The sequence below is a fragment of the Alexandromys fortis genome, unplaced genomic scaffold (genome assembly GCF_014885135.2).
Source record: "Alexandromys fortis isolate MF-2015 unplaced genomic scaffold, M_Fortis_MF-2015_v1.1 scaffold_252, whole genome shotgun sequence".
Lineage (NCBI taxonomy): Eukaryota > Metazoa > Chordata > Mammalia > Rodentia > Cricetidae > Alexandromys > Alexandromys fortis.
Window position 1 is genome coordinate 1,420,938 of NW_026068127.1, and position 66,393 is coordinate 1,487,330.

Below are 66,393 nucleotides of genomic sequence, written 5' to 3' on the forward strand. Positions count from 1 at the left end.
AGGACTCATTCTAAACTTGTCTGTCCTAAACACCCTTCCTAATCACACAAATGCCTCAGAGACTAAATACATTCTTCAGATTTATTTTTGGAGGGGCCTTGCACATACGAGGCAAGTGCTCTAAACGGAACTATATCTCTGCCCCTCAAATAATTTTTATTTATTTTTTTTTGTTTGTTTGTTTTTCGAGACAGGGTTTCTCTGTGGCTTTGAAGCCTGTCTTGGAACTAGCTCTGTAGACCAGGCTGGTCTTGAACTCACAGAGATCCGCCTGCCTCTGCCTCCCAAGTGCTGGGATTAAAGGCGTGCACCACCATCGCCTGGCTCACACAGAGGTTTTTAATAATCTCTAAGAAACAAACTCAAAACCCCACTAGTAAACATGCTGGAGTGTAACTAGGTATGAGCTAGTATATATCAGGTATAAATCACAACGAAAACCACTCAGAACTTGACATTAGGTTTAGGAAGAAGACAGAGAAGGCAAGGAACTAGCATTGTAAAGGGAAAGGCATGGAACATTCCATTTATACTCTATGTTTGAGAACATTTCAGTGGTTCTCAACCTGTGGGTTGAAATCCCTTTAGAAACCTCTATCTCCCAAAATATTTACATCATGACTCATAACAGTAACAAAATTGCAGTTATGAAGTAACAATGAAAACAATTTTGTGGTTGGGAGTCACCACAACATGAGGAACTGTATTAAAGGGCCACAGCATTAGGAAGGTTGAGAACCACTGGAGTAGAGGGAAGGGAACTTGCAAAGGCCCTGCAGCAGAGCAGAGAGTTCCTATGTCCATGGGACAGAAAGAAACTTTTAAGAAGAGTCAAGGGGCAGGGTGGGGGACCTGGGAAGAGCTGAGAAAAAGATGCAGGCCCAAGGAAGGAGAAGATGGGTTTTGCAGAGAACAGAGAGTATATAACATAGCTGTCTTAGAGAATAGGAGAAGGCATACCAGGAGAGTGTAGCAAGGTTGCTTGGCAGCGTGGAGAGCCATCCTGAGCTGTGTGGTCACGAATTTAAACTAGAACTGAACTTCATTCCAAGGGTAGATAAAATTAATGGAAGTCTCTGGCGTGGATACTAAAACAATAACTACCTATCATAAGAGGCAAAACATATTGGAATAAGGAAAATTAAGCCAATTTGTTAATTTTGCTATAGTTGATAACCTAGAGGAGAGATAAACATACAAAAATACAATGTGGGGCTGGAGGGATGGCTCAGCTGGTACAGGTGCTTGCCACCAAGACTGTTGACCTGAGTTCGATCCCAGAACCCATAAGATGGGAGGAGAGGGCTGACTCCTGTAGGCTGTCCTTTGATCACATGCATGCTGTGGAGTGTGTGCAAGCACACACACACACTTAATAAAACATTAAAAATCATATACAAAGATTCCCTTAGTAATATAGCATGCCTTCTAAACTTTGATTTAAGATTAATGTTTTTTGGGGGCTGGAGAGGAGGGCATTGCCTAGTCTTCCAAAGGTCCTGAGTTCAATTCCCAGCAACCACATGGTGGCTCACAACCATCTGTAATGAGGTCTGGTGCCCTCTTCTGGCCTGTAGGCATACACGCAGTATGCAAAGGTAGGCTTTATGCCTGCTAGGCAAGCAGTCTGCCAGCTGAGCCGTCCTAGCCCCTTAAGGTTTTCTTTTTTTTTTTCTTTTTTGATTTTTCGAGACAGGGTTTTTTTTGTAGCTTTTGGTTCCTGTCCTGGAACTAGCTCTTGTAGACCAGGCTGACCTCAAACTCACAGAGATCTGCCTGCCTCTGCCTCCCGAGTGCTGGGATTAAAGGCTTGCGCCACCACCACCCGGCAAGGTTTTCTTTTGAAGTGTGTATAGTATGTTCAGATATCTTTAACCTGAGTGTCTTTGCACACCTGAGGCAAAATGCTGAGTTTTGCTCTTGTGGTCTAGTAAACTGGAAGTAAATCTATTCAGTCTGCTCTGGTAGCCCCACTTCCTTGTATTCCAAATATAGGAACTTGGTTCATCTTTGTGTATCCGCAAAACTTCCTTTTTTCCCTTTAGAGACAGTTTCGTCACGTAGGTCAGGACAGCATAGAATGGGCTACGTAGTCCAGGACTGCTTCTAATTTCTCACTTTGCTGCCTTCATCTCCGAATGTTGGGACTATAGGAATTAGCCACCATACCGGGGCCTTTGTCGTTGTGCATGCAGTAGGTATATGTGCATGTGTGTGTTTCTGTGGAGATCAGAGGTCGCTCCTCAAGTGCCATCCACCTCGGTTTTGGTAACAGTCTCTCATTGCCCTGACGCTTGCTGATTAGACAAGGCTGATTGGCCAGTGAGCCCCAAGGGTGCACTGTTTCAGCCTCCCCAGACCTAGGATGATAGACACCGTCCACCTCACCTGGTTTGTGCATGTGAGCGCTGAGAATCGAACTCTAGTTTTTATGCTTACGCAGCAAGCACTTGATCAACCATGCTACTATCTGCCTAGCCCTCCATGCCTCTTTTATATTTTGTTTGTTTGTTTTTTTGGTTTTTCGAGACAGGGTTTCTCTGTGGCTTTGGAACCTGTCCTGGAACTAGCTCTGTAGACCAGGCTGGTCTCGAACTCACAGAGATCCGCCTGCCTCTGCCTCCCGAGTGCTGGGATTAAAGGCGTGCGCCACCAGCGCCCGGCATTTTGTTTGTTTTTTTTTTGAGACAGGATCTCACTATGTATCCCTGGCTCTGTCCTGGAACTCACTCTGTAGACCAGGCTAGCCTCGAACTCACAGAGATCAGCCTGCCTCTGCCTGTTGAGTGCTGGGATTAAAGGCATGGGCTGCCATCCTACCTGGCCTCTCTTTTATCTTTCTGCGTGCTCAGAAAATGCTTTCTGGTAACCTTCCAAGATATTCAGAGATGTCAGTTCACAATATTTGGGACCACAATATCTGGACATTAGGACTGCACATCTATTGCACCTGCCCTTATACCATTAGGTAATGGAGGAATTCTCCTTAAGAATTCCTGTCATTGGGGGCTGGAGAGATGGCTCAGAGGTTGAGAGCATTGCCTGCTCTTCCAAAGGTCCTGAGTTCAATTCCCAGCAACCACATGGTGGCTCACAACCATCTGTGATGGAGCCTGATGCCCTCTTCTGGTCTGCTAGCATACGCACAAACAGAATATTGTATTCATAATAAGTAAATAAATATTTATCTAAAAAAAACAATTCCTGTCGTTTCATCCTGTTGATCTCCTCAGAAAACTCTTTCTCTAAGCTTTGGAAGTCCTGGTGGCAGGAAAGCATTGATTTAGAGCAGAATGAAGCCAGTCTGAGAAGAACATGACAAACTTGAACATAAGACGTGTCCTAACCATCACGAGGTTCCCTCTCAGCTGTCTTCCCCATTTGGGTCTCCAGGCAGACCTGATCCTGTGACAGTCTAAAACCTGGGAGGCAGCAGACTGTGTTCTGTGGCATGCTGACTCGACTTGTCTGCTTGGAGGCAGGACCTGCCACTGTTAGATCTCCAGGTTTATAACAAACTCGTCCTCACACATTGTCCCTTTCACTCCCCACAAGAGCCCATCAGGGCTGGAGAGATGGTTCAATGGTTAGGAGCCTTTGTTATTCTTGAAGAGACCTCAAGTGTGGTTCCCAGCATACCGAGCAGCTACCTTCTGTAACTCCATCTCTAGGGGATCTGACCCCACTGGCCTCTTTGGGCACCTGCACTCAAGTGCACATACCTACACATAATTAAAAATAATAAAAGAGGCTGGAGAGATGGCTTAGAGGTTAAGAGCATTGCCTGCTCTTCCAGAGGTCCTGAGTTCAATTCCCAGCAACCACATGGTGGCTCATAGCCATCTATAATGAGATCAGGTGCCCTCTTTTGATGTGCAGGCATACATGGAGGCAGAATGTTGTATAAATAAATAAACCTTTAAAAAAATAAAATAAAATAATAATCTGGCATTGTGGTGCACACCTTTGACCCCAGTACTCAGAAGGCAGAAGCAAGCAGATCTCTGAATTCAAGGCCAACATGATCTGTATAGCAAGATCCAGACTGGCCAGATAACTCAGAGGGTAAAAGTGAGTACTGCTCTTGCAGAGGACCTGGGTTTGATTCTCAGCCCCTACATCAGACAGCTCACAGCTATCTGTATCTTCAGTTCCAGGGGATCCAATGCTTCTGGCCTCCTCTGATAACCTGCACACACACCAGGCACACACACATAGCCAGAATTAAAAAAAAAATACCACAAATTCTTAGAGAGAGAGAGAGAGAGAGAGAGAGAGAGAGAGAGAGAGAGAGAGAGAGAAGTGTGGACTCTGGGAAGGGATGAGAGGGATCACATCAGCCAAGGGACAGAGAGCAATGGCAAGCTCAAGCAATATGGGGGTGGGAGGAGCTAGATTTGAACCTAACCATAGGCCATCAACTGTGAGAACTTGCTCCCACACAGTTAGAGGTAGAAAGAACAAGATCAGACGCAAAGTCAGAGGTTCTGATAGCGTTCTATGCGCCCCCACCCTGAAGCTATATCCATCCAAAGTCCTTGGCTTTCTTTCCAGTCTTCACTCCACACAGTGATTTTGGTCTTATTTGTTTGTTTGTTTGTTTGTTTGTTTTTTCTTTTTTGAGACAAGGTCTTAGTAGGTAGCCCAGGTTCACCTAGAACTCAAAGCAATCCTCTGCCTGACTTCTGAGTCCCCATGTTTCTAAGTTACAGAAAAAGAGGTTCTGAGGTTGAGCTAATGTGTCAGGTCCCAATCATACCAGCCCAGCACCCAAGTTCCTGTATTTGCTGACAGCCTCTCCCTGAAAATGTCAATGCTCTGTCTGAAAGGGTTTCCTGTTTACCAGAGAATGCTTGGTTCATGCACAGGGCAGACCAGAAAAGCCAAGGTGTTCATGTCCCCAGAAGCAACCATCGAGCAGTGAGCATACAGAACTGTGTGGACATACATATTTCGGTTGCTTACTATTAGCAGCAAACCTAACCCAAGCCGAGTGTCTTTGGACAATTGTTGTTTCCTGGCTGGGCACAGTGTTGCTCAGCTATGGCCCCTGCACTTGGGAGACTGGCGGTAGGAAGCTCAAAGTTCCTAGGGCATTTGGGACCAGTCTGGGATTCAGGAAACCATCTCAAATAAACAAACCTAAACAAAACACAACATGAGCCTTGGGAATGTTAAGCGAGGTACTTGCTCATATGACCTAATCTTACTCATAGCCCCCAGAGAGAATCAAGCTTGCCTCGAAATCACTATGGAGACCTGCTGGCTGCCAATTTTTCCAATCCCCTGCCTCTGTTTCAAGTTCTAGGATTACAGGTACAGACCACAATGTCCAGACTTCTTTTCTCCCTTCAAGGATTTGACAGCCCAAGCTTATCTGAAATTCACTATGTAGCTCAGGCTGGCCTCATACTTACTGTGATTCTCCAGCCTCAGCCTCCCAATTGTACCATCATTATATGTGGCTTATGTTACATTTTATTTATTTGTTTACTTGCTTATTTATTTGTTTAGTTTTTAATAGAGGATCTCACGTAGTAGCTCAGGCTGGTCCCAAATTTGATAGGTAGCCAAGGATGACCTTGAATTTCTGATCCTCCTGCCTCTGCTTCTGCAGTGTTGGGGATGGAACCCAGGGATTCATGCATTCTACCAACTGAACGACATTCTCAGCCCCTAGTCTACATTTTAAATATATTCTGCTATAACATCTTCTTTACCTTATAACATGATATTCTTTTCTTTCTTTTTTTTTTTTTTTCGAGACAGGGTTTCTCTGTAGCTTTGGTGCCCGTTCTGGAACTAGCTCTTGTAGACCAGGCTGGCCTCAAATTCAGAGATCCGCCTGTCTCTGCCTCCCGAGTGCTGGGATTAAAGGCGTGCGCCACCACCGCCCAGCTCTTTTTTGACATTTTGAAACAGGTTCTCAGAAGGAGGAGGAGAAGAAACAGGATCTTACTATGTAGCCTTGGCTGTCCTGGAACTCATAGCCCAGACCAGGCTGGCCTCAAACTCATAGAGAGTTACCTACATCTGCCTCCCAAGTGCTTGGCTATAGTGTATCATTCTATGGAGGGCGGCATTGATGGGTTGAAGAATAAGAGGGACAGACAAGGAAGTAAAAGCAACAGTAGCAGCCAAGAAACCATTTAAGGAGGCTTTTCAGTATTCTAGTCAAGATTTGATGGGGAGTCAACTGTGTTGGTGCACACTGTAATCCCAGGACCTGGGGTGTAGAGGTATGTGTATAATCACAAGTTCAAGGCCAGCCTGTCTATGTAGGAGAATGCCATACCAACCAGGGGTATAAAGGGAGGACTCTATATAAAAATATATACATACTATTTTGGGGGGGCTAGGGAGATGGCTCAGCAGTTGAGAGTACTTGTTGCTCTTGCAGAGGACTCAGGTTTGATTCCTAGCATCCACATGGCTGGCAGCCATCCTTAATCTCAGTTTCAGGTGATCCAGCAGGTACATGCATATACATGCATGCAGTCAAAACATTCATACATAATGTAAAATAGATACATCTACTTTTTTTTTAAGAAAAATAGAAAAATGAAGAAGAGGTAGTTGGCTGTGAACCTGGTGAAAAATAGCCTTGCAGAGTGAATATAACTGAGACATAATCACGTTTGCTAAAAGCAGACTGCTCACTGGGCCTTGCAATGTCTGCTGAGCAGCTAAAAATGAGGCTAAAAACATGAGCACGTATGCATTTATTTTGTATGTCTCCTTTGCTATGAGTCATTCACCCTGGCAGTCACCTTGGGTTCCAGGAATAGGTCTGATGGCTAAGTATCCTGTGACAAAACAAATCAAACCTCCACACAGCAATGACTCCTCTGTCTCCTTGTTTATTGTTGAGGCAAGATTGTAGGTATTGTTAGGAATATTTCCTAACTGAGCCTCTCAGAGAACTCTAATCAAACCAGAGTAGACCGGATCAAAAATGCCCACATTTAATGAATGCCGCGCTCTTGGGTGGCTGGGAGCTTGGCAGGGGGATCTCACTTTTGACCAAACAGGTATCCCAAGTTGTCCTTGAATTCACTATGTAACCAAGGATTTAAAAAAAAAATTCTATAATTTATTTATCATTATTTTATGTGCATTGGTGTTTATGTACATTGGTATGTCCATGCAAATGTGCCAGATCCCCTAGAATAGAGTTACAGACAGTTGTGAGCTGCCATGTTGGTTCTGGGAATTGCATCCAGGTCCTCAGGAAAAGCAGCCAATGCTTTTAACCTCTAAGCCATCGCTCCAGACCCCCAAGGATGGTCTTGAACTCCTGATCCTCTTGCCTGCTTTGTGTAAGTATTCCATCACTCCCAGTTTTATGTGATGCTGAAGACCAAACCCAGGGGCTTGTGAATGCCAGCAAGCCCTCCAGTTCAATATATTAAATTACCTCTCAGCTCCTCCCCTCCCCAATTTTCATCACTATTCTTTTTATTCTGTGATGGGTACTGGACCCAATTTGTTGGACTCCCAGAGTGAAATCTGCCCTGAGGACTTGCTGCCTAAAGCACTGTTAACAAACATAAGGCTTTTCTTTTTTCTTTTTTGTTTGTTTGTTTTTGTTTTTAGACAGGGTTTCTCTGTGGTTTTGGAGCCTGTCCTGGAACTAGCTCTTGTAGACCAGGCTGGTCTCGAACTCACGGAGATCCGCCTGCCCCTCTGCCTCCCAAGTGCCGGGATTAAAGGTGTGCGCCACCACCACCCGGCTGTTTCACGTTTTAAACATAGTATTCCGGCTCCCTCTTCACCGTTTTTCACCCCCACCCAGAGTAATGGAGGTTTTCAGAAGCTCCTCTGAATAATTTTCCTTTGTAAAGCAAATGGATTGGGGTGTGGACTCAACCCCCACCCCACCAGGAGATTGGAGATGTGGGGTTGGTTGGTATCCAGGGTCGCCAGTTGCTGGGAAAGGTGAACATGAGTGCTTTGCACGGTGAGGGAATTGGCCCAGAGAGCCACAGTCAATTTATCCCACTCAGTCTTCTGCCCTGACTCTTTTTTTCATCTTTTCATCCCCAACTGGAACAAAATGCAATCAACATGTGTACTTAATTTGATGAGGAGAAAGGGCCAGGAACAACTGTAAAGTGTCACAACAATGGCAGCTGACAGCCTTGACGTCGGTGGCGACAGAGAGGAGAGAGCAGCCTGCTTTGCACATCAAAGAGAACTGTCACGTCCCTCAAGAGAGGATGCTGGCGAGGTGTGGAAGAGGGTATCCGAAATAGGAACCATTGTTTCCAGGGTGAGCAAAACATTTAGAATTTCCTTGGAGAGAGGGGTTTGCCGGTGAGTAGCAAGATAAATAATAAAAGCAGATCCATTTTTTTCTTTCTTTCTAGAAATGACATTGAAATTCCTGCATCAGCCAAGAGAATTTAGAGGTCAATTTTAACTTGCTTTGTTGCCAGGTCTCTAAGGCCTGGAGTGGGGACACCAACTACCTCCAGCTGAGAGTCTTCTCAATCCAAGGCCACTTTATTTTCCTATGTGCATTGTCCTTTCTCAATGATGCATTTTCCATGTGACTCCCTAGATAGCCTTCTTGTGTGTGTGTGTGTGTGTGTGTGTGTGTGTGTGTGTGTGTGTGTGTGTGTGGTGATGTGTATGCAGGCGTGGGTGTGCACCCATGGGGGCTAGAGGTTGACGGAAAGTACCTCATTCTGTTACTCTCTTGTTTGAGATTCAGTCTCACTGACCGTGGAGCTGACTGACGGGTTAGACTGGCTGGCCAGTTAGTCCCCTAGGAGCCTCTTTTCTTCAATCCCAGCGAGGATTACAAATGCATGTAGCCATGCTTGGTCTTTTATGTGGGTGCTGGGACTCAAACCCAGGTTCTCACGCTTGCCCAAGCCCTAGATAGCTTTCTTTCTTTTTTTTTCCCCCTTTGGGGAAAGTAGATGTTTGGTTGGTTGATTTTCCTTTTTATTATTTATTTATTTATTTATTTATTTATTTATTTATTTATTTATTATGTATACAATATTCTTTCTGTGTTTATGCCTGAAGGCCAGAAGAGGGCACCAGACCCCATCACAGATGGTTGTGAGCCACCATGTGGTTGCTGGAAATTGAACTCAGGACCTTTGGAAGAGCAGGCGATACTCTTAACCTCTGAGCCATCCCTCCAGCCCCTGATTTTCCTTTTTTTAAAATATTTATTTTTATTAATTTTTCATCATGCTTCTGGGTATGTGTCTCTCTGTGTGTAGGTGAGTGCAGGTTCCCTGGGAAGCCAGAAGAAAATGTCAAGTTTCCTGGAGTTAGAATTGTAAATTGTATGTCACGTGATGTGAGTGCTGAGAACCAAACAGGGATCCTCTGCAAAAACAGTCTCTCCAGCCCCACGCTGATTGATTTTCTTGAAACAGGCTCTCGCTAGATAGCCCTGCCTCACCTGGAACTTGCTCTGTAGATAAATTGTATCCAGAACTTGCAACGCTCTTGCTTCTGCTTTCCTAAAGCTGGGATTGCAGGTGTGGGCCACTGTGCTCTACTGAGGTTAATCATTTCAATGCAGGTAACCCTCGAGCTATACTTGGTGTGGGAAGTCCTTCTGTATATCTGTTGCTTTTATTGGTTAATGAATAAAGAAGTTGCTTTCGGCCAATGGCTTAACAGAACATAGCCAGGCCGGAAAAGATAGATAGAGAAAGAAGGGGGAGTCAAGGAGAAGCCATGTAGCCCCACCGGAGACAGATGCCAGATGTCAGATGGAACTTGACCCGGTAAGCCACAGCCCCGTGGCAATATACAGAATAATAGAAATGGGTTAATTTAAGATGTAAGAGTTAGCCAATAAGAAGCTAGAGCTAATAGGCCAAGCGGTGATTTAATTAATACAGTTTCTGTGTAGTTATTTTGGGACTGAGCAGCTGGGAACAAACAAGAGGCCTCCTACTACACAGACTAAAAAAATAACCCAGGGAAATAAAATAAACACACATTAGACTTCTCTCAAGCTAGCCTGCACAGTCAAGAGGACCTGTGGTGGAGCAAGAGTGATGGCTCAGTGGGTCAAAACACTTGTTGCTCTTGTGGAGGTCTAGGAGCAAACAACCTGCCACTTCAGTGCCAGGAAATCTGATGCCCTCTGGTCTCCTGGGCATCTGCATGTACATGGTACACACAGACTCATGCAAACATACACGCATATACATGTAAATAGAAATAACAAATCTCTAGAATATAATAATAACAATAAAATCAGTTGTAGACTTATATGATGGCTCAGCAGGTAAGGGTCCTTGCTGCCAAGCCTGCTGACCTGAGTTCAAGCCCCAGGACCCACTTGTTGGGAAACTTCGTCATATTGTCTTCTGACCTTCACGCACACACGCGCGCACACACACACACAAACATTGGCTGTCCAGAGCCTATTCCACCCCCTCCACTACCACCATCATCTTTTTCATTTGTTTGTTTCCAGTGCTAAGGCCCAAACCCAGAGTCTTGGACATGCTAAGCACATGCTACCAGTGAGCCTTACTCAGCGCTAACTTCAGCCATCATGGTCTTGTGAGAATGCTTGAATCTCTCCCACCCATTCACATGCTTACAGCAGGGTGACTCTTGGAGGCAGGTCTTTCTCCACATGTCACAAACCAAACATCTCAGTCAGTCCTATCCCCACCAAGACTGAGATTCTGTCTCTCTGGCACCTGTGGCAGGACCTGCTGGTAGATACATTTTCTACCATATTCATGTAGGCACCTATTATGGTCCTTGGTACCTGTGGGCTGGAGAAATAGCAAGTCGAGGAATGAAAACTACAAGCTTTGGGGGAGGAGGTTCAGCTTCATCACTGGGTGGACAGATAAGACTGTCAATTTCCCCAATTCTCTGAAGAGAAGTGATGTCACTCTACCCGGGAGGAGAACTCAAACTTGTGAGTTAAGTGTGTTGGGTCTCAAACCCAGGACAAATGGCTGATTCGTGCCCACTGACATATCCAAGAAGACTCTGGCTGCTATTATCTCCCAGCAACCCTCAATCTCTACCTGTTAGAGGGCCTTCCTGACTGGCATGCCCCGCCCCAAACTCACCGGCTTCCTCTGCACACTTCTCTGGTTCCTACATAACTCAGCCATGTTGGCTCTGCCAGTCTTTTGGCCCAGGCATCTCTCTTGGTTGGCAGCTCCTCTCCCCCTCCCTCTCTCTCCTCACGCATCCTGGCTCAGAATCATAGTCACTCTGGACTCTCCCAGATGTCTCTGTCTCTGCCTATGTTTTCCCTCATACGTACAATAAACCTTTTCCACCACTGTACCTAGAAGCAGTCATGTCTCTCCCCACCCCCGTTTTTCTTTCTTTCTTTCTTTCTTTCTTTCTTTCTTTCTTTCTTTCTTTCTTTCTTTCTTTCTTCCTTCCTTCCTTCCTTCCTTCCTTCCTTCCTTCCTTTCTTTCTTTCTTTTCTTCATTCAAAGTGCCCAATGCAATCCCTGGAAGATGTCTCAACTTGAAGTCTGGGAGCTTGAGGGCTGGAAATTCAGAGGTAAGAAATCCCTTTGAGAAAACCTCAAGCACCCAAAATGGTCACTAATGTTTCTGCCTTGTGAGCCAAGCCATGTTTTGGGTCACTACTTTTCATTCTCTCCAAGAGAGAGTCCAGAGGGACTTAGATCTTTTATGCCTATTTATGAGCTGTAAGTGGAAAACAGGGCCTCAGGCATGGTACTTGTGTGTTCTCTCAGTGAGCTCCACCCAGTTCAGAAACTAGTGCCGTCCTGGAATTCAGCCCTCCCCATATGCCAGACACATGCATGTGCTTTCTATACGTTTATTTCTGTCCAAACCCTGACAGCTAATCTGAGTATCCCCTCCCAGTTCTGAGGTGAGCCAGTAAGTCAGAAGTACCTGGTGGGAGATTGCTATTCTGGAACGTGAATAGCTGCTCCCACAGCCCCGGTACACCCTCCCAGGGGAGCTTTCCACCTAATGTGCAGATAATTTCACACATTCCGATTCTCTTTCTCTCTCCTTCATCTTGTGTGAATGGTGGTGTGATACGTGCACGCATGCAGAGGCCAAAAGCGTCTTCCTAAAGCACCGTTTTTCTTCTTTCTTTCATTCTTTTTGAGCATGACTCTCAGACTGGTGAAATGGCTCACTGAGGAAAGGTGCTTGCCGACAAGACTGATAACCTGAGTTCAATCCCCGAGACTCACATGATAGGGAGAGAGAACTAACTCATGCAAGCGGTCCTCTGCTCTCCAAATGCATGTCTTGAAAGCTAGCAAAAAAAAAAAAATGGGGCTGGAGAGATGGCTCAGAGGTTAAGAGCATTGCCTGCTCTTCCAAAGGTCCTGAGTTCAATTCCCAGCAACCACATGGTGGCTCACAGCCATCTGTAATGGGGTCTGGTGCCCTCTTCTGGCCTGCAGGCATACACACAGACAGAATATTGTATATATACATAATAAATAAATAAACATTTAAAAAAAATTTTAAAAAATGAATAAAAAAGTAGATGACACATAAAATGTGTAATTTAAAAGAGAGACAGAGTTTCTCACTAAGCCTGGAGCTCACGTATTTGATTGGATTAACTAGTAAGCCTCAGGGAGCCCCTTGTCTTCGCTTCCCCGGTGTTAGAACCATAGGCAAGCTCTGACACACCTAGTCTTCTAAGTGGGTCCTGGGGATCCAAACTCAAGTTCTCAGGACTTCGCTGACTGGGCCATCTCCCAGTATTCTCTCTCAAGTCAAACAGTCTCTATTTGGTTCTCATTTTATAGTGCACATGTATGGGTGCGTGTCCTTGCCACAGCGTACACGTGGACGTCAGAGGACAACTTGCAGCCATCCACACTGCATGTGCAGCCTCGGGGATGCAAGCAGGCTGTCAGCTGTGGGAGCAGGCACCTTTACCCAACAAGCTATCTTACCACCTAGTCTACTAGTTATCTTTTTCTTTCCGTCCATGCCAGGGACGGAACCGAGTGCCTTGAACATGCCACACGAATCCACTAACCACAATAGATGTCCCTTCATTGAGGAATTATTTCTTCTCCAGTGTTCTGGTCAATGCAGGTGGCCTCCAGATTTTTTTAAGCCCTTACTGAAAAAGCTAGAGAGAAAGGCAAAAATGAAAAAGCAAACCCGAGAAGGAAGAGACATAGGGAAGAGAAGCAAGCAATCAACTCCGCAATGATACTCATCCCTTTATTGTCGACTGTGTTAATCTCAACAGGGCTGGGGCCTGCAGGCTACTGGCAGCACCAAGCTAGGGTGCATTTCAACTTAACAGAAAGGCCTCCATCCTAAACCAAGGGGATAAAGGTTAATGTTTTATATATATATATATATTTATATATTTATATATTACATATGTCCCAGATAGTCATATGTATAGCATGACAAGAATGGGCCACTGTTTAACTTTTATTAAAGACCATAACAACAGACACGGAAATTTGGTCCTGATTAAGGCCCTTACTTTGTCAATCAAATGTCTGATACATCAAAAGAAAAGGAAAAGAGAGACAGACTGAGATCCAGCCACCCCTGGTGGCTCTGTCCCTAAAGTATCTTACATTGAGTGTAGTGCCCCCTGCACAGGTAAACACACACGAACACACACACATAAACACACATATACAATACCATAGGCAGGGGCTCCTCCTCTGACCACCCTTGGGCCTAGCCCTCAGGCTGGGGTGCTGAAGTGGGGTATATTGTGCTATAAGACTGTGAGGGACCCAGACTATGTGGCGTCCGTGTGTACGACTGATGGGTATGATGGCACATGCAGCTTCATCTACACATGACAAAGCGGTTAGGGGGAGGTCCCTCGATGCCCAGGTCACACGGGGCGAATCCTACACACAGCTCCCGTCCCAGATACAGCCAAACCTCTGATCGGAATCCTGAGTAAAGGACAGACAATCGCGGGGCTCACCCGTCTAGTCCGGCAGAACAGTAAACAGCAGTGGAGATAAGCGCGAGACCCGCAGAGAACGTGAACCGGAAGAGCTTATTTCCCAGAGTCGAGCACGTTCCGCTGCCCTTGCGTCACACAGGACTCCTGGCAGATCTACCAGCTTCACGCCTTACAGAAACCACAGACCTGCTCATCAGCCAGGGAAAGGGACTCCCAGCGTCAGGGCACCTGAAATCCTAACTTCCTGCTTGCTTTTACAAATTACCCTTTACTACCCAACAAAATATACAATAAATAATAACTAAGGAGTAAACTGTTAAATGTTGACAGCAGAAATTACAATTCCTATGTCCAGAAATTGTGTTCTCATCAACATCTGAGTAGCTCCAAGGCTTGAAAAAGATTACTATAGGGCTAGGCCTGGTGATCCTTGTCTGTAACCCTAGCACTCTGGAGGCAGAGGCAGGATAATGGCTGCAAGCTTCATGCCGGCCTGGTCTACACACTGAGTTCCAGGCCAGCCAGGGTTACACAGAGAGACCCTGTCTCAGAACGAACCAAAGCGAAACGAAAAACAACAGAAATAGAGGTTCATGGATATTCCCTAGAGACATATCAGGAAAGCAATTAGGGAACAAGTCCAAGTTTGTTGGAGGATAAATAGAACTGGATGATTTTAAATTAAGTTAAATTTTTTTAATTTAGTATTTCTTTTTCTTTTGCCATGGATCCAAGGAAGACTTTGAACTTCTGATCCGCCTACCTCCATCTCCTAGGTGCTGGAATTACAGGAGAGCATGTTCCACCATGCTCAGGTCAAACCCGAATGTGAGAAATTCATTTCATCTTTAGTTAAGTGTAAGTCTGTGTCTGTAGGTGGGTATGTGCATGTATGTGCAGGTCATCCGCAGAGCCCAGAAGAGGTTGTCAGATCCCCTGGAGCTGCCTAACGTGGATGTTGGCAACTCAACTTGGGTCCCTCTGGAAGAACAGCAAGTACTGTCAGTCATGGAACCATCTCTCCAGCTTTGATTTTTTTTTTTTTTGAAATAGGGTTTTCTTACATAGACTGGGCTATCCTCATTAGCAATTCTACCTCAGCCTGAGTGACTCTAAGCAACTCTGTGGGGTTGCATATATATAACATTTTAAAAATAAAAACTGGGTATCAGGGCTCACATCTATAATCCCAGCACCTGGGAAGTCGAGGCAGGCATGCCTCAAATTTGAGGCAAGGGTGGCCACATAAGTGGATACTAGAAGCGGGCCAGGGCTATACAGAAAGATCCTACCTTAAAAAGAGAGAGAAAGAGAGAGGAGCTAGAGATGGCTCAGCCGTTAAGAGCACATATTGCTCTTCCAGAAGACCTGAGTTCAATTCCCAGCACTCATGTTAGGTGGCTCACAACCACCTGTAATTCCAGCTCCAAGGGGGTCCATACCTCTGGCCTCTGCATTCATGTACAGACACACGTAGTTGAAAAATAATGAAAAATAAATCTTAAAAAAATAAGTTTTATCTTGCATGTAAAAAATAAAGGTCAATGAAAATTAACTTTTTAAAATAGAAATTTACTTATTACTTGCAATACCTGGAGACATTTGGGGCTGTCACAAAGGAAGGTGAGGAAGGCCAGTTCACACAAGTGGTAAAGAATGGATCAGTTTTCAACAAAACCGTGTTCCCCCAAGATGTGACTAGGAAAGAGGGCTAATAGGTAAATCTGGCAAAGATTGTGCCTGGGTGAGTTTCTTGTACTAGTCGAAGGAGAAAGCGAGGGGTGTTGCTATCTGCGTTTAGTAAGGGGCAGAATGACACTGATTCTTTCCACTAGGAACTGAGATCGGACAGCTTCGGGGAACAGTGATCAAAGCAGGAAGAAGCCACACCTCACATGAGGACAGGTGGTTTGTTCACCAAAGAAACTTCCTGGAGTAGACAGAAACAAAGGGACCTGAGAGGGGACTTCCCTTGATGACAATCCGCGTTCTTTCCACACTGTTCCGTTTCCTGCAGGTCTCATCGTGGCAACAACTGCTTGGCTCACAATTCCCAGTACAAGGGTGGAGAGGGCTGGCAATGAAGTGGAGTTGGGGAAGCCATGAGTTCTTGCCAAGGCGGGAGAGCCTGGGATGAGTCTCAGGGAGGCTACTGAAAGTCCTTGGGAAAGAGCCCTGGAGGCGGGAAGAGTCTGAGGCCCAGAAAGAGGAGGGCAAGGCTCAGTCCGCCAGGAGTACAGGTCCAGTGCTATTAGGGTACCTCTTGCCCTCAATGGACATCAGCAGTTTTCCAGCCCCAGAGAGCATCAGGGCTGCTCACCATCGGACAAGAAGATGGGGACTATGGGATGGACGGGAAAAGGAAGCATTATCTTCTCAGGCACTAGCCGTCTTCCCTTCTGGAGGCAGGTGACATGAGGAGCTTTGGGGCCTGACTGAGGTATCTACCCAGCCAGAAGAAAAGGAGGCAATGCAGTGACCACAGCAGGCCCAGGCAGCTCAGGCGAGGGGATCTCTCCTCACTAACCAAGCTCCATGAATAAATAACACGAATTAAATAAAGGAGACACAGAAAACAGGCAGAGGCACCACCTGCCAGTTTCTCATCCCTTCACACGCACTAGTACACACACACACACACACATACATGCGTGCGTACATACCACACACACACATACACGCGCACCAAGCATCAGATGCGATGAACCAAGGTTGGCTGCCCTGTCCTAGGAGTCTGTATGACGGGCAGCCTGACTGAAGGCCGTCAATCATGGTCTACCACCGCCGTTTCGGGGTGCAGAGGAGCAGAGGCCATGGAGGCATGAGCGGTGGAGGGTGGAGGCCGCTGAGGACTCTGGCACCTGTGCAGAAGCAATGAGACAGACCAAAGGAGGGATTAGAAAAACCAGAGGACAGAAATTCAAGGGTTTTCCTTTCCTTTCCTCCCCCCCCCCCCCCGCCCACCCCCCCCCCCCCCAGTATTTTGAGACAGGGTTTCTCTGTATGTAGCAGCTCTGGCTATCCCGGAACTCACTCTGTAGACCAGGCNCCAGTATTTTGAGACAGGGTTTCTCTTTATGTAGCAGCTCTGGCTATCCCGGAACTCACTCTGTAGACCAGGCTGGTCTCAAACTCACAGAGATCCACCTGCCTCTGCCTCCCAATGCTGGGACTAAAGGTGTGCGCCACCATTGGCAGGCTGTTGTGCCACACGGTTGTGCCATCATATCCTGCCCACAGGTACCACTGTAGATCGAAGGGTGAGGGTTTGTCCCTTTCCTTTCCCACACTATCTGGCTGCCACTCAAACCGTCTACAGCCTTGACCAACCCATACAGTCCCGCTGCTTCCTGAAGTCCAGGGCTCACACTGACCATGGTGGTACTAACCATGATCTTGACTTTCGCACTTTAGACGTGGAAGGTCTTTCCAGAAAGCTGTCCAACCTCATGAGCCTCTCCATGTGTAGTACCCGTGGATCTTGTTCTTGGTCATGAGAAAATTCCATCTCAAAGATGGCCGGTGGGGAAACATCCAATTCCAAAAACATAATATTTTCAGCCTGTGGTAAAATGGTACATCAGCCGTGAGCAGTGGCATATTCCAGGCACTGGACCTTGGGTGTCATGAGGGTGATGGATATTTAGAGGGAGCATTTGCTGTGAGTATCCCTTCCCTGGCTTCCACTTCCCAGCTTCTTACCCTGTATCTGGGATGGGACCCCATTGCCATGGCAACCCGAGCATACTGGCTGATAGGTCTCTTGTAGCCCACTGCGGAAGTTGGCCGCTTCTTCATTTGACTGTTATTCCTATAGGGAAAATGGAATATTAGAATGAATCTACTGTTGGTTTTGTGGGCTTTTAGATTTTCTGGGACTCTGTCTCAAGCAAAAGATGGATGGTGCATAATAATGACACCTGAGGTTGTCCTCGTACATCCACAGGTGTGTGCACACATGTGATGTGTACCCCGGTACACGCAAACACACCCATAAAATGGTTAAACGAGGCCAGATATGGAGGTGCATGCTTGTGCTTCCAGCAGGAAGATCAAGAGTTCAAGATTATTTCAGCTACAGAGTGAGTTCAAGATCAGTCGGGGATGCATGAGATCTTGTCTAACACAATAATAATAATAATAATAATAATAATAATAATAATAATAATAATAATAATAAAAAGCAGGACAGGAGCCATGGGTGTAGCCAATGGTAGAATACTTGCTTGCCATGTCCAAGGCCTTATGTTTAATTCCCTGTACAATGAAAACAGAACACACAGACACGCAGGAGTGTAGAAATGGAGATTAGCAGCATTTATCTTCTGTCTTGAGATAGCACCCATGTAAAAAGCTACACAAGGGCTGGGCGATGGTGGTGCATGCCTTTAATCCTAGGACTCGGGAGGCTGAGGAGGTGGATCTCTGTGAGTTCAAGGCCAGCCTGGTCTATAGAGTAAATTCCAGGACAGTCCAGATTGTTACACAGAGAAACCTTGTCTCCAAAAACAAAAAGCTATACAGGGTAATAAAAGTCTGCTGTTCCAGGGCTGGGGAGGCAGGAGCTGGAAAGGTTTCTGGAGAATGCTCACCAGTTAGTCTAGTTTAGCTGGGGAGCCCCAGGTTTGGAAATAGAACCTGTCTCAGAAAGGTAAGGTAAAGGCTGGCTCTGGTTAAGAGCACTGACTGCTCTGTCAGAGGACTCAGGCTCAGTTCCCAGCGCCCACATGGCAGCTCACAACCATCCGTAACTCCAGTTCTAAGGGAGCTGACACTTTCTTCTGGCCACTGCACACATTCAGTGCACAGGCATACATGTAGGGAAAAAACTGATAATCACAGAAACAAAGATTGAAAAATAAGATAGCTGGGTGTGATGGTGTGCGCTGTTAATCCCAGCACTGGAAGAGGCAGAAGCAGGCAGAGCTCTGTGAGCTTGAGGTCAGCCTGGCTTAACTTTCCCAGGCTAACCAGGACTACACATTAAGACTCTGTTTCAAAAAAAATAATAAACAAACAAACAAATAAGTCAGCCAAAAAGGTAGGGCTGGTGAGATGGCTCCACTGGGGCACTTACACTCTTGCAGAGGACCCAGACTGGGTTTTTAGCACACTCATATGGCAGGTGACAGCTGTCTAATTCCAGCTGCACAGGATCAGATTACCCTCTTCTGGCTTCCAAGGACACCAGGCAGGAACACAGTGCACATAAATACGCGCAAGAAAGACATTCATACATGTTAAGTAAATAAATAAAAGTCAGGCAGTGGTGCACACGCCTTTCATACCAGCACTAGGGAGGCAGAAGCAGGTGGATGTCTGAGTTTGAGGCCAGCCTGGTCTACAGAGCGAGTTCCAGGACAAACAGGGCTACAAAGAGAAACCCTGACTGGAAAAAAAGAAAAGAAAAAAAGAACATTTTTTTTTGTAATGTGCCACTTGACCCATCTCTGTTTTGTTTTGCTTTATTGAGACTGAACCTCACTTAGGGCAGAGTGACCTGAAACTCCATCACGTAACAGAGAATGACCTTGAACTTTGGATCCTTGTGCCTCTACCTTCCCAGTGCAGAGGTTATAGGTGTTTGATAATTCATGTCACTGTGTGGTGCCAGGGATCAAACCCAGGGCTTCATGCCTGATAGGCAGTAGTCTACCACTGAGCTGTAGCCTTAACTTTTCATTGTATTATTATCATATTTTTTGAGACAGTTCTATATCACGATGGCTGGCCTTTAGCTCCTCATCTCCCTGCCTCTACCTCCCAAATTCTAGGATCACAGGCACGGGGGACCACACTCAGCCTGTTGTGTTTTTGTGATACGGGGTCTTGCTATGTAGCTTGAGCTGGCTGCAAACTCTTCCTCTTCCTGTAATCTTGCTCATCCTGCCTCAGTTTCCACAGTGCCTAGATTACAGCCATGACTACCATGTGCAGAACAGCAGAGTTCTTCCCTCAGCAGCTTGATGGATATAACCTAATATTGTAAACACTCAAAACAAGAGAGCAGACAGAGAAAACAAGAAAGTAGTGTCCAATTTAAAGAACAGAGGGCACAGGTTTGGGAGTGACGTAAGACCTGGGTTTGAACACTGTCTCATCCCCTTACATCTGGGTCACCCTGGGAAGGAGCTCACTGTCCCTGGCCTCTAACAGTGTCACCCCCTCAGAACTGCTGGGATTCAACCAGACAAGCACTCAGCACAAAGCACTGCAAGGGCTAACACAGGGCTGTGAATTCACTCCATCTGCTAATTCAAGTAAAGACCACAAATCAAATGAGCAATGAAAAATTCAATAGGTGACATTGGAAGGAAGAAGACAGGAAGGAGCCATGGTAACTCCCAGACAGCACATTCTGTCCCTGAGTAAAACTAGCTGTACAGAAACCCCCAAGCGAATTTGCATTCTATAGGCAAGGAATGAGAAGTTACATTCTTAGTGGAGCATGTGTGTGTGTGTGTGTGTGTGTGTGTGCGCGCGCGCGCGCGCGAGCATGTGTGTGGAGTGCAAGTGCATATTTGTACACTGCAGAGGTGTGGAGACCAGAGGTGGACACTGAGTGTCTTTTTCGGTTACTCTCTGTCCTGGTTAGTTTTTTTAACTTGACACAAGCTGGAATCACTAAAGAGGAGAGAACCGCAATGGAGACAAACGCTTCAATAAGATGGGGCTGTAGGCAAGTCTGTAGGGCATTTTCTTCATCAGTGATTGACAGGCGTGGGCCAAAAGGATTGTGAGTGTGGCCACTCCTGGGTTCTATGAAAAAGCAGGTTGAACAGGCCATGGGGAGAAGCCAGTAAGCTGCACTCCTCCGTGGCCTCTGCATCAGGTCCTGTCTCCAGGCTCCCCCTATTTGCGCTTCTGCTCTAACTTCCACCAGTGATGGATTGTTACCTGGAAGTAAGGGCTGAAATAAACCTTTTCCCCCCTTCTTGCCATGGGTCAGAGTGTTTCACTGCAGCAATGAAACGACACCTTCTATCTTTTTTTTTTTTTTTTTTTTTTTTTTGAGGCAGGCTCTGAACCTAGAGTTTGTCGAGCTCTGGACTAGGCCAGACTTGCTGCGCTGCAAGCCCTCGGGAGCCTCCTATCTCTTTCTCTCTGGTGCTGGGATTGCAAGCATGTGCCACCATGCCTGGCTTTCTACATGGGTGCTGGGGATCTGAACTCGGTCCTCACAGCTGCTACTGAGACAACCATCTCTCCAACTCCGAGAAGTTACAGTCCTGAAATTTAGTTTATTATGCATACTAAAAAGTGCTGGACCCCACTTAGTGGTCCCGATTGGGCCTCTTTACAAATGGAAACGAGGAACAAGAAGGCTTTAAAAGCCCCATTTCATTTTGTTCCCAGGGGCTATAGGAAGCTGGAGAGGCAGGTTTAATGCCAGCCTTGCACAGCAGGCTGCTGGCAATGCATCGTCACACCACAGAGAAGAGAGAGAGAGCTAGGAAACCAACTATCAGTCACAAGGTACTGCACATCTCTTGAATTTTCTTTTTTCTTTTTTTAAAATTTATTTGTTATGTATATAGTGTTCTGGGCACCAGATCTCATTATAGATGGGTGTGAGCCTTCATGTGGTTGCTGGGAATTGAACTCAGGACCTCCGGAACAGAAGTCAGTTCTTTTGACCTCTGAGCCATCTCTCCAGCCCGTCTCTTGAATTTTCGAAAATGCTCCTATGGTGTAGATGAAACAGGAAGACAGGCTTAGAAAGGTCAAGAACCCTTGGTACCGAAGGTCATTCGATTAGCAACCCCAGAAATCTGAATCTTCCCAAGTACTCTTTTTATCCTGTCTGTTGTTGTCTATTGTCTTGGGATGCATGTTGGGGACATGCCGGGGCCACAGAGAGTCTTTGGAAACTCAGGCTCGGGGACTAGGCCAGAGGAGCAGGGCTAAGCAGGTAGAGCGGCAGTCTGCAGGAACTGGCAGTCTGACCCAATGAAGCTGCCTGGTTATTCTGGCCAGCCTGCTGGCGGGAGGGGCTGGGAACGGGGAGTCTTTAACTAGGACACCAGTCTCCCATCCACTCTCTCTCCTGCCCCAGGCCTACTTCCAGGATCAATCTCTAGCTATAAACAGGTCGTGTCTGATAGCCCAGGGCTGGGACCTAACTCTAGTAATCCACACCTCCAAGGGACCAGAATGACAGTTAATATGTTCAGCAGATCCCAAGCATCTGGTCAGGATCTCTTATCAATGACTAACATCGTAACTTTTCTCTTTAACATTAAAGACATTTAATATTAAGATATTAAATATTAAAAACCTGGGTCTGGAGATGTAGCTCGGTTGGTAGAATTTTTGCTTAGAATGGACAAAATCCTAGGCTCCATTTTCTGGAGCACATATACCAGACATAGTGGTATACTCCTGGAATGCAAACACTCAGGAGGCAGCGGCAGGAAGGGAAGAAGGTTAAGGTCATCTTTAGCGACATAACAAGTTCGTGAGCCACTAGCTAGTCTGGGCTCCATGAAACTCTAACTGAAAAGTTAGTAGTAGAGGGCTGCAAAGATGGGTCTCGTTGAGAGCATTTACTGCTCTTGCAGAGGACCCAGGTTTGATTCCCAAGACCCACATGGTGGCTCACAACTGTCTGGGACTCCAATTCCAGAGAATCCATTGCCCTCTTTCCAGCCCCTGTGGGCAGCAGGCACAGAAGTGGTACAGACATTCATGCAGGCAAAACACCCATACGCATCAAACAAAATAAAAGTAAATAAATTGCAGGGCGCTGAAGGCGCATGCCTTTAATCCCAGCACTTGGGAGTCAGAGGCAGGCGGATCTCTATGAGTTTGAGGCCAGCCTGGTCTACAGAGTGAGTTCCAGGACAGTCTTCAAAGCAACAGAGAGAAACCCTGTCTCGAAAAACAAACAAACAAAGTAAATAAGTTATGTTAATAAAATGAAACTTAACTGTGGGCTCCATTTCAAAGGTTGACACTGTTCTCATTATCAGTTGTTTCTAATCATTCTCTTCTTTCTCAAGGATTTTTAATTATGTGTGTGTGTTTATGTGTGTCTCTGTGTGTGAGTGTGTATGAGTGTGTGAATATGTGTACGTATGTATGTGTGTGACCGAAGAGGCCAGAGGCATCCCCCTGCAACTGGAGTTACAGGCAGTAGTAAGCTGCCTGCTGTGGGTTCTGGACTTGAACTCAGATTCTCTGCTTTCGGTCACTGAGCCATTTCTCCAGCTCTCCTCTCCCCGACCCTTGCTTCTCTTACTCTGAAAGCAGGCCTCCAGCATCACTGGTGTACTCCCTGTGGTCCTCCACACACACCCAGGGCAATCCAGCATCATTGGGTGTATTCCCCCTACCCTGGTTTTCCACACACACACACACACACACACACACACACACACACAGCAATCCAGCATCACTGGGTGTGCTCCTTGTGGTCCTCCACACCTACCCAGGGCAATCCAGCATCACTGGTGTGCTCCCCCCATCCTCCACACACACCCAGGGCAACAGATGGGCCTTTTCTGTGATCTGGTCACATTTTCTCCACAGCTCACGTGCCCACCTCGCTGCATTGCCTGCACGTCTGCACTCTCCTGTCTCCTCTTCCTCTCAATTCTCACAAGCCTGTGAAGTCTCACTTTGTTTGTTTGTTTGTTTATTGGTTCTTTGAGACAAGATTTCTCAGTGTATCCCTGGCTGTCCTAGAACTTACTCTGTAGACCAGGTTGGTCTCAAACTCACAGAGATCCGCCTGCCTCTGCACAACCACTGTCCGACACTTTAAAAATAATTTTAACTATTTATTTATTTGGGGGTAAGAGCACAAATGTCAAGTGTCAGGGCACCAGTGTGGAGGTTAGAGGGCAGTTTATGGGAGAAGGTCTGTCCCCCTATACTGTGGTCCCAAGGATCAAACGCCAGTCATCTGGCTTGGTGGCCAGTGCCTTTATATGCTGAGCCATCTCATGGTCCCCTATCACACATATACTTTTGTGAGAGAAGGTCTTAATGTAGCCCAGGCTGGCCTGGAATTTACAGTGTAGCCCAGGTTAACATCAAACATGAGGTGATCCTCCTGAGGACTAATATTACAGCTGTGAGCTGCCATGTGCTTGGTATGTGAGCATGCCAAGACTTGAGGAACAGTCTTACCAAGATTTAGAAAACTCAGTTTACCTTTATTTCCCCCTGTGGGATGGGAAGAATGCTCTTGTGAAACTGGAATCTGGAGACAGGTGTGGTAGGTAGCTCATGCCTGTGGCCTGGTGCTCAGAGGGTAGAAGCAGGAGGCTGAGAAGGTCAAAGTTATCCTTGGCTACAGAGTAAGTCTAAGGCCAGCCTGGTCTACAGGAGACCCTGTCTCAAAAAATTAAAGCAAAGTGGAGGGAGATGGGAGCTGGCTGGGACTACCAGTTCAGTTGGCAGAGTTTACCGAGCACGCACGAAACCCTGGGTTCTATCCTAAATATTGCACAAACCTTTATGACTGGGTCAGGCCCGGAACCTTCCACACTTGTCTCAGGGAAGCCTCACAGCTCTGCATGGCAGACAGTATTATTTCCATTTTACTGACTGAAAGTCAGGTTCAGCCGGGCAGTGGTGGTGCACACCTTTAATCCTAGCACTCAGGAGGCAGGGGGAGGTGGATCTCTGTGAGTTTGAGGCCAGCCAGGTCTACAGAGTGAGCTCCAGGTGGTCAGGGCTACACAGAGAAGCTTGGTCTTGAAAAAACAAAAGTCAAAACAAAACAAAAGAGTTTTCTCTGGTTAGGGGTGACACTTGGGAGGCAGAGGCAGGAGGGTCAGTTCAAGGTCAACCTTGAACTATAGGCTATATTCAGGGCCAACCAGGGCTACAGAGCAAAAAGGCTAACAGAAATACATGAATAAATAAATACATAAATAATGAGCATGTCTCAAAGTTGAACATGGCAGCATGTGCCTGTGGTACCAGATGCTTCAAGAGCTAAGGGAAAACAATCCTTTGATGCCAGGAGATCGGGGAACTCCTGAGAAACATAGAAAGAATGGTCTTTAGGGGGCTGGAGAGATGGCTCAGAGGTTAAGAACACTGCCTGCTCTTCCAGAGGTCCTGAGTTCAATTCCCAGCACCCAGACTCATAACCATCTGTAATGAGATCTGGTGCCATCCTCCTGAGTAAATCTTTAATATATATGTATATATATACCCCAAAATTATATATATATATATTTAATATATATACCCCAAAATTCAAAATTAAAAAAAATACATATTACATTTTATTTATGTGAGTCTGCAAGCATATGAGCCGCGGCATCCACGTTGAGGTCAGAGAATTTGGGAAGTTGGTTTTATCTTTCTACAGTGTGAGTTCCAGGAACTGAATTCATGTCCTCGGATTTAGCAGTGAGTGCCTTTGCGGCTGAGCCATCTCACAAGACCCCAAACTCAGACTGTTTTCAACCCAAGTTCAGTGTTCTCAGCTGTATTGTGATGACTTTGCAAAGAATTTATCATGACTGGGCTTGCAGAGGCCAAAGTTCTCGTCACAATACAACGCTGTGGAGTATAAGCTAAGAGCGAAGGGCCACTGCCGATAGAACACCCTTAGGAGATACTTTTTCTTTAAGTACAGTCAACACTTGAAGTTTTGGGTTTTTTTTTTTTTTGTAGTAGAATTGAACCCAGGCCTTCAGATACACTAGGTAAATGCCCTATCACTGAGCTATCCCTCCAGCCCTAAAAAGAAAGTTTATTTAAAATTTAAAATGTGTGCTTATAAAACAGCCAGAATATGCAAAAATTTTGCTTTCAAGGCAACTTCAACCAAAATTATGATAGTGAAAGAGGCAGAAAGGAGAAAAGGAATAGGGGACAGACTTCCCAAATAAGCTGACATAGGCATGTCTAAACATTGTCCCACGGTAACAATGGCTGCTTGCTTTGGAGAGGGGGCTGGGTGGGGGTGATGTCGTCCTTCATATGTTAGAGGGAGGCCCCTTCTAACAAAAGCTTTCCAAGGGGACAGCATGACCTTAGGTGATTCCCTCCAAACAATGTCTTTCCTTTCTGTGCAGTCTTCAGTGTTCTCAGCCCAGAATCCCACAGGCCCCAGCAAAGCCAACACTTGAGCGGAGCAAAGAACAATGCCCCATGATCCGCAGGCGCTCCGGGGAGACCGGGCTTTTGTGTTTTCAGCCGGCTCCAGGCACGTTTGGGAGTTGCGGGAGCAGACAGGGAAGGAAAGGAGGGGGTTCCTTCCACAGCCTCGGATTCCAGAGCATCCCAGTGACAGGAAAACCACGTTCAAGGCCTTCCCTACCCCCCACGACCCCCCCTCCGCCCCGCCCCGCCTCCAGTTGTGAAAGCAGATATAATGGGGCAGATCTGAGGCTTGGGGTAGGGGAGGTAGCTACCACTCCCTGCCCTCGGCCCACCCTTTGGGGTTCTCTGTGGGCTCACAGTCACAACTGGGACTTCAATGATGAATTGTTTTCTTTTCTTTTTATTCTAACCACCAAGTGCTTTCAAAATTAAAAAGAAAGAACAAAGAAAAGGGTCTGGAAAGACCGCTCAGTAGTTAAAAACACTGGCTACGGCTCTACCCAGATTTGAGTCCTAGCACCAAAACAGTGGTCACAAGGGGGCCTATACTTATGCTCTTAGGGTCTCTGTGGGCACCAAGGAAGCACATGATGTACAGATAGATAGGCAGAAAAAACACTCATACACAGAAAGATGTAAAATAAGTTAAAGAAAGAATTGAAAAAAATCGTCACAGTTGGATGTGGTTGCACATTCTTGCAAACCCAGCCCTGGGAAGGTTGAGACTAGGATCAAGGCTAGCCTAGGCTACCTAGTGAGAGCCTGTCTCAAAAACAGAATCATCCAAGAATGGTGGCTCGAGCCTAAAATCCCAGATTTGGGAGACAGAGGCAGGAGGACCCGGTGTTCTAGGTCAGCCTAAACTACATAAAGAGGAAAAGGGGATCATGGGATTACTTCGAGATGTACAGCCTGGTTACATGAAATTCCATCTCAAAAAAGAAAGAAAACACAGCCACAACAAAGAGCAGTACATAAAGGCGAACTAACAGCCCAGAGTGCTGGAGGAAAGACTAGCTTCAGGGTGTCCAATACCAAAGAGAAGAACCCTGTCCTTCTGAGACTTTCTTTGCTTAAGAAGGGCAACGGAAGCCGGGCGATGGTGGCGCATGCCTTTAATCCCAGCACCCGGGAGGCAGAGGCAGGCGGATCTCTGTGAGTTCGAGGCCAGCCTGGTCTACAAGAGCTAGTGCCAGGACAGGAACCAAAAAGCTACGGAGAAACCCTGTCTTGAAAAATTAAAAAAAAAGTGCAAAATGCCACCACTGAAAAGCCATTACTCGTAAATTTGCTATATCCAACTGGCAGCACATCTGGGGACGTGGGGTCCACACTTTCAGAAAGCCGACAGTTTAAACGGACATGTAATGCGTTGAGGCGCTACAGACCTCCTATTAGTGTCCACTCCTGCCTTGAGGAGGCTGCTGCCTTGCGTGATAGTAGCACCCCTAGGATACAGAGAGTAAAGAATCCAGAGAAGTCCTGTCCCTCCATTGCTATCTATATACAGATTTGGTCCAGCTGGGTAAAGCACTCTGGTAGGTTTGAATAGTCAACCTCATTCTACACAGATACCAGCAGAGGGCGCTGCACACCCAGCTAACTGACGCGGCTGCACCCAAGGGCTCCCTGGTAGAAACAGGTGGAATTGCTGAATCACCCAGCCGAGAAGCTAGGATCAGGCCTCTTTGGTGCCCCCGTCTTGTACTTCTCAGTCTTTCCCTCCAGACCATAAGCTCAGACAATGTGCCACTTACCTTCTGTCTGTGTAGACCAGAGAGAGCAGAGCTGGGCAAACATTAAAATTGTTGCTATTTCTGCAACTGTGTATCCACCAGAAGTAGCCAACTATGACACCAGAGCTACTACACTGGAAACCGAAGTGAGTTCCCCAACACGCACCTCCTCCTACAGGCTCCTTTCGCATCCCAGACCGGTGAAATACTTCCTTCATGGAGACCCCACACAGGATTAGAGCCTGGGAAATCCATCCTCCATGTGCACGCCTCAAGCCCCAAACATCTGTCTTTCTGGAGACAGGGTCCAAGATCCTTGCCACCCACAACCCCAGGAGAAGCACATAAATCTCTAGGTCCAGACAAAGGGCCGAAGGGACTCACACTCCAGCTGGCACCAGGGGCTGGAACTTCCACTGCTCCTCCTCACAGTCCAGGAAGAGCCGGTTCATAATCTTGTTCTTCTCCTCAGGGGGGATGAAGTTCTCAATGATGAGGTACCTGGGAGCAGGAGTCAGACAGAAATGGGAAGGGGAGGGAGAGACTCCGTCACAAAGGCATCAGAGAAGGTGGGGAAGGCGGGGAAGGGATGCCATCCCTACAGAAATAATGGAACTTGTCGGTCGGGCAGTGGTGGAGACAGAGGCAGGAGGATCTCTGTGAGTTCGAGGCCAGCTTGGTATACAGAGCAAGTGCCAGGACAGCCTCCAAAGCGACATAGAGAATCCCTGTCTCAAAACACACACCCTCCAAAAAAATTTAAAATAAAAGAAAAAGAATGGACCTCGAAGACCACTATTTCTAATGCAAAGACTGTGGGCCTGGGGCCTTTTGAGTTATTTTGACCAGTGCTCAGCCTACACTTTGGCAGAGGAAGGCAGAGCCATCAAACCAGACTGAGGAAGTGGAGCAAACTTAAGAGCTGGCCTGTCTCATGAGCTCCAGGTTCAGTGAGAGACCCAGTTTCAAAAAGGGGGCGTTGACAGAGGAAAAACTCCCCAATGCCATACCGTGGCCACCACATGAGACATACAAGCTGGGCAAGGTGGCCTACACCTGGCAACCCAGCAACTGGGGCGCTGAAGCAGGAGGATTGCTGAAAGTTCCCAGACAGCCTGAGCTACAGAGTAGGACCCTGTCCAAAAGAAAGAAAGAAAGAAAGAAATAGAGAAAGAAAGAAAGAGAGAGAGAGAGAGAGAGAGAGAGAGAGAGAGAGAGAGAGAGANGAGAGAAAGAAAGAAAGAGAGAGAGAGAGAGAGAGAGAGAGAGAGAGAGAGAGAGAGAGAAAGAAAGAAAGAAAGAAAGAAAGAAAGAAAGAAAGAAAGAAAGACAGAAACTCAAGCCAGGCAGTGGTGGTGCACACCTTTAATCCCAGCACTCAGGAGGCAGAGTTGCCCATGAATCTCAGTGAGTTCAAGGCCAACCTGTTCTACAGAGAGTTCCAGGACAGTCAGAACTGTTACGCAGAGAAACCCTGTCTTGAAAAACCAACCAACCAACCAAACAACCAAACAACCAAAAAACCACAAGCACTCAAAAAAATGGACACTTAAGTGAGTAGATTATCAAAATATAGCTTTCAGAAGAATCTCTCAGAGAGGCCCTGAGGAATCTGGGGAGACACGGGTACCCAGAACCAGAAGAGGAGCCAGCCCTACTTGAGCTTGAGTTCCCGGGTCTGCTCATTCTGCGCCTCCTCCAGGTCCTGCCGCACACGGATATACTCCTCGTGTTGGTCCTGGATCTCAGCCTTCACCGCCTGCAGCTTGGCATAGAGCTGGACACAAACAGGTGGGGCTCAGAGGCTGCTCGGTCAGGCACCAACCCCCGAGCCTGGGCTTCACAGGCCTAGGCTCAGAATGAGCTCAGAATGGCTGCCCATCACTATCAATCAGGATGGGCTATTTCAAGGGCTACCTCTGTCCCACCTCCCCGTGGTGGCTTGGTCCCTCCCACCCACTGAAACCTTAAGCTGTTACCTGCACGCTCTCTCTCTCTCTTGAAGTGTTTAAATTGAAAGAGAGCTGAGGGAAATTTTGGCCTAACATCCTCTCTTCACAGGAGAGGCTGAATAAACGGTCATAACTGGCCAAAAGAAGAGTGGAGACAAGCCAGGCAGTGCTGGTCCACATCTTTAATCCCAGCACTAGAGAGGCAGAGGCAGGTGGTTCTCCGAATTCAAGGCCAGCCTGGTCTACAGAGAAACCCTGTTTGGGGGTGAGGGTAGCCAGGACCCATGTCTCATTTTGGAGGGCTGGGGTTAGGGGCTGAGTGGGTTGGGAAGGTAACCCACCCCACTCCCACCTATTTGAGAAATTCCCAAGAGTGAGGGCACGGGAGCCTGCAACGGCTTTCCTATTTCCCTCCTAGCTGAGTGATGTTCTAGTGCCCGCTACAGGGACTGGGCCTGGGCTGGTCAGCTCTGAGGCGGTCACAACAATAATCCTGGGGGCGCTCCTGGCTCTTCCCTGAGTACACACTGGAATTTCCTACCCTAAACCCCCATCCCAGGTCACATCTTTCCATGAATTTTCAGGATCCTGGTGACCAGGTCCTTGAATGCTATGATTCAATGGTGACATTCAAAGTAGAGAAGTTAACCATGACCATAACGACAACCACCCTGACACCAGACTCCCGCCCCCTGGTTGTCCCTCGCCCCATCAGCCCAGGCAGTATATATAGCTCAGGGACTGGGCAGTGGGAAGGGGCCTTTGAGGCACCCTCTCTGAGCAGCCAACTCTTAGGCAGCGCCTTGTTTACCCTGCCGCTCGTCTTACCTTCTTGAGTTTCTTGGTTTTGACCTCCACCTCCTGCTGCAGGGACGAGTAGGTACCACGCAGCTCCATGGTCTCCTCATCTCGGAGCAACATCTCCTGCTGCATTTCCCGCTCGCGGCGTTTCTAGGGCAAGGCACGGCAAGGAGGTCACAACAGGAAAGCAAGGCCCACTGAAGGAGGCTAAAGAGCACAGGGGCTGGCTCACTCTGCCTGACACAGGACCCCTCTTTTCAACTTCAGTGAACACAACTATGCCAGGTGTGAGCCTGTGTGCATGGAGACCCCAGCACTAAGAGCAGGCATACCCTGGGGACATTACCTGTAGCATCGCAGCTGATTGGAAACTAACTTGATGACTTAGGAAATAATCACACAGTTGGCAGGGAAGGCCCAGAGGTCTCGTGGAGGCTAACTGTGGGGAGAGGCACCCCTTCTTCTCACCCGAAGAGAAAACGCTGAGCTGGCAGACCCATGGAATCCAAGTGACTTAGCTTAGGTTCTCGACGTTCTAATTCCAGGATTCCCAGCCCAGTCTACCCCACACACGACCTCAAGGTCACACGCTTCCTGGAACCTGAAGTCTAGCAGCCTCACCTGCTCAGCAATCTCCTGTCGCTTCAGTTCCAGCATCTTCTGCTGCTCATTGGTGTGATCCATGATGTTCCTTCCGCCGATGAGTAGCTTGCTCTCCATGGCCTGAGGATACAATGGGGTTCAGAGATGGACTGGCAATGGTCCATGGCATAACAATTTGGGGTTTTTGTTTGTTTGTTGGTCACAGAGTCACATGTGGTTCAGACTAATCTCAACCCTTCTATGCAGTAGAGGATGGCCAGGATTACAAGTGTGAACCACCACACGTAGCTTTATTGGTTTGGTTGCTTTTGTTGTTTTTTGTTTTGATTTGTTGAGAAAGGATCTCACTGTGTAGTGTTGGATAGCCAGAACTTATTAAATAGATCAGGTTAACCTATATGTAGATCAGGCTAGCCTGGAACTTGTGGCAATCCTCCTGTTTCTGCCACGAGAGTGCTGGGATTGCATGTATGTGACATCATGCCTGTTGACCACTTAAGAGATCTTCTCTCTCTCTCTCTCTCTCTCTCTCTCTCTCTCTCTCTCTCTCTCTCTCTCTCTCCTCCTTCATGTAACAGAGCCAAGGATAAACTTAAACTCCTGATCCTCTTGCTTCCACTCCAAGAAGGACCACAAAGCAGAGACTCTGCTCCCCTTTCCTGTGATCCTTCTAGGAGTGGACGTAAGACCTGTCCAGAAGGAGCCTTGTAGCCGTCAGTGGAGATTGAGTTTCCTCCTCCAGCCTCTAGAGCAGCAGCACAGAGCTTACATTGTGGACAGGATCCTTAAGGAATGAATATAAGGCGCCCGATCTCTTTGCTATGGATACGAAGGAATGGCTGGGTCACCATGCCTGTGAGGAGGGTGGGTGGCAATCTATTCCTGGCAACCAGGCTCCAGATGGCATGCAGCAGGAGGAGAAAAGGCAGCCACTGGGCAGCCCAGCCCTTGGACTGCGTGGTTCCTGACTCAGGAAGACAGCTCATCACTGGGGCAGCAGGAAATCTTGGTCTAATCTTGGGCTGCTGAGGAAATCAGAACAACCCAAGAGAGAGAGAGAGAGAGAGAGAGAGTCCCCAGCAACAGGGGACAAAATGAGGCCCCAGCGGCTACCTGTGCTTTAGACACAACCTACAAAACTCCTGCTCTGCCCACTAAGCTGAAGGCCCAGCAAGCCATGCCCTCCCCCTCAGCCACAGTATCAGAACCTCACTTCATTTCTGCATGGCTCACAAACACAGGGGCTGACAGAACCCTCAACAGCCAGGAGCTCCCTCCTTCCTCCCCATGTACCAAATGACGAGACAGAAAATAACAGAGAGGAGAGATCCACACACCACGTCCCCAGCCTCACTGAGATCCATGCTGTGTGAAAGCCCCCACCCCACCTGGACTGGCACAAAGTCTGACCCCATAAGATGCACTGTCATTACTGCCAATAAGAGGGCACTTTCCCAGGGCAGACGACTGCCCTCTGATTTCATTGCTGGCCTCCTGGAAGGCTGACATCACCTTGAACCACTGGAAGAAATTGGCTGCTGCCCCACTGGAATTTTTCCCGGTGGAACCAGCTGACATGTCTGAGGGCTCTCAGACCTGGGGATGCTGCCAGGCTGGGGGAGTGGGCAGCCACCTGTGAGCATCGCATCATTGGTTTCAGGGAAGGCCAGCGGCTAAAGGATGCTGCAGGGAGGTCAGAAGCTGAGTTGTGCAACATGATAGTGGACACTGAGCAAAGCCAGGCCAGATGGAGAGGCGGGAACCTCGCGTCAGACCTATGCAGTCACAAAGACAAAGGAGAGAGCAAGGGGCTATGGAGGGGCTGGGTATCCTTGATGCCACACCATAGCCCTCTGCACCCCTGGATGATTCCCTCACAATCTAGTCCATCACTGTGTCATAGACCTAACTCATCTTGACTCCTCTCAGTTCAAGGTTATAACGAGCATCACCCTGAAATTCGGTGCCCTTGGCAGCTTGCTTTAGCACAGCCTTACACCTTACTCACCCCCATAAATGGCCAGTGATTATATGTCATCATTAAATGCTCCTGATTGCAATTTACATCACTGTCTCCTTTTTGTCCTTCCTGATGCCTGCTGACCTCACTAAAATCTCTAAGGTGTGTCTGGACCACCCATGGGCTCCGACAGCCTCAGTTCCCTCTTCCGTTATCCATCCTCCAAAACCACAAGCCTAAACAGCTTCTCCTCTGCTCAGATTATTCCACGGGCCTCTATTCCCCACAGGAGGAAACCCAGTGTTCTCTTCTCCCCACTCCATAGCTACCTGGAAAACTGTTACTCATCTTGCAAGACCCAGCTGGAAAGCTTAGGAAAATTTCATTGATATCTCAGAACTCTGCCATAACCACGGCACATCCCTAGAGTTTCTCCGATACTAGAAACATTCCGCTTCATCCCCTGTTAGCTCCATCAAGGTCAGACTCATGCCTGGCTCATATGCCAGGGTCCCTGGAGCTTGGCAGAGTATTTGGCATAAAGCCGTTCCCTTTAAGTGTTAGGGGAATGGAACAGAATCCTTAGGCTTTATCCTAAGGGGGATTCCAAGCCTTTATTTTTTGTGGGGGCTTTATCCCCGCCCCTTCTTCCATCCCTCAACTCATGTTCCCTGTCATGGGGTCACAACATCTGGGAAACCCAGTATCGTGGTGGGAAAGGTTGACATAAAGCCCCCTGCTGTTGAGGATCACAGGGATCTGTGCGCTCTAACATCTGGGTGGCATCTGGTTCAGTCTCCATAGCTGACACATTGTCCATTCCAGCCCTGAGTCTTCAGAGTTCGCTCAGTATTTTATGTAATTCTGGCATCCTTTAATCTCCGTCACTTAACAAAAAGGCAATACTTCTCAAATTTTGCTGCCCATTGGAATCACCTGGGAAACGAACAAACCACCCAGACTCAGTGAATCAGAATCTGCACTTTCTGGGTCTGGGGCTTGGTGGATAAAAGGTTTGCTGGGTCAGCACAAGTAATCTGAGTTTAGATCAACAGTGTTGAGAGAGGTGATGGAGACAGTAAGTGCTGAGAGAGGTGATGGAGACAGGAAGTGCTGAGGAGGGTGATGGAGACAGGAAGTGCTGAGGGGGGCATTGGAGACAGGAAGTGCTGAGAGAGGTGATGGAGACAGGAAGGGCCCTGGGACTTGTTGGGCAGCCAGTCTAGGTTCACGGAACTCCAGGCTCACTAAGGAAAATAAAGGTGGGAAGTGATAGAGGAAGATACCAATGTTAACCTCTGGCTTCCACAAAGCTCTCTCTCCTCTCTCTCTCTCTCTCTCTCTCTCTCTCTCTCTCTCTCTCTCTCTCTCTCTCTCTCACACACACACACACACACACACACAGAGTATGCATTTTCCTAGGTCCCTGAGTGATTTATGTGCCCCTGTGTTGAGGGTTTTAGGAGACAAGACTAGCGACAGGAAGAGCAGCATGTGTTCACCAACAGAAGATTGTGCCCTTCTAGCCACTCAGAGTTCTTCCAAACTGGGACAAAATTACAGCAACATTAGGGAAGCCAAAGGCCAGGATTTGAGATGTTAAGATGCTCTCACCCCACTCAAAGGTTGTACATCAGAGGTATTCAACAATGCATGGGGTGTGAAGGCAGTGGTGGAGCACGTCTTTCAGCCCAGCACTCGGGAGGCAGAGGCTGGTGGATCTCTGAGTTTGAGGCCAGCCTGGTCTACAGAGTGAGTTCCAGGAAAGCCAGGGCTGTTACCCAGAGAAACTCTGTCTCAAAAAAAAAAATAAATAAATAAATAAAAAATAAACAACAACAAAAGTTGTTTGTATAAGGAAGCACATACTGATTAACTGTTCAATTTCACAGATGCCCCCAAATCCATTCTCCGTCATAAGGAACGGTGTGAGCTGATCGAAGTAAATAACTAAAAGGCAGGTGGGTGAGCGTCTATTACAGCTTCCCATTTGCGGGAAAGTGATCCTAATGCTGTTCACTAAACGACGGCTGTGGGCAAGGCACTATGAGGCAGACTAAGACAGGACAGAGAAGGGAGAAACCCTCTATGCCTCCCAGAAGACATCGGCTTAGTATGCTGCCAAGGCCAAAACATCCAATAGCAGTGGGCCAAGGACCTTCGTGAAGGCTTTTTGGAAACAAAACACAACAGATTATCCCTTTGCAGAGAACCACGATGCAGCCAAATCTGGAGTACTGTGCCATTCTGAATCTCCAGAGACTCAGAGGAGACAGGCGAGCCGGAGAAGGGCGGCGAAGGCCGTCTCAGGGCTACTGTAAGAGATGGAAAAATAGGATTCCTCAGGCTGCAAAAACAAAGGAGGATTAAGAGGAGAGGCCCGGACACAATATAATCAAAGACGGCTGTAGGAAGGAAGCATCCTGGCTTTCCCGTTCAATCCCAGCACACACATGGGATTTCAAAAGAAGCAGCTTTTAGGACACGCCGGAGGGAAGATGGCCCGGGTAGTGCCGCATGCCTGTGAACCCCAACACGTGGAAGGGTGGGAGGAGGAAAATGGGGAGTTCAAGGCCAGTTCTGGGCACGTGGGGAATTCAAGTTTGACAACCGCTTGGGCTACACAAGACCCGACCTCAAAAACAAAGAAATGAGGGGCTGGAGAGATGGCTCCGTGATGAAGAGCAGTTGCTGCTCTTAGCAGACTCGAGTCTGGGGCCCAGCACCCATGGCAGGTGGCTCATAAAGGCCTGCAACTTCAGCACCAGGGGGATCTGATGCTCTCTTCGCACTTCCAGAGGCGTTTGTATGCACGTGGCATACACATACATGTACATTTAATAAAAAAAAACTAAAAATAAAATGACTTTGGGGGACAAGTAAGAAACGTCATAAATTTCCTAGCATAGCTAATTTCTTTCATCTTTCTTCCCTGAAAATTGTGTGTATAAGAACTAGTTCCAGGAGAGGCTCCAAAGCTATAGAGAAACCCTGTCTCAAAAAACTAAAATAAAGGGCTGGAGAGATGGCTCAGTGGTTAAGGGCACTGGCTGCTCTTACAGAGGTCCTGAGTTCAATTCCCAGCAACCACATGGTGGCTCACAACCATCTGTAATGAGATCTGGCGCCCTCCTCTGGCATGTGGGCATATATGGAGGCAGAATTTTGTATACATAATAAATAAATAAATCTAAAAAAAAAACTAAAATAAAAAAGAATATTTCTAATTATATATATTTTAAAGACAGATTCTCACTGCCTGGTCCAAAATTCGCTGTGTAGACCAGGCTGGCCTCGAATTCACAGAAATCTGCCTGCCTCTGCCTCCCGAGTGCTGGGATTAAAGGCGTGCGCCACCACCACCTGGCTGAAAATAATTTTATTACAGTAACATAAGCATGAAATACTATCATTTAAAAATTGTTATAATAATAGATATAAAAACGAGAGCCTCAGTCAGATGTGGTGACCATTCCTTTAATCCCAGCACTCAGGAGGCAGCAGCAGGTGGATCTCTGTGAGTTCCAGGACACCCAAAGCTGTTACACAGAGAAACCCTGTCTTGAAAATAAAAAAAAAGAGGTGAGCCTCCGCATTTAATTAATTTAATAATCATTTTTTTCCCTCAAGACGGGATTAGGATTGAATGTAACCCAAGTTGCTATATAGCTGAGGATGGCTCTAAATGCCCATTTTCCTGCCTATCTTCCAAGTGCTAGGATTACAGGCATGCACTCCCATGTTTGGCTTCCCTTTTATATTTTCCATGCCATCTTGGTGATCTCATCAAGGCCCAGTCTCTCCTTTCCCAACCACTCTTTTGTGCTGCTTGGAGATGCTTTTTTTGTTTTCGAGGCAAGGTTTTGCTATATCGCCTAGACTTGGAACTACTATATAGACTATATAGGCTAACCTTTATCTCATACGATCCTTCAGGCATCATTCAGGCATGTTCTATGATACCCAGCTGGGGGTGACTCTTAGGTGAACACATGGACCTCTGATATATAACAGAACCATTTATTCAGCTACCTATATCTAGGCCCGTGTTCTCCTTACCCAAAGGTTATACATTACCTAGGTCTTTATCCCACCTGGAACACTGTCGGACAGAAACTGAGCTAGCAATCAGGCCGGGCATCTGAAGCACTGACCAAGACTATGAGTCCCCCGAGTCCCCCAAGTTCCAGTCATGCTCCCGAAGTCACCATGGCATGAGTCCCAGCTTGCTTCCTGTTAGGGCTACATCTTGGACCTAGAATTGCTTCCCGACCCCTCCTGCTGGCTGGCCCTCCTGAGAAGAGATCCTGGATGATGACTAACTGTCCATTTCCATTTATTCAGTGTCCCTCTCCTCAGCTGGTCCTGCCCGGGCCGGATAACAATTGAATCTGTATTACCACTTCTTCGCTAAGGAAGTCTTGCACACTTACTTGAATCCTCAGTGGCTGCCAAGCCGGGCAGACAAGACCAGCCTTGTGTTAGGAGAGGGGGCTGGTTCTGGTATGAGATCAAGATGGGGTCCAGGTGCAAGAGCCTCAGCCCTCCTCCTCCCCAGTCGTGGCCTGTGCTATTCCACCCCACACTCTGAATGTGTCAGACACCAGCTTCTTTGTTCTTTTTCTTTTTCTGTTCCTTCTGAAGATGGACTCATGTCTTCCTTTGCCTTAGAAATCTGTCCTCAGCCACTGTCTGTAGAAAGCAGAGGGGCAAGGAGCCCTCCAACCCTTGTCCAGTTCAAGCTGGGTATGCAGGGCAGAAGGCCCGCTACACGGGGTCCTGGTCCTAAAGAATTCTCTGGATCTCTTAGCCGCTCTGGCCAATGCTTCCTTTGTGATCTTTCGGAGCAAAGGAGTATAGGTGGGTGGGGCCTGGGGACAGGGCTGCTGACCTCTGCAGATGTTAAACACAGCCAGTGTGAGTAAAAGGTCAGCAGAGGTTGTGGGCGTAGAGCAGATCTGGTTGGGAGCTCCAGTGTGCCATGGTCTGATTCTTTCTTTCTTTCTTTCTTTCTTTCTTTCTTTCTTTCTTTCTTTCTTTTTTTTTTTTTTTTTTTTTTTTTTNTTTTTTTGGTTTTTCGAGACAGGGTTTCTCTGTGGCTTTGGAGCCTGTCCTGGAACTAGCTTTGTAGACCAGGCTGTTCTGGAACTCACAGAGATCCGCCTGCCTCTGCCTCCCGAGTTCTGGGATTAAAGGCGTGCGCCACCATCGCCGGGCTCATGGTCTGATTCTTGAGCGAAGGGAATTGATCACATGGTGACCAAGTATCTTGGGAGTCACTGCCACAGACCTCCATGCTTTAGAGATAGGACACGGCGGCCCAGGCATGAAGCCATGCAAGCTTGGCGTCTCCTAACTAAGGAAGCCACGTGCATAACTCCTGTTATATCAACTCTGAACTTTTCAAGTAATTTCCTAAGTTGATTAGGGCTCCGGCTTGGGGTATGAGAGGCAGGTCAGCAGCTGTACAATCAATAACAGTCAGGATCCCCACAGGGACTGTGTCAGCTTGTAGACACAAGGAATTCTCAGAGGTCACTTCTTCCAGTTCCGGGAACAGCCAGAGTACAAAACCAGAGGTTGAACTGGACTCAGAGGCACACACCTGTGGCTCAGGCAGGAGGACCACAAGTTCAAGGCCAACCTGTGCTACATTTAGCAGTGAGATTTCACTACAAGGAGGGGAGGGAAAAAGTGAGGGAGGGAAGCTAGGGGCTTTCGATGCTTTCGTAGAGCGCTTGCCTAGCATGTAAGGGACCCTGAGTTTGAACCCCAGTATCACATAAACAGCAATGGTGGCACATTAGTACTAGAGAGTGAGAGAGAGAGAGAGAGAGAGAGAGAGAGAGAGAGAGAGAGAGAGAGATCAACCAACCAGAGGAGATAGGAGCCCTCTTAAGTGTTGGTCAGGAAATCTAGGCGGGCGACAGATCTGACCAACCACTCCTTGGGGAGGATTACCATCAAATGTGATCCTCCAAGAACAGAAAAGGCAAACCAGCTTTGTTGCCATTGCCAGCTACTCTATGGAAGTCTGTAGAGGACGAGAGTTTCAGCTGTATCTTGCCCCATGTCTGTGGCTAGACATGTGTTTATTAAAGGGCAGGGAGCGACGACTCACATGCAAAGGCCAGAAGACAGCTTGGTAGGAGTCAGTTTTCTTCTTCGGCTATGTGGCCCCGGGGGACAGGGCTGGTATTCCACTCACTAATCTATCTCACCGTCTCCCCCAGACCAGGTCTTTTTCACTTTAATCATCCTATATTATTACCACAAGAACCCATGATGCCACGCGTGTGGTCTCGGCTTGACACAAAGAAGACGAAGGCTCAGACGTACCCACACTTATAGAGCCAGCCAGCAGAATACCGGGACACCAACCTGACTCCAAGGGCAGTGCTCTTATCTCTGCTCCTTGGCTATCCACTGGCTTCAGGTCAGCAGTGTGTAGAAAGAAGCCGAATTTGATATTTGTATCTCTGCTGACTCAGGAGCCATCAGGAAAGCTCAGAGTGCTACTGCGTCCTCTTCTAGCTGAAGCAGCTATGTGGGGCTCTTCTGGGGCCTCTGCAATGGGGGCAGGTCAGAGAGCTCTTACCCACATGCTGGGGGAGATTCTATCAACCTCCCTAAGTGTGGTGACCCCAACCATGAAATGGTTGCTGTTGTCACTTCCTAACTCTAATTTTGCTCCTGTTAGAATTTTTTTTTTTTTTTGGTTTTTCGAGACAGGGTTTCTCTGTAGCTTTGGAGCCTGTCCTGGAACTAGCTCTTGTAGACCAGGCTGGCATCAAACTCACAGAGATCTGCCTGCCTCTGCCTCCCGAGTGCTGGGATTAAAGGCGTGCGCCACCACCGCCCGGCCCCTGTTAGAATTGTCAATGCAAATATCTGTGCTTGCCAATGGTCTTAGGTGACCCCTGTGAAAGGGTTGCTCAACCCCCAGATGCGTCTCAACTCATAAGTTGAGAACAGCTGGTCCTAAAGAGTCTGAAACCTGGAATGCTCGTGGGAACGGCCTAACGTGAAGAGAGCAGGGCACGCGAGTGAGCATTTCCTCATGTGCCTGTTACCCTCTGTGACAATGTCTGAGATGTCAGCCCTTGGACTCCAGAGCTCCTCTCTGGAAAGTGGGAGGCAGGGCACTCACTCTCTTGCAGGCTCTGGTTAAAGAACAGCAGTTGGGCAATGGACATAGAAGCGCTTCACAAATGACCACGTATGTGAAGGGGGTTGGGAAGGTAGCTCATTAAGAGCGCAATTGCCTAACAAAGCCTTGGTAGCAATGAAAAAAAAATCAAGCACAATGACATGCTATGGTAGCTCACTGATTGACTGTGCCATTGGGAAGCGATCACCACTCACGGCAAAAAAACAAACTAACCAACCAACCAACCAACCAAGCCAACGAAATCCCAGCTCAACAGCCCCCGCTTCATCTCTTAAGAGACAGCCCTTCCTACCATCGCAGACCTCTCTCTTCTTTTCAGGCTCCCTGATTGTAGGTCTTGAGGAGTCAGCAATAAGGGAAGAAGAAAGGAGAGATGAAGGGGAGGGAATGAATAGATCTATTTTCAGATGAACAGTGCTATTTTCAGTGGCTTTCTGCCCTGGGGACATAAACCAGGACGCTCCATCTGAGTGTCCTCCTTGGATGGCTCAAAATGCAACGTAAATGCCTGATGTTGCAAGTTCCAGGAACACTCTCATTAGCAAAAGGAAAAATTGGAGACTGGGAAAAGCATCGGCCAGGGAGTGAAGTGAGCTGGCTCCGGCAGGTCCCTGTGCTGGGTAAGGTGGGGAGGCACACACTGCTCCTTCCACACCAGAGAAGAGCATGAGGAAAAGGTGGGGCCTGGCAGTGGAGGTGCACATCCTTAATCCCAGCATTCAGGAGGCAAAGCCAGCCTGATTTACAGGGAGTTCCTAGGCAGCAGGGATAAAAAAAAAAAAAAAAAGACTATACTTACTTATTGTGTGTGTACATGTGTGTGCTTGTGCCACAGTGGGCCTGTGGAACTCAAAGGACAACTTGTGCAAGTTTGTTCTTTACTTCTACCCCATGGGACCTGGAACTAGAACTCAGGTCACAGATTGGAGGCAAGGGCAACTGTCATTATTCACTGAGCAATCTCACTGGCCTCACTATTTTTCTCCGGTATTTATAGCTTCCTAGAAGGTTTTCTCCAACACCTGGGATGCAAATCCAGGTGACAGAATGCCAGTTCGTCAGAACTGACAAAATCTAAGGATGCTTTTCAGAGAGGAAGTACAGGGCCCTGAGGGTGGGTCGTTCCAGGTGACAGAGACTCAGGGCTCCCAGCCCCACCTCAGTCACACCCCTCTCTACCTCTTCTCACCAGGCCTTCTGACCCTGAGTTCCTGACCATCTGTCACCACGGGTCATCAGCAAGATGCACCCAATACCTATTGATTGGATCGTTTTTACATCCCTTGGGAGACCAAGAGATGTGTACAAGTCACAGGATCATTGGTAACTAAATCCACTGAATGTTACACAAACCCCGATTTCTCTAAATTATCACTGCTTTTAAGTGAATCATCCTACCATGACACAGCACACACAGACACACACAGAGACAGACACACATACACATATATGCACAGGTACACACAGACATACACACAGATACAGATATACATAGATACATACATACACACACACATACACAGACACATATACACACAGACACACACATACATACAAACACAGGCACAGACACACACACATTTTTGTGTGTTGGGGGGCACTGGGTTTGAACCTAGGGCTTCGTTCCTCCTTGGCAATCACATTACTGTGACTCATTTATCACTCTCTCCTTTTTCATTTTTTATTCTGAGACAGTTTCACAAGTTGTCCAGGTTGGCTTTGAACTCATTCTGTACCCAGGTCAGCTTTGAATTTATAGTTCTTTGTTTCAGCGTTTTGTTTTTTAATTATTTATGTGTATGTATGTAAGCCTGTGAGAGTCCATGCATACCACATACATGCAAGAGCCTGAAGAGGCCAGAAGAGGACATTGTGTTCCCTAGAACTGGAGTTTCAGATGGTTGTAAGCCAACACTCGGGTCGGGGGAACTGAACAAAAGCAGTAAGCACCATCATCCTTGAGTCGTGGCTGGAGTAGTGGACCTCAGGCCTTTGTCATCAGGATGGGTTAACACTTTTTTTTTTTTAAGATAGGGTCTCCTGTAGCTGAGGTTCCTCAAACTCCCTGCGTGGCCAAGGTTGTCCTTGAACTCCTGATCCTGATCCTACTGTGTTTACATTTCAGGTAAAGGCACCACTTCTGGCTCCCTTTCTTTCTGTGTGGAGTCTAAATTCTCCTCTATTTTTTGAAAACCATACAACCCTGACAACAGTTTATTTTCTTTATTTAAAAGTTAGATTTGTTTTTGTTGAATTTAAAAAAAAAAAGACAAAAATAAACAAGGGCTGGCAAGAAGACTCAGCAGACATAGACAGAGACACGGGTCACCATTCCTGACAACCTGAGTTCGATCCCGTAAACACAAAGAACCAACTCCCCAGAAGTTATCCTCTGATTTTCATTACTGCTGTGCCATTAACTGCCCCCACTGAAATAAATAAATGTAAAAAAAAAAATTTAACTGGAAAATTAAAAAAAAAAAAAAAGAGCCAGCCATGTGCCAGTAGTCCCAGCCCCCGGAGAGGCTGAGGCAGGAGAGTCATGAGTTCAAAGGTAGCCTAGACTATACAATAAGACTCTACCTTATAAAAATAAAAGGCAGTAGGCCTGGAGATGTAGATTATCTGCAGAGCGTTGTAGTGTACAAGGGCCTGCATTCAATGCCCAGCAGCGCAAAACAAATCAAACAAAAGCAATACTGTGCTTATTGTAAAAATAAATAAACAGGCTGAGTGTAGTGGCACACCCCTGACGTCTCATTGGGGAAGACTGAGGAAAGAGGACCACAAGGTCCAGCCTGGGCTATATAGTGAGTTGCAGGCTAACCTAGACTATATAGCGAGATCCTGATTCAAATAAAACATAAGGGCCGCAGTTGCAGCTTAGTGGTACACTTGCCTCGTATGGATGAGACCTTAGGTTCACTATTGCCCAAAAAGAAAAAAAACCTAAATAACGTACTAAACAAAATATTGTTGTTGCTGTTTTTAGAAAAGGTAAAAAGTAGCAAGGCATTGGAGGTTGAGGTGGGAGGACCTCAAGTTCAAGGCCAGCCTGGGCTACAGGTTAAGTTTTAGGATAGCTTGGGCAATGAGATTGACTAAAAATTGTTTTTTTAGGACATGATTTGATTGTATGAATTGGTGGTGACGGGCTGAGTACAAGCACAGGTTTGCATCATATGGTCCAAGATGATTAGTTAAGCATCCCAGGAGATGGGAGCTCCCTCTGGGACCTGTTAGTGAGGGACATGGCATAAATCTGATCAGGTGCGTCGCAGCGTGGAGGGGAAGGTCATGTACTATGGTGCCAGTTAGTCACAGCCTCATGATTCTGGAACTACATGCCCAAGGCATATGACACTGCTCATGTCCCTACTTGTCACATGAAAACTGCCACGGCGCTGCTTCATGGTGCTACTGTGAGCAGAAACGACACCATGCACATAAGACCGTATCAGAGGGTTTTGTGTTAAGCGCACAAGAATAAAAGGGAGCTGCATTATTGGTACTATTGCCATTGGCATCTTCCCACGAGCCTAATAAAGCAAAGAAAGAACAAGAGCCAGGGGGCGGTGGCGAACGCCTTTAATCCCAGCACTCAGGAGGCAGAGGCAGGTGGATCTCTGTGAGTCAGCATGGTCTACAGAGCAAGTTCCAGGACAACTAAGGCTGCATAGAAAAATCCTGTCTCAAAAAAACAACAATAAAATAATAATAATAAAACAATAAATAAAATAAAAAGGGGGCTAGAGAGATGGCTTAGCAATTAAGAGCCCTGGGTGCTCTTCCAGAGGACCAGGGGTTCAAGTCCCAGCACTCATATGACAGTAACTTCAATTCCAGGGGATCTGACACACTCACACAGACATGCATTCAGGCAAACACCAATTCATATAAAATAAATATGTAAATCTAAAAGAAAGAAAGAAAGAAAGAAAGAAAGAAAGAAAGAAAGAAAGAAAGAAAAAAGGAGAAAGAAGGAAGGAAGGAAAAAGCCTGCATGACAACTACCCAGTACAATAGAAACAGCTCAAGCCAGGGTAGTTTTTTCTTTGGAATATGTAGGAGCTAGTATTCTGAAGATGGAGGCAGGAGGATCAGGAGTTCAAGGCTAGCCTCAACTGCACAGTGAGTTCCAGGGTATCTGGTTAGGAAAGGTGAGATCCTATCTCAAACAACAAACAAAGCCAGAAGCAAGCCAGGCTTAGTGGTGCACTTAATATAATCCTAGCACTTTAGAAGTGAGGGCAGGAGGCCCGGAAGTTCAAGGTCATCCTCAGTCACAGACAGAATTCAAGACCAGCCTGGGATACAGGAAACCACGTCTCAAAAGAACAAAGCAAACAGGCAAATGAATGAAATCTGGGAGGAAAAAGATAACTGGACAGTAACATTTTTCTGTCTGTCAGTTAATGTCCAGGACTTTCTGAGGATGTTAGGATATTAAAAACTCCAGGAGGGCTGGAGAGATGGCTCAGTGGTTAAGAGCATTGCTTGCTCTTCCAAAGGTCCTGAGTTCGATTCCCAGCAACCACATGGTGGCTCACAACCATCTATAATGAGGTCTAGTGCCTTCTTCTGGCCTTCAGGCATACACACAGAAAGAATATTGTATACATAATAAATAAATAAATATTTTTAAAAAAGGGGAAAAAAATAAAAACTCCAGGAGCTGGGGCTGGAGAGATGGCTCAATGGTTAAGAGCACTGCCTGCTCTTCCAGAGGACCCAGGTTCAATTCTCAGTACCCACATGGCAGCTCACAGCTGTGTCCAGGAATCTGATACCCTTACATACATGCAGGCAAAACACCAATGCACATGAAATAAAAATAAATATTGAAAATAATCAAATCAAAATCCCAGACACTTAGAGAAAGAGCACAGCTCAGCATGATTGAGGACTTGGCTTCATTTTCCAGCATCAAAAGGTAGATAATAATAGTGGGATGTGGTTGCACACGCCTCTAATCCCAGACAGGAGTGGACAGAACCTCTGAGGTCGAGGTTGAGGCCAGCCTGGTATACAGAGAAAGTTTCAGGACAGCNAAAAAAAAAAAAAAAGAGCCAGCCATGTGCCAGTAGTCCCAGCCCCCGGAGAGGCTGAGGCAGGAGAGTCATGAGTTCAAAGGTAGCCTAGACTATACAATAAGACTCTACCTTATAAAAATAAAAGGCAGTAGGCCTGGAGATGTAGATTATCTGCAGAGCGTTGTAGTGTACAAGGGCCTGCATTCAATGCCCAGCAGCGCAAAACAAATCAAACAAAAGCAATACTGTGCTTATTGTAAAAATAAATAAACAGGCTGAGTGTAGTGGCACACCCCTGACGTCTCATTGGGGAAGACTGAGGAAAGAGGACCACAAGGTCCAGCCTGGGCTATATAGTGAGTTGCAGGCTAACCTAGACTATATAGCGAGATCCTGATTCAAATAAAACATAAGGGCCGCAGTTGCAGCTTAGTGGTACACTTGCCTCGTATGGATGAGACCTTAGGTTCACTATTGCCCAAAAAGAAAAAAAACCTAAATAACGTACTAAACAAAATATTGTTGTTGCTGTTTTTAGAAAAGGTAAAAAGTAGCAAGGCATTGGAGGTTGAGGTGGGAGGACCTCAAGTTCAAGGCCAGCCTGGGCTACAGGTTAAGTTTTAGGATAGCTTGGGCAATGAGATTGACTAAAAATTGTTTTTTTAGGACATGATTTGATTGTATGAATTGGTGGTGACGGGCTGAGTACAAGCACAGGTTTGCATCATATGGTCCAAGATGATTAGTTAAGCATCCCAGGAGATGGGAGCTCCCTCTGGGACCTGTTAGTGAGGGACATGGCATAAATCTGATCAGGTGCGTCGCAGCGTGGAGGGGAAGGTCATGTACTATGGTGCCAGTTAGTCACAGCCTCATGATTCTGGAACTACATGCCCAAGGCATATGACACTGCTCATGTCCCTACTTGTCACATGAAAACTGCCACGGCGCTGCTTCATGGTGCTACTGTGAGCAGAAACGACACCATGCACATAAGACCGTATCAGAGGGTTTTGTGTTAAGCGCACAAGAATAAAAGGGAGCTGCATTATTGGTACTATTGCCATTGGCATCTTCCCACGAGCCTAATAAAGCAAAGAAAGAACAAGAGCCAGGGGGCGGTGGCGAACGCCTTTAATCCCAGCACTCAGGAGGCAGAGGCAGGTGGATCTCTGTGAGTCAGCATGGTCTACAGAGCAAGTTCCAGGACAACTAAGGCTGCATAGAAAAATCCTGTCTCAAAAAAACAACAATAAAATAATAATAATAAAACAATAAATAAAATAAAAAGGGGGCTAGAGAGATGGCTTAGCAATTAAGAGCCCTGGGTGCTCTTCCAGAGGACCAGGGGTTCAAGTCCCAGCACTCATATGACAGTAACTTCAATTCCAGGGGATCTGACACACTCACACAGACATGCATTCAGGCAAACACCAATTCATATAAAATAAATATGTAAATCTAAAAGAAAGAAAGAAAGAAAGAAAGAAAGAAAGAAAGAAAGAAAGAAAGAAAAAAGGAGAAAGAAGGAAGGAAGGAAAAAGCCTGCATGACAACTACCCAGTACAATAGAAACAGCTCAAGCCAGGGTAGTTTTTTCTTTGGAATATGTAGGAGCTAGTATTCTGAAGATGGAGGCAGGAGGATCAGGAGTTCAAGGCTAGCCTCAACTGCACAGTGAGTTCCAGGGTATCTGGTTAGGAAAGGTGAGATCCTATCTCAAACAACAAACAAAGCCAGAAGCAAGCCAGGCTTAGTGGTGCACTTAATATAATCCTAGCACTTTAGAAGTGAGGGCAGGAGGCCCGGAAGTTCAAGGTCATCCTCAGTCACAGACAGAATTCAAGACCAGCCTGGGATACAGGAAACCACGTCTCAAAAGAACAAAGCAAACAGGCAAATGAATGAAATCTGGGAGGAAAAAGATAACTGGACAGTAACATTTTTCTGTCTGTCAGTTAATGTCCAGGACTTTCTGAGGATGTTAGGATATTAAAAACTCCAGGAGGGCTGGAGAGATGGCTCAGTGGTTAAGAGCATTGCTTGCTCTTCCAAAGGTCCTGAGTTCGATTCCCAGCAACCACATGGTGGCTCACAACCATCTATAATGAGGTCTAGTGCCTTCTTCTGGCCTTCAGGCATACACACAGAAAGAATATTGTATACATAATAAATAAATAAATATTTTTAAAAAAGGGGAAAAAAATAAAAACTCCAGGAGCTGGGGCTGGAGAGATGGCTCAATGGTTAAGAGCACTGCCTGCTCTTCCAGAGGACCCAGGTTCAATTCTCAGTACCCACATGGCAGCTCACAGCTGTGTCCAGGAATCTGATACCCTTACATACATGCAGGCAAAACACCAATGCACATGAAATAAAAATAAATATTGAAAATAATCAAATCAAAATCCCAGACACTTAGAGAAAGAGCACAGCTCAGCATGATTGAGGACTTGGCTTCATTTTCCAGCATCAAAAGGTAGATAATAATAGTGGGATGTGGTTGCACACGCCTCTAATCCCAGACAGGAGTGGACAGAACCTCTGAGGTCGAGGTTGAGGCCAGCCTGGTAAAAAAAAAAAGACAAAAACCCAACCAAACAAAAAAACACAAATAAGCAAAACTTCTAGATCCTAAGTGCAGGGGTGTGCAAGCTCTAAGCACGGAGATGGACCTTTTACACCCGCACAGCAGTTCCTAGGGAGAGAGGGGCGGGTCATTCTCCTAGCCACTCAGACATACTACTGGGTTCTGCAGCTACAGAAGTGACAATGACTGGCAGGGCAGAGTGAAGGGCAAAGTCTCTTCTTGATCTGAATTCTAGGCCTTTGTGCTGGGTCCTCAGGACACAATGAGGACATTTTCACAGCCACTCCATCTAGTCCCATGTCTCTGGGGGCCGGGAGGACCACAGGCAGCGATGCTAACACACACTCCTCCAGCCAGTACAGAGATGAGAGACCCACACTAACCAAATGGCCTCCTGAGCGGCATGAGAACCTGAAGCCCAAATGGCAAATGGAAATGAATTATTATATAAAATCATGTTTAAAATGTATTGTGATATACATACCTGTAAACCCACCACTGGGATGTGAAGGCAAGAAAACCAAGTGCTGAAGGCCAGCCTAGGCTACAGGAGACCCTGTCTCAAAAAACCAAACTAAATGGGGACTATGGACGTAGTTGAATGTGCTTACACGGCATACATAATATAGTCCTGGGTTCAGTCCCTCGCACCAGGTAAACTGGGTTTGACGTGCAAGCCTGAGAGTCCAGCACTGAGGAAGTAGAAGCAGGAGGATTAGAAAATCACGGTCATCCTTGGCTATGTAGCAAGCTCCTTGAGAGTCTGTGCTATATACGACCCTGTATCAAAAAACAAAGTATTCTCTTTTCCAGATCTTTAGATCAGACTCAGGGCCTCGGATTAGCCAGGCAAAGCTCTGCCACTGAACCACACGCCTCGGATTCTGAGAAAGGGTCATGATCAGTGTCCTGCCTCTACCTCCCAAGTGCTGGCGCCACCACACCTTCTCACTGGCTCCACACTGGTCAGACTTTTACATTACAAAACATTCTGGGCAAGCCAGGCGGTGGTGGCGCACACCTTTAACCTCAGCACTGGGGGGCAGAGGCAGGTGGATCTCTGTGAGTTCAAGGCCAGTCTGGTCTACAGAGACAACCTGTCTCAAACAACAACAACAAAACTCCTCTGGGCACAGAACACTTCTGTGAACTGACCACACTCACCAGTGATCAGAAGAAACCCAGGAATACTGGTACTCTCCCACCAACAAGGAGAGGCCATACACATCTACCTACATGTTAGCTCCAGCCTGGAAAATGGTCCGTGTGCTACCGTCAAGCTTTTCCCAAGGTCTGAGAGTGGAAGGCTCAATCGGGATGGGGTCAGGGTGCACACAGGGCTCTGATGACTAAGCCTGTACATTCCCCAGTGTCTGCACAGGCCCGATGTCCTTGAGAACACGTGTTTGAAATCAGATCAGCTTTGGGAAAGAAGACACTCTCTAGGCAATTATGGAAGTTTCTGGGGTGGTGTCCAGCCCTATTTGGTTGCTGATAAATTCAGTAAGTATTCTACTATTGAGCTCCATTTCCAGATAGAGCCTATTAACACATAATAATACATTCAAATCAATGAGTCTGGGGATAAATTGAAAATGAAACTTATGCCCTGGCAATGCTGAAACGTGCATGGGCAGCCCGTATATGGTGGTTCTGTTGACCTTGTCCATACTGGGTTTCATGATCTAAGTTGATGAGGATGACTGAGCAGGTCTCTTCCTCTGGGGATAAGTACCCACAAAACCACCACCACTAAGGCCACCCAATAAGGTGGGCTCACATAGCACAGGCTGGCTTCCAATTTGCTGTGCAGCCAAGGGTGACCTTGAACTCTTGATCCCCCCCCCCCTTTCCACCTGTTGAGTGCTCGGATTACAGGCTTGTGCCAACAAGCCTGGTAAGTCCAGTGGGCTGAATTCACGGTTTCAGACATGCTAAGTAACTACTCTATCAATTAAGCTATATTTAAAACCCACACTCATTCTTTTGTTTTGTTTGAGACAGGGTTCCTCTGTGTAGCCTTGGCTGTCCTAGAACTCAATCTGTAGACCAGGCTGGCCTTGAACTCACAGTTTTTTTGGCCTCTGCCTCCCAAGTGCTAGGACTAGAGGTGTGTGCCACTGTCACCTGACCACACACTCATTCTTAAAGCAAGTAGATTCTGTCGATCAGTTCTTGAAACCAGTCATAGTGTGATTCATGCTTACAGTTCCAGAATTCAGGATATTGAAACAAGGCATTTGGGAGTTGGAGGCTAGCCTGAGCGACATAATGAGACCTTGCATTAATAATAATGGGTTGGGGGGCTGGAGAGATGGTTTAGCCATGAAAAGCACTTGTTCTTGCAGAGGACCCAGATTTGAGTCCCAGAACCCATATGGTGGCTCACAACCATCCACAGCTCCAGTTCTGAAGGATTCAACACCTTCTCCTGGCCTCCAGGGCACTGAAGGCATGTGGTGAACAGCCTTATACACACAAGATAATAAAATTAAATTAAAAAAACAATAATGGTTTTGTTGGGCGTGGAGGTGCACAGTACTTGAGAGGCAGAGGCAGGTTGATCTCTTTGAGTTCAAGGCCAACCCGCTCTACTTATCAAGTTCCAGATCAGCCATCAACACTTAGCAAAACCTCTCAAAAACAAACAAGATAATATGAATCATTTTAAAAAGTTATTTGTATTATGTGGGGGGTATTTCTCAGTGGCAGATTGCTTGCCTTACATAAATGAGGAAGGTGTTTAATTAACAGCACAGGAAAAAGAATCTAACTAAAAATAAGATAGGGTTAGGATGTAGCTCAACAGTTTAACGCTTATTTAGTATGGACAAAGCCCTGGACTTAATCCATAAAGAAATAAAATAAAATGGGAACAATAACAAATACATTTCCTGGAAGGTGCTTGGGTAGAACAAATGACCTAATTTGCATGTTTGCATATAGTTAGCATAAAGCAGATCTTAATAAACCTCATTATTATGGCTGAGATTGTTAATGCTTGGGTTGAAGCTTCCCGTCCGCTAACCCGATCTGAGGATAACGCTTATTCTCCAACATAGGAGGCAGAAGAGGAACCCACAAAGGGGACAATGAATATTCAGTTAGATTTGTCCTCCCTGCGGTGATCTCATCCCTCTGGCTTGGGTGGCTGTTTCTGAGGGTTTCTTTTCTAAACCCACCACCGCAGAGAGAGAGGGAGAGAGGGAGTTGGGCTCCAGCCAGAGTCCCTGCCCCTCACTCGGTTGATCTGCTTGCTTCTTGCAGAATCACCGCAATGTTACAGATGCTTCTCTGGAATGGTCCAGCCTGGGGTTTGTGTCCCACCTACCTAGAACAGCTTCCTTTCAAAGTTTGTGAAATCGATATCAGTCTCTCAGAAGAAGTTAGCTTTAAAATAAAGCAATCACTTGCAAATTTTCTTGCACAGTCAAATTTGACTAGAGATGGTCTCCTCTACACCGGGTCACCAGCGCGCGTGTGGGCGGTTTCCGAGAGCACTGTGAGTCTGCAATGTTAATGTTACCTTCTTCCTCCTACTTCATAGCATGAGACTGTCAAGTCCCTCAGACCCCGGGAGATATGACCTAAGTGTGTGGCTTGCTAATGATTAATGTACACAGGGCACCAGCCACAATCACAATCTCACACATCTGAACCCTTCACGTTCTGAGGCCCAAAGCAAATATGGTAAGAGTCAAAGGAGAATTTTTTTTTTTAAAAGAGAGAGATTTAGAGGAGACAGGCATGGCACTTGGTGCACATCCAGAGAACAAAGAGAATCAGGAGCCTTGAGGGTAGCAGGCAGGGAAAGCAGGCAAGACAGACTGGAAGATGAGTCAGACCCTGAATGAGGGCACTGGGTCGACTCAGCTGCACTCAGCCGGCCTGGGGTGGGGGTAGGGGTGGTAGGAACTGGAGGAAGGAATGGCAGGGGGCAGAGAGAGAAATGCAGTTGATGGCTAACCAGAAAGTGGGGAAGAGTTCGCTGCAGATGGAGAAGGGAAAGCTCCCAGGCTCCTGAGGTCTCCACGACCTTTCCTGCCTGGCTCTGCAGAGCAGTGAAAACGCACTGAGAAAAGCCGGGTAAGGAAAGGGTTAAACTAACAACAAAGCTGTCAGTCTTGGACCCCTGCTTGGCAGACACAAGACACCCGGTGGTCGCTAATGCCCTCCATTCATTTCAATGTTTTCAGCCTATTTCAAATGCCCCGTGCTAATAATGATCTCATTTCATCTCCAGCGCAACCCTGGGAAAGAGGTGGGACAGGATCTTACAGCCACCCTGTGGCTCCCTGAGGAGCTGTCAAAATGTTTCCGCCACCTCAGAACCCAACCCGGCTGTATCCTGAGGACAGGCAGGACAGGAGGGCTGGGCCCTCTGCCTGGTTCCACCCTGGCCTTGGTCCGGATGACACGGAGTCTTTCCTCTCCTGGAATTCTCCAGGCTGCTCAGTCTATATCTGATAACCAGTACCCAACAGCCACCTCACCCACTCCCCTGGGATCTATGTCAAGCTTCTGTTTCTCTTTAGCTAACTGGGACCCAAAGCTCAGAAAGGCAAAAGCCTTTGCCCTGAGTGGCATGAAAAGAACACAGGGCAGGGGAGATATCAGAAGACCTGAAGTCTGGCACTGGCTCTGCCATTTAACCAGATCCATAGACCAGCCTTGCTTTTCACAGCTGCCGAATGGAAACAGTGTCCCCTACAAGGGAGTTTTGAAGGAGTAAGATTAAGATGTCACAGTGTTACATAAAAACAAATCGCTTGAGCTGGAGTGATGGTTTAGCAGTTAAAAGTGCTTACCAGTCATCCTCAGTACCCACCTGATGCCTCACAACTTCCTAGAACCCAAGTTCAAGGTCATCCAATGCCCCCTTTAGACTGATCTCTGCAGGTTCCTGAACACACGGGGCAAGTCACCCAGGCATACATGTACCCATAAAATAAATACACCTTTAAAAAAATTAGTTTTGGCCGGGCAGTGGTGGCACATGCCTTTAATCCCAGCACTTGGGAGGTAGAGGCAGGTGGATCTCTGAGTTCAAGGCCAGCCTGGTCTACAGAGTGAGTTCCAGGACAGGCTCCAAAGCTACAGAGAGAAACCCTATCTCAAAAAAAAATACTTAAAACCAGGTTTTTATCCAACACAGTCTCTAGTGGGACTGAGACCGGGGCCTTCCTGGTTGGGTTCTGGGTGGAGATCTGGCCCATGCAGCTCATGGATTTCCTAAGCCTGCCTGCAGCTCCAGGCTTAGGGTTGGGAGCCCCCTAAGTTGATCCCCCGCTAGCAGACCATGTGACTCACCAGTGCCCTTTGCTTGCAGGCTCCATGCAAGTGATGAACAAGACAAGGCGCATTATGGAGCAGGGTGGGGCACACTTCATCAACGCCTTCGTGACTACGCCCATGTGCTGCCCTTCTCGCTCCTCCATCCTCACGGGCAAGTACGTCCACAATCACAACACCTACACCAACAATGAGAACTGCTCCTCGCCCTCCTGGCAGGCACAGCACGAGAGCCGCACCTTCGCCGTGTACCTCAACAGCACAGGCTACCGGACAGGTGAGGACCAGGGTGAGGGTATTGGCTGAGGGGTCTCCTCAATGGATAGGTGGCCTCTTGCGCCCTCAGTGAGCATCTAGGTGTGATACCCATACTACATGGGTAACCCACCATAAGTCTGTGTTGCAAGGAGGCCACTTGTTGGTTCCCAATTGTTTAGCCACCCGCCCCCTCCCCCGAAGTAATCACACAGAAACTGTATTAATTAAATCACTGCTTNGCTATACAGAGAAACCCTGTTTCCAAAAAAAAAGAAAGAAAGAAAGAAAGAAAGGAAGGAAGGAAGGAAGGAAGGAAGGAAGGAAGGAAGGAAGAAAGAAAGAAAGAAAGAAAGAAAGAAAGAAAGAAAGAAAAACCAAACTACTTTGCCAGGAATGCACACAACAACGGGAAGAAGCTAGGCTGCCCATGAACAGGCTGGGCTCTGCTCAGGCCACTGTGTGACCCTGAACCAATCCTATACCAGTACTCCAGGGCCCCTGCCAACAATAAGATTATAATGTTGTATGGGCTATACACCTAGTGTAGGAATTCCAGTTCTGGTCACCCCAGTTTTTCTTTCTTTCCTTTCTTTCTTTCTTTCTTTCTTTCTTTCTTTCTTTCTTTCTTTCTTTCTTTCTTTCTTTCTTTCTGAGACATGATTTCTCTATAGTTTTGCAGCCTGTCCTGGAACTAGCTCGTATACACCAGGCTGTCCTTGAACTCACAGAGATCCACCTGCCACTGCCTCCTGAGTGCTGGGATTAAAGACTGAGATTAAAGACATATGCCACCACTGACCTCAGTCTTTTTATTAACCAATCGATTGACAGATCTGCTTGTGTGTTTATTTATTTCGAAATGGGGTCTTCACATGTTGCCCAGGTTGGAAAACAGGCTATGCATTACTACCAAGCCTCGACTCCTGAGCTTGAACTACTCTGCCTCCATCTTCCAAGCAACTGGGACTCCAGATGCATGCCACTATGCACAACTCCACCCTGATTTCCTGACTGTCCTATTACCTGTGTTCTTACATTGCCTTAGGGGTAAAAAATCTTAGGGAAAGATACCAGCCAGTTCCCAAAAAGAACGTTTGAAATACCCATCTGCACTTTATTAGCCTCTGTTACCCACACTGCCTCCCGGCTTAACAGCGTAAGTGATATCTTGGAAGAGAAATCGATGGCTGATGGGTCAGATAGGATTTCCCAGTCAATAACACCACCCTGCCTCTGCTGCTACATAGGACTGGACTGGCAGCCTTGCCTTTAACATCCTGCATCTCCCAGGTACCTTCCCTTGAGGAAGCAGCTCAGTAACCCTGGTTGAGCTTCTCCATGAGGGAATTAAATATTAAACATGCCAGGCCACAGCCCCGGCTGCAGCAGCATATCCCAGTACAGAGACAATGCACTCGGCTCAGTTGTCACACTTCCAGTGGCTGTGGGCAGGGCCTCCCCATTCCTAGCCCACATTCCTAAGAAGAAATAAGAAATGGCAGTGTTTGATCTTCCAAGCAAACTCATGACTCTCCATATTTTTCCTTCAACCCCAGTGCCGAAGGCTCCAGGGATCCGGAAATGCCTGGAACACTGGGTTGTGACATCCCCAGCACTGAGATTTAACAGGCAGCTGGGGATGTAGCTTAGTTGGTGGTATTTATCTAGTGTGCACAAAACTCTGGGGTTGATCGCCAGCTGTGCATAAAGCCAGGCATGGTGACGGTTCTTGCTTGTAATTCTAGCAATCAGGAGGTGGAGGCAGGAAGATAATTAGTCCAAGGTCATCCTCAGCTATATACAGAGTTCTAGGCCAAACTAGACTACACGACATTCTATTTACAAAGAAGAAAGAAAAAAGAGCAGGAAGAAATTTAACAGGTCTACGATTGCCTCAGTAACTTAGCTCCATGTAGGGTCCGAGGTTGTCAGGGACGTGGACAACTCAGGAAGGATGCTGAAGTCCTGACATCTCTCAGGACAGTGGGAAACTGGGCATAACTGACATAAGGCCTCATTGTGTAGGTCAAATGTTTTGTTCTTTTTTTTTTCAGATTAATGCGGGCCATAGAGTTATCAGATTGGTAGAGGCTCAGTGATCCCCCAAGCTAACATCCTACTTTATAAAAATGGAAATGGAGGCAAAGGGAAAAAGGAAAAAACAGCCAGTTACTTATTGAACTCTAGGTCTCTGGGATAGAGCCCAGTTCTCTCTCCATCCTCCTTCCTACATGACACTCTGAGTCTCCTTCTTAGGACACCAGGGAGCGGGCCTGGCACTGTGTCATCCAGTGGGTCATTTCCATAGGAATCAGAATTCTCTGTCTCATGGTCTGACCTTGCTACTAAAGACTAAAGGCCTAGTGTTTACAGGTACCAGCTCAGCTCTGGAACCTTGTTCCTGCCACTTTCTGAGCCTTAATCCCTCATCAGTAAGGTAGGGATTTAAAAGCCACTGTGCTGAATGGCTCCTGTGAAGATGAGACAAGGTGAGACAAATGTGGGGTATTTTGTAAACCCTGAAGTGCTGTCCAAACATCAGATAGTATTAACATAATATGAGATCTGAAGACACCTCAGAGGGGGAAAGGGTATCGGGAGAGGAGACCGTGTAAGAATGAGAAGCCACACTCACAAGAGGAGAATCCCACATGGGTTTCTTATAGACCTGACCAATCCTGGGGCCATTGCAGAAATGGACAGCAGCAAGTCAGCCCATCTCAAGTTCACCGGTTCAAGAACCTGACCATTCTGCTTTGTGTGTGTGCATGCGTGTAAGCATACCTGGTTACCTGGTATCACAGTACTCTGCTTAGCCGTTCTAGGACAGTGGTCAGTATGTGGTCCTAAGGTGGCATACTCCGCAGCAGGCCAACTCACAGACCCTCAAAGGGAAATCTACTGATCCCCTGTTGAGGACCTCTTTCATGCTCTGGGGCCCTTACCTTGTACTTGGCCGCGAGCAGCTCTGTGGCCTGCTGCTCCTTCCGCAGATCCTCCAGCATCTTCTCCTTCTCTTCTAGAAGCTTCTGTTTCTCCTCGCTCACTAGGCTGCGGTCATCCTGGATGGCGGCCTTCTCCTCCTCCAGCCGCTCCTTCTGTTCCTGCAGGTAATTCTCCATGTTCTTCTCCAAAGCTGACTCCAGAATGGGCTGGGGTGGGCGGTGATTGTTATTGTTGTCATCTTCTTCTTCGGCCACCCAGGCCTCGATCACCTGCCCCTCTGGGAAACCAGCTGGGGCGGAGACAGCCTTCTTTCTGCGGCTGCTCTTTCTCCGAGGCCGCTTACCCAGCATGCCCTTCTTCTCCAGCTGGGCTTTCAAGCGGGCGATCTCTTCCTGGAATTCCCTCAGCAGTGTGTCCTTGGGGTCCTCGTTCACCCTGGGTTTGTTCTTGATGTTCTTGGCTCGGTTTGCAAAGCGTAGGGTGGAGAGGCTCTCGTCGTAGCTGTGAGAAGCTGGACCCAGTGTGGCCACCATGATGGTCTTGGCATTGCCCCCCAGTGAGTCCTGGAGCAGCCGGGTCAGTTTGGAGTCCCGGTAGGGGATGTGGGTGCTCTTGTTGCCGGCTAGAGCAGCAATCACATTGCCCAGTGCAGACAGGGAGAGATTGATTTTAGAGGCTTCCTTAGGCCTCTCTCCGCTGCTGCCACCACCACCACCACTGCCACCTCCGCTGCCACCACCAGATGTGGGCTGTGCGGCTGGTCCTCCAGTTGTGTTGGGACCTGCCTTGTTCTGCCTCTCACTGCCAGCCAGGTCTACCAGGTTGAGCTTGCCTACTCGGATATGGTCCTGGCCATCCGAGCCACGCTCACTGCACTCCACTGTGATGACAAAGATGGCATGGGACCGGGAGCTGACCTCATTCATGTGGGTGCTGCCCACTGCCCGGGTCTGGTTCCCCAGGTTCATCACATGCTCAATCTCCTTGACATTCTTGGTGACAAATGAGGAGAGATCCTTGATATAGACCCCTGTTTCAGGATTCTCCTTCAACTCTAGCCTCTTGCCTGGCTCCTTGGATAGCAGGTCTCGAATCTCCTCTTGGTAGATCTCCAAGTAGGAGGCACGAACCAGGTACTGCTGGTTCTGGGAGCGGGAGATGTGGGTGAAGATGTGCTCAAAGGCGTTGGGGATAACCCCGCGGAGCTCTGGCTCCACCCAGGTCCCCTGCATAGTGTAGGTCTTGCCAGTGCCGGTCTGGCCATAGGCAAACACGGTGCCATTGAAACCCTGAAGCACTGAGTCTATCAGGGGCCTCACCGTTTCATCATACAGATCCGCCTGCTTGGAGCTAGCATCATACACGGCATCAAAAGTGAAGGTCTTGGGCAGTTCCCCGGGTGCCGCGCGGGGGTTTCGCAGAGTCACCTGGCCCAATTTCACGTCCATGGTCAGAATCTGCTCATGACCAGCAGCCTCCTCCTTTCTACTGAGGGGGCGGCACCGGGCCACCACCTTCAGGGCCTCGCTGGCCTTGGTCTTACTGGCCATCTTGTGACTCTGTCCTTCCAGATGGGCCACTCGGCAGCCTGGGAGGTCCTCCTGTCCTAATCCTAGGTCGGGATCAGCCAGGCTGGCCCAGCCCCCAGACACCGCTCTTCAATCCGCATACAGCCTCCCAGGGTGGGGATGCAGGGAGTTGGCCCCGAGGCTGCTGCAGTTCAGGCCTCCACAGCTCTCCACGGTTTTCTGTGCACAGACTGGAGAGGTAGAATTAGGCAGAATCCCCCGGCAACCGCGCAAGCAGCTCCTGCCGAAGGGCAGTGCCTGGAACCCGCCCCATTCTGGGGCAAGAGGGAGCGCTACGGTAAACAGCTTCGGCAACAATGAGATAAAGGAAGAGGAAAATGAGATGGGGGTGGGCGGCAGAGCTATCTTTTCCTCCTTCTTTTTCCGTTCCCCTAGGGATCCATGGCGGGGGATGCGGGGCTTGGGCGGCCGGGCAATCCCGGTCCTCCCGAGGGCAGAGGCTCACCTGGAGTCCTCCCCTTCAGCTGGGGGATCATTCATTGCAGACACAGCTGGCTGCTTCTGTCTCTCCTCCGCCTTCCCCGCCGCCGCCACCGGAGAATGAGAGAAAAACAGAAGGGGATGGGGCGGAGCAGCGGCGGCGAGAGTGATGTTGCTGCGGCCGCTGCGCTGCGGCCCGGGTTAGGTCTCCCAGCTGGGGTGGGGCAAGGGGCGGGGCCGCGGGGCGGGGAATAAGAGCCCGGCGCGGCCCTTGAGCGAGGGACAGCGGTGCATCGCCGCCCGCACCCCGCCGACCCCGCAGGGATGACAGGCTCGGGTGCCCACCCAGGTCCCGCGCCCACCAGTCGGATGCGGCGCAGCCACCGCCCGCCGTCACCCCACCGAACCCGAGCATGCTGGGAGATGTAGTCCTTCCTTTGTTAACAGGGTTCTGTCAGGTTGCTAATGCTTTCTCCAGTCCTCAGGTCTGGGAGCCCCTCCTCCCGCATGCAACCCCCTCCCCGGAGAGAGTCTGCTAAGGCTGTACAACCCACCCACGCGTGTTCTCTCTGCTACCGCGTGCTTAGTTTCTCACTGCTCCTGCCATTTTGCTTGCAGATGGGGACATGTCACCGTGTCCCACTCTTCAGGGTGTCACCAGGCCTCCCGGAGCTTACTCCCTAGCCTGGTTTACTCCTGCCTGGCCTTCTTTTTAACACTGCGCTGGAAGCAGTTAACTGATGCCACCCATTGTGCCTGCACTGGGCTCGGACTCCAACCTCTTTTCCATGACCTTGCGTATCCCATGAAGGCCTGTCTGTCTTCTGTCCTCCACCACTCTGATCCAGTCTGTACTTCTGATAGCAATGCCGTCACACTTTTCTAGCTCCCTCCAAGCCCCAGCCCTAGTCTAGAATCTGGACCACTTTCCTAAAGGGGGCCATAGCCCGTCACAGAACTGACGCCCCATGTTATGTGCTGGTTAATTTTTGTCAATCCAAACTAGAGAAACCAGGGAAGAGGGAGGCTCAGCTGAGGAACTGCCTCAGGTTGGCCTGTGGGAGCATATTCTTAATTTGCTAACTGAAGGAGGAGAGCCCAGCCCCACCGTGGGAGTTTCACCTCTGAACAGGTAGTCCCGGGGTGTGTGAGAAAGACAGCTGAATGTGAGCTAGAAACCAGCCGGTAAAGAGTGTTCGTGGCTACTCCTTCAAGCTCCTGCCTTGAGGTCCTATTGTGATCTGTTTCCACAGCAGAAAGAAGGATGAAACTTAGAAAAAAACAAAAAAGCTTGGGCCTAGCATTCCAGTTCCTATGTGGGGTATATGTGTATGTGTGTTTGTGTGGGTGTGTGAACATGTACATACAGGTGCATGTCCATGTGGGGGCCTCTTCAGGCCAGGGATTGACATCATTAAAAAAAAAAATTAGCTAGTTGTGGTGATGTACGCCTTTAATCCCAGCATTCAGTAGGCAGAAACAAGTAGATGTCTGAGTTCAAGGCCAGCCTGGTCCACAGAGAAGTCCTGTTGTTCATTTGTTTTTTAAATGTTATTCTATGTGTTTTGCCTGTATATATGTATGTTTGCATCTCCTGTGTGTTCCTGGTGCCCACAAAGGTCAGAAGTGGATGCTAGATCCCCTGGAGCTAGAGTTGTAGTTGTGACCTGATGTGTGTGTCCTGGGAACGGAACCAGTATCCTCTGTAAAAGCAACAAATGTTCTTGGCCACTGAGCCATCTCTTTGCAAGTCCCTGAACTTCATTATTTGGGGTGGGAGATGGGGAGGGCAATGTTCCTCCACTCACGTGGAAGGGTAACTGGGTAGACTGTGCTGTGTGGTCAGTGGGCACTGAGGACCAGCCTGTCTTTACTTCCTCAGGGCAGGGATTATCGGAGATCATAATTTCGTACCTCATGCCTGCACAACACACGCTACTAGTTATCTTCCTAAACCACACCGTCCCAGTTCTGACCTCCACTCAACATCAACCCTGCTTCAGCTTGAGCTTCCCCGTGTGCTTAAAAGGGGACTCGGGGCCTAGAGAGATGGCTTGGCAGTCAAGGGTACCGGCTGCTCTTGCAGAAGGCCTGGGTTTGGTTTCCAGACGGTTCTGCATGGTGGCTCACAACCATCCCTGACTCTGGTGTCCTCTCCTCACTTCCACCGGTGCCAGGAATGCATGTGGTGCACATACACGTGTGCAGGCTAACACCCACACACATGAAATAGTGCAGGTGAGCGCTCAAGTGCATAAAATACGAATAAATAATTATTTAGAAAATGGATTTTACATGTGATGTTGATATTATTCACAAGCTTTTAAAATAAAGTTTATGAAAATGGAGATAAAGCTAGGCATAGTGTCATCTACACTCAGAAAATGGAAGCGGGAAGATCAAGAGTTTAAAGTTGTCTTCAGAGACACAGCGAGTTCAAGGTCAACCTAGGCATCAAGGGACTCCCACATCCCAAAACAAACAGCAGAACCTGGCTCCTTGTGTCATTGCTATTCCCAAATTCCTAGAATTTGGTTTTCAGCCAGGCTAGCAGCTGGTAGCTTGCCTGCTTCTGGAGTTCTCTGGCCTTGCTCCTCACTCCAGCTCCCTTTGGGCCAATTGCTGGTGAAGCTTTGGCTGTGCAAATTTTACTTTCCTTGGCTCTGACAACCTGGCTTCTGGATACTGTTTGATTCTTTTTTTTTTTTTTCCCCCGAGACAGGGTTTCTCTGTAGCTTTGAGCCTATCCTGGAACTAGCTCTTGTAGACCAGACTGGCCTCAAATTCAGAGATCCACCTACCTCTGCCTCCCGAGTGCTGGGATTAAAGGTGTGCACCACCACAGCCCAGCTACTGTTTGATTCTTGAACTATTTCCTTGTGCTTGGCTTGGCTTTTGCACATCCATCTCTGTTTTGGCTAACTCATCTGCCACTACAGTGCTGGGTAAAATACAAGTGTACTCTGCTCCCTCCATGTTTTCACCACTGGCCCAGGTCCTTTTGTATGGGAGCAGACGGTGAAAAAACAAAACTGCTTCCGAGATGCAAGTCCCTCTAAATTACTTAATTTCTCTGAACAGCTATTCTCGCAGTAGGATAGGAGTGTTTACTTTCCCTCCCAGGATTTATACAAAGATTAAGTCAAATGATATGTGTGTGCATGCTTGGGCCATAAAGGTCGCTCAAGAAAAGGGATCCAGGCCTGGGGTTCTGGTTCAGTTCGTAGACCATTTGCCTAGCAGACATGAAAACCTGGGTTTAATCCTCAGCCTCTGAAAATCTGGGCACAGTACCACATGCCTGTAACCCCAACACTGTGAAAATTGAGGCCTGAGGCAAGAAGCTCAAGGTCATCTTGGCTAGACAGTTAGTTTGAAGTCAGTCTGGGCTACTAGAGACCCTGTCTCTAAATAAATATGCCTCCCCCACACACACACACTTGCATTCTGTATCTTCCTTTCAGCTTTGGGTCCACCATTCTTCCCTGCTGGATTCTCCAGCTATTCTGACTTGCTGAAGGCCCCTCCAGACACCCCACTGTTTCTGTACCGTCATGGTGCTCCTTTGCTCAAGATGTCCTCCTTCCTTCGATACTGTCTATACTGCCCAGGTTTCCACCATTCAGCCTCACGTGGCTCCTGCTTCTCTCACCGAGGCTACTTTCTTTGGCAGTAAGCTGCTCTGAAATGCCCTGAAAAACACACCCAGAGCCAGGCAGTTGGGGGCGCACGCCTTTAATCCCAACACTTGGGAGGCAGAGACAAGAGGATCTCTGAGAATTCCAGGACAGCCAGGACTACACGGAAAAACCCTGTCTCAAAAAAAAAAAAAAAAAAAAAGAAAGAAAAAAAAAAGAAAAAAATAGAGAGAGAGAGAGAGAGAGAGAGAGAGAGAGAGAGAGAAGCACACACAGGTAACTCAAGTCACCACACTTGTGTGGCAAGCACTCTTACCCACGGGCATTCCATCTAGCCAGTGCCCTTGTTCTATTTTGAGACACAATTTTTCTAAGTTGCCCAGGCAGGTGTTGAATTTGTGATCCTTTTGCCTTGGCCCCTGAAGGGCTAGGATTCTACACATGTGCCACCAAGCTTGACTTCAAACTCACTTCCCCACACAGAAACCGGAACAGTAGTCCCATGCTTTATTTTATGTAAATTTCGTCCTTCTATCTCCTGCCAGTCAGGGAAGGTTTCTGATTTAATTTGTTTTAATTAATTAACAAATTAATTAATTTTGAGACAGGGATTCTCTATGTAGCCTAGACTGTTCTGGAACTCTCTACGTAGACCAGGCAAGCCTGGAAGTTACAGAGATACCTCTGCCTCCTGAGTGGAGGCGTGGGCTACTATGTCCAGCAATATCCATGTCTTGTAAAGAGGGCCCAGCCTAGAAGCTTCAGACTCAACAGATGTCTAGGGGGAAGAAAGCAAAATAATAGAAAATAAATTAAAATAATAAAATCAAATAAAAATAAAGCCACTGAGACCGCAGCCCTGAAGCCCCGTGGTGTTTCCCTTCTGCAGAGGGTTGAGTTACCATAAAGGTAAGTGGTACGTCAGCTGCTCGTGGAGCCATCCTCGGGAATGAAAGTGCTTGCTCATTATGTAGTCCAAGCTAGCCACAAAGTCTTGATCTTCCTCTTTTAGCTTCCCGAGTGCTGAGATAACGAGTGTGAACCACCACACTCAGCTCAATACAGAAAGTTCTTTTTCCACAGGGGATTCTCACATCAGCTGCTTCTTCCAGTGAAGACCCAGTGACAATCAGGTTACGCTATAAAACTATACAAGAAGAATACACTCATCAGTCAGCAGGTACCTTAGGAACATTCAAAATGACTCACTCAGGACTTGGATTTACTGTGCAAAATCAGGTTTGACCAGCAGAGGGAGACATGGCTACGTGACAAAATTACTGTGTCGGCCTGAAGAGTGTTGGCCGTCAATCTCTCCAGGGTTATCTAAATTTTAGTCCTTCAATGTAATCGAGCTTAGATTTAAATTCTTAATTTTTTCAGGTTCTTTAGATCAATCACTCACACATAATAGACAAATACTCCACCATGGAGCTGAATCCTCAACTCTTAAGTCTAGATTTCTTTTTTTAAGCTTTATGATGATTATGATTATTTTACGTGTGTGGGTGTTTGTGCACCACGTGTGTGCAGTGCCCACGGACACCAGAAGAGGGTATCAGATTCTCTGGAACTGGAGTTGTAGATGGTTATGAGCTGCCATGTCAGTGCCAGAAACTGAACCTAGATCCTCTGGAAGCGCAGCCAGTGCTCTTAACTGCAGATTGAGACATCTTTCCAGTCCCAGTTTCTTGTTGTTGCTTCTGTTGTTTTGTTTGTCTGCTTGTTTGAGCCAGGATCTCTTAGTTGTAGTCCAGAATGTCCTGGAACTTACCATGTAATGCAGGATTGTATCAAACACGTCGTCCTCTTGCCTTAGCCTCGAGTTCTGGGATTGTAAATGTGTATTACCATTCTTGGCTTTAAGCCTACATTAACATTTTCTGTTTTTTTTTCTTTTTTTTCATTTGATGTTGTTTTATTTTTGAGCTAGAATATGAGTAGCCCAGGCTGGCCTTCAACTTATATTGCTGAGGATAGACTTGAGCTCCTGAATCTCGAGGAGGTCAAGTGTACTGGGATTACAACCATTTCCCATCAAACCTAGCTACGCAAGCCTGGGTTTCTACGAGCTTCTCTTTCCCCTACCGCTTTGTCTCTACGGTCTCTTCGGTTATTTCTGGAGACTGGGATTTGTCAATTACAAATTTTATTTTTATTATCTTTTTTCTTTTTTAAAAAATTTAATTCAGGGGCTGGAGAGATGGCTCAGTGGTTAAGAGCACTGACTTCTAGAGGACCTGGGTTCCCAGCACCCACATGGCAGCTCACACCTGTCTGTAATTCCAGTTCCAGGGAATCTCACACCTTCACACCAATGCACATAAAATAAAGTTGAAAAAATTTAATTCATTAATTTATTTTACATCCTGACTGCAGTTTTCCCTCCCTCCTTTCCTCCCATTCCCTCCCACCACCTCCTCTATGCGCTTCCCCGCCCCCTTCGCCCCCATTTTCCGCTGTTCTTCCTGTATCTCAGGCTGGCTTTGAATTTACAACGTAGCCAAGGATAATCCTTCTGCTTCTACCTCTACCAAGGATAGACCTGGAATGGACTTTGAAGGGACACAAAAGAGTTCAGATAGTGTGTGACCGAGAACTGATCCACAGGGCCCAGTGCTGGGAGAGGGGGACGGGGGGCACTCTGGCTTTAGAATGGGAGAAATTAGGCAAAAGTGCTAGTGCTGCCCCTTGCCAGTCCAGCTGATGGGAAGATGGATTAAGGCATCCGTGACTCCTCTATAGATGCTCAGGGCAGCCTCTATGAACCGCTGCTTTTCAGTGTCCTTACTTAGTGTGTGTGTGTGTGTGTTCTTTGAGACAGGTTCTCTGTTATCTGAGTGTTGTGATTACAGGCCTGCACTCTGCACTCCCTGCCAGGCTCAGGCCAAGCACTCGGTAGGCAGAGGCAGGCAGATCTCTGTGAGTTCAAGGCCAGCTTAGTCTACAACAGCTAGTTCCAGGACAGGCTCCACAAAGCTACAGAGAAATCCTGTCTTGAAAAAAAAAAAAAGATTCCGACTCAGATTCATCCTCACATGCATACAGCAAAGACCTTTTAACCACTGGACCCTCTGCCCTATTTATTATTCCTATTTATTTTTATTTTTATTTTTTTTGGTTTTTCGAGACAGGGTTTCTCTGTGGTTTTGGAGCCTGTCCTGGAATTAGCTCTTGTAGACCAGGCTGGTCTCGAACTCACAGAGATCCGCCTGCCTCTGCCTCCCGAGTGCTGGGATTAAAGGCGTGCGCCACCACCGCCCGGCCCCTATTTATTATTATTATTATTATTTTTTAAGACAAGACCTCATGTGGTCCAGGCTGGCTTAAAATGCTCTATATATTTGAGGATGACTTTGAACTTCTGATTCTCCTACCTCTATCCCCTGAGTGCTGGGGTTATGCCATAATGCCTGGTGTTTGTTTGTTTGTTTGTTTGTTTGTTTGTTGTTTTCTCAGTGCTGGGAATGGAACTCAGGGCTTCATATACAATAGTAAAGCATTTTACCAACTGAACTACAGCCCTAACCCCGTATATTTTCTTTCCCTAGATGTTTCTATTTTTTCATAGTTGAGGACACAGAGGGTGTAGCTCAGTGATTGTCCATATCTAGGATGCAAGAGGCCCAGGATTTTTCCCCAGCACTGTAAAAGTAAACAAATCAATGAGAATTTTAAAAAATTAAGCAAACTTGGAGTAGTGATGTGTGCCCTTATTTATATTATATATATATATCAATATATATATGCTGACTGATGGTGCACACCTTTATTTATATACANTTATTTATTTTGACAGGGTCTCTCTCCACAGCCTAGCTCTCCTAAACTCACTCTGTAGACCAGACTGGTCTTGAACTTAGACATCTGTCTGCCTCTGCCAGAGTGCTGGTGAGAGGGGTAGTTTTTCAATTTTTTAATTGATCTTTATTGAGCTCTGTTGTGGGAGCTGCGGGCTTGCTTTTCGTCCTGCCCAGCTCCCACATGGCTAGCTTTACACCCGAAATAACAACACACAAACTGTATTCTTTTAGGCACTGCTTGGCCCATTAACTCTAGCCCTTACAGGCTAATTCTCATATTTTGCCTAACCCATTTTTAGTAATCTGTGTAGCATCAGTCTTACTGGGAAAGATTCAGCATGTCTGACCTGGCAGCTTGCTTCATCGCATCTGCCCGGGAGAGGGGAGCATGGCCTCTGAGCTCACTTCCTCTTTCTCCCAGCATTCTGTTTTGTTTACTCCTCCCACCTATGTTTTAACCTATGAGGCCAAGCAGTTTCTTTATTACTTTATTACCAATGACCTTCCTCCATCATTTCCTCTTTTGCTGTTTAAACAAAAAGGAAAGGCTTTAACTTTAACATAGCAAAATTACATATAACAAAACAGTTATTAAGCAAGAATTACAGTTACAATACAGAGCC

At 47.3% G+C, this 66,393-nt stretch overlaps 1 protein-coding gene across 2 annotated transcripts; it reads right to left on the reverse strand.

Moving 5' to 3' along the window:
• Positions 1-13,177: 13,177 nt before the first annotated feature.
• On the reverse strand, positions 13,178-58,684 carry Kif3c (kinesin family member 3C). Of its 2 annotated transcripts, XM_050125859.1 has the most exons (9): positions 58,355-58,684; positions 56,320-58,079; positions 31,089-31,190; positions 30,495-30,617; positions 29,373-29,491; positions 28,099-28,215; positions 17,612-17,720; positions 17,299-17,471; positions 13,178-16,770 (listed from the first exon to the last, which is right to left on the reverse strand). In XM_050125859.1, the coding sequence occupies exons 2-9, from the start codon at positions 57,868-57,870 to the stop codon at positions 16,674-16,676; spliced, it is 2,391 nt and encodes a 796-aa protein (XP_049981816.1). In that variant the 5' UTR covers positions 57,871-58,079; positions 58,355-58,684; the 3' UTR covers positions 13,178-16,673. The 2 variants fall into 2 exon arrangements, with proteins under 2 accessions (XP_049981816.1, XP_049981815.1); XM_050125858.1 differs by having other exon boundaries at positions 56,320-58,684.
• Between the last annotated feature and the right edge of the window lie 7,709 nt (positions 58,685-66,393).

Excerpts from the sequence above, each read along its gene's own strand:
- Kif3c (XM_050125859.1), bottom strand. The coding sequence starts at position 57,870 with ATGGCCAGTAAGACCAAGGCCAGCGAGGCCCTGAAGGTGGTGGCCCGG. Across the intron at positions 30,618-31,088 it reads GACAGGAGATTGCTGAGCAG|AAACGCCGCGAGCGGGAAAT; the intron begins GTGAGGCTGCTA and ends GCCTTGCCCTAG. Across the intron at positions 16,771-17,298 it reads GTGCGAAAGTCAAGATCATG|GTGCCAGAGTCCTCAGCGGC; the intron begins GTTAGTACCACC and ends GCTTCTGCACAG.